A 72089-nucleotide genomic window follows, 5' to 3' on the forward strand; every position below is an offset into this window, starting at 1 on the left:
GGACTGTTTACAGTTCGAAGGGTGGAGGCTGTTTAGGCTACAAGAAACTCCAACTACCTTACAGAGAGCCATGGACCATATTGTGATATTTACAGTAGCTTCGATTGGGGGAAGTCATCTGCAGAAGGTCCAAGCCATGCTAGATGCACTGAGGAAGGAGTGGGTTTACCATAAACCCAAAGAAGTGTCCCATGGGGAAAAAACAAGGAAAAATACATCGGCTATATCGTTGGAAGAGGCAAAGTAAATCTGCAGGCGAAGTTGAAGACAATCTAAAATTGTCCAAAACCAGTTTCCATGGAACAGATTCATCCATTTCTGGGAATGGTAGGATACTATCAACTGTGTATGTCGGATTTCACCATGATGGACGCACCGCTGATCGACCTTCTTTAAGGGCAGGAACCCAATGCTGGGCAAATGGTCTCTTAAAGCAGAGATGGCGTTACAAGAGTTGAAACGCAGGGCTGCAGGACTTCAGCTTGCATATGGAACACAGGTCTGGGAAGCTGCGTGGTAATGCAGATGCCCTGCCCAGACATCCCTGTTTGGTGACGGAAGGTGCTAAAACCCCTGGCTTTCTGCAGAAGGGGAAATATGTGACAAAGTCACTGGCAAAGTATTGAAGGGTAGATATGTAGCACGAACGTTGTTAGCTAAAATGTTCCAGCACACTAAAAGCTGAGAAGGGTTAATCAGCCACGTTTAGTGCTGGTTTGATTATCCTCTGGACTCCTCTCACTCCACAATGGTTTAAATACCCAGCCTTCTAGAGCAGGGGTCCCCAACTCCAGTCCTCAAGGCCCACCAACATGTCATGTTTTCAGGATTTCCTTAGTCTTGCCCTGGTAATAATTGCATCACCTGTGCAATGCAAAGGAAATCCTGAAAACATGACCTGTTGGTGGGCCTTGAGGACTGGAGTTGGGGACCCCTGTTCTAGAGCATTCAGCAGGTGCTATCTCTGTAGCAACAAGGACTGTGCCATACGTTACGGTTTTCCTTTTAGGCAGGGAAGAGCATTTGCTTTGCTAACATTGCACTGTCTATGCAGTATATTTAATAAACCAGTGGAAGATTTAAAGCGTAAGCATTCCTGTGTCCTCCTGTGGTTGATCAGCACACTCTGATATACAGGTAGATAGATATGTGATACCTCTGCACAAACAGCTGCTAATGTTACTTGTTCCTTTTTACTACAGTCACCCTGTCTATCAGATCTAATACCAGCGATATATATATATGCTAATGCCAGAAGGTTGTGCTATAAAAGGTGAATAATTACTTCCTGCGGGGGCCTGGATGATGTTCCAATAATTACGCAGTTTTCTGAAATCCTTGACATCGGTTCATACATTTTCAGCTCCGTTTGCATCATTTGCATCATTTGTACACGTCGACTAATGCTCCAACACACATAGTTTTTGTTCTACGACATATTGGTCTTGGAGGACCCTAAAACCCTTTTGTTCTTGGATTGAAGGAAGAGCTTGACCAACAGCTCCTGTTGAAGTGTTCAACTAAGTCCTATCACACCAATTATCAGTCATCCATAGATTGCTTGAACTCCTCGTTAAGATCCCTTACCTATAGTGTAGAACCCTGCAAAATTACACAAAAAATGTTTTCCTCTAATTTTATTACTATGGCAATAACTTTTGGTTGTAAAGGCACAGATGATTGACCTCGGGGAGACCAAAACATCCAACACCGCGGAGACACCATCACGTGTTTCTCAACGCAGTGATTCCAGAACACTGCCCCCATCCCTTATGGGAAATATGCAGATGCACGTAAAAATCTGTGCCTTTATGGCCTTTTTACTAGGCACTGCTCCTAATAGCCAGATTCCTACTCCACACTGATGAGGGGCAAAAACCCCAAAACAGCTGTCTGTGGATGGATACCATGCTTGGCATAGGTGGCTTTCCTTCATAGGATGCTGCCCTTCCCGTGGTTGTTCCTTCCCGGGGAAAGGCCTGGCTATTCACTGCTTGCGTCGAGAAACACGTGATGGTGTCTCCGCAGCTTCTTTACATGAATAACTTTTGGTTGGCCGTCAGATTTCATATCTCCCACCATTATTCTCTGTAGTCACAGTCCAGGTGATGACCCGTCGAAGCACACACTGTGCGAAACGGCCATCGTCCACATTCCATTTCCGCACCCTCCTGCAGTCCTGATGTCCAAATGGATATATTAACATTTTTTTGTCCAATAAAGAGCACGATTACACAGCTACGATAAGGGTGAGTGCCGCATTCATGCTTTTTCTTCTGCTTCGTTGATAAATAAGATCCAGCCTGCACGCCTTCCTCTGCTTGCGGTCACTGAATGGAAACATTGATTCCTGAGGACGAACTGACAAGCAAGCAAATCACTAATATAACCCAACAATATTGATGCAACCGGTGCTCCATGCTGGAAAAGTCGGCATCCCTTAGAGCTGTGGACTCCATTCTACAGCAGTGATCCAATAGTCTTTAGTCCGTGGCCAGCTCCTCACAACAACATTCAACAATCGTGGAACAAAATACTTCAACCCATGATATCCCCGGTCATTGCTTCTATGGCTTTCTTACCCGCTTTACAAGAAGGGTGACCTGTTCATAATTCATCTTTATAGGAGGTTTCTCCATCTCAAATCACTTTTATTTCTTTATGGTCCTGTCCTTGTCTTACATGAACAAGATAGAGGAAAGAAAAGACACTCGCCTGTAACCATTGTGCAAAAATCAGGCACAACTCTAAAAGAAGCATCGGTTCAATCCATCGGCTGCAGCAACGGCCGTTATTCCCTGGACCGAAGAGGCTGGGAGTTACAGATGAAACTATAGAAAATCCATGGGCTAAAGGTGCGATGCCGAGGAGTAGGAAGTCCAGGAGGATAAGAGACATAATTTAGCCAAACTACGTGTTCTGGAGTCGATCAGGCTCCTTCATCAGGTCTGTCAGTACATTTATGAATAAATTATATTTCTCACCCGCCTGGACTACCTACTTTTTGGCAGAGCACATTTAGTTCATGGATTTTCTCTCGTCGTTTCATCTGTAATTCCGGGTCTCTTCAGTCCAGGGAATAACGTCCGTTGCGGCAGCCGATGGATTGAACCGATTCTTCATTTAGAGTTGTGCCTGAATTTTGCACAATGGTAACAGGCGAGTGTATTACTCACCGGTAACAGCACTTTACCAGCTGATCTGCACTAGGAGCGCCACCTTTGTCGTTAATGTAAGCTAAGCTTTTTCACATAAATTGTATTGGGTTTCATTTTGAAGTTATAAAGGAAAGATATTGTATGCCCGTGCTTGTCAAGATGGACGCTGGATGTGGCTTCATGTTGGTCTTTGCCGCCACCGTTTACCGGTTAACCAAGATCTACGTTTTAAATAAACGTTACTGAACCATAAAACCTATTGGTCCTTGTTCTCCATTTACTCAGAGTTTTTGTGTTCAATTTTTTAAATCATATCAAGAAACTAAAAAATAAAATGTAAACAAATTTATGAAAAGTGTTATTTCTTTTTATTTTTTATTAGTAAAATTCTATCATATAATCTTCTAGGACAGTGAGAGTGGATTGTCTCAAAAGCGCTACGACTGCATCCATTGCCCAGTCGTGGATCTCAGGCTCCTGGAGCGATTCACACGGTCTCCTGAGCCATCCGATAATCGTAGACACTTCCTCGCTCTGCAAAACTGCGACTTTGACTCTTTATAGGCACTTGGGTATTATCACCGCCCTTGTGATCACCGTACCCTCCTCCTCCAGGGGTATGAAGAGTGAATATGTCCTGGGTGAGAAAAAAAATTAAACATACAATCTATATTTCAACCATAACAGGCCAATGTCCCTGGGGTTGTGATGTAGAAGAAAAGCATCTGGCAGATTTGCTGGTATGTATGTTATGCCAAGTAAAGACCCCAAAGCTGATACATGATATGAGGGGTATCCTTTCTAATCTTGAGTCATGGCAATGTAAAGCCACCTAATCTAGAAAGTCAAGACCAAAGGTGAGTCCTGAAGATCTGCAACAGGTCCCGTGCCGACCATGTGTTATGCAGCAGTGAGGCCTTTAAATCAATTGGGTAGAGCCTGTAGCGCCCATGTATGACTGGGTTAGCTCCATATAGCGTGGATGCCGGCAGTGTCGCATCAGCTAAACCTTTAGATGTCATCAATTGGGGCATCAGAAATTAAGATGTTGGAACTAATAGAAGGTACCCAGTTTGTCACCCATCATCCCCAGCAATATGATTGTGGGGTGCTGATAGCATGGACATGACAACCATGATGATGCTGGAGACTTCTTTGTCTGACATGATTGTACACCTGAAGTGTAATCGAGATCAGAAAGGACCCCAAAATGGAAAATACAGATGGTGTGTACTGCATGGTAATTTAGGGCCGCAAGCACTCATAACATCACTGCTGCCCTAAATATTAAAAAAAATATATAGTTTCGGGAAGAAGTAGAAAGCAATGCAGGGTCCACCTCTACCGGGAGCTGGCCTTGCCTCTAGGTACCCGGCCTCTCTAACATCTGCAATCCCTTTACCCATGACCAAGACAACCAAGCAGAAAAGAGGACAACCAAGGAGGCCTTAAGAAGCTCATACATTTGGGACAATAATAATGTGTAAGATGAATCCTTCATTCTCTTACCCCAGGTTCTAATGAAACAGATGTTTTCCCACCCAAGTTAATGTTTTTGCCTTCACTTCGTAGCAAGATGTTGATCCCAGGAGCACCAGGAGATCCACCTAGAATTAAAGTGATTGATTCGTTGTTAAAAGCAATTGCAGGCGGCTGATAGATCTGTGACATCCACAAGAGCCCACACCTTACAAAACAAAAGTCCAATGACCTCTTATTTGCTGATTCTGAGTCGGCCAGCAATTTGTAACAGGGTTCAATAAATCACTTTTTTCCTAAAAGTTGAGGGCACCAGAGGCGAGACCAGCACCTATCAGCTCTTTAGGTCAGTTTCACAGGATATACTCTGAATGGCTGTCATTAGATTCATGCTGTCCAAACCACAGACAGTGTGAATCAGAGTTTGACTCTGGCCATTTCTCTTCCAGGTATTTCTTTCTCTGAAATGCCATATAGTCCTCAACATTGAAACTTCAACACCAAGAAGGAAAAGTTGTGAAATTATTAAGATCACAGGATTGATGGACATGTTACTGATCTGTAAATGATGAAAAAATGGAAACACAATTTTCAAAACATCTTGTTATTCCAATATGGAGTACGAGCCATGTGCAGATATTCCGGAACTTCCAGCCTCAGTTACTATCACTAAAATTATTAATGGTAATCTGACGAATATTTTGTTGCACTGAATGCTCTTGAGCAAATCCTGAAGATCTGCTGGTGGCAACTCCTGTGTATTTACTGACCAATAATGTCCAGCTGTGCTCGATGGGAGAAAAGTCCGTAAATGATGCAGCGGTCCACGTTTAGGCCATGTAGGCGTCTCATAGTAGCACAGGCAACATGAAATCTCATTTTATCATGTTTAAAAACAGCTCATGGGACTCCAAATAAATGGCCGCACTACTGGTTACATGACGATATCAATGTAAAGTAGAGCTGTTAATGTACCCGGAAGGGAGACTAGAAGAGTCTTGTTACCCCACACCATAATTCCGAGATTAGAACCAGTGTGACATTCCCTCGTGAAAGCACCTTCATGGCATTGGCCAAATGGTCTTGTCAGTTTAGCAGAAAAGACATGTAGTGAGTGATCCATGTTGTACTGCAAATAAAATTAGATGCCACATACAGAGCATAGGACATCAAAAACAGTGTCTACACAAACCATCAGAAGGCATTGAGCTTCAAGCCAGATGTCCATCTACAGGCATCCATAGATCTCAAGTCACCCTGCTCAAAAGGCATTGTGCGGCAGAAGAACATGGCAAGGGAGGCTGGAATTGAGGCCTCTCCTCCTCAGCGACGAGCCCCAGGTGGCCTAAAGGACTTGACTATCATCTCTGGACTTGTCTATCATCGAGCACATTAGGGATGTCATAGGTCGGTGATTATACAGGAGCTGCCAGAACTTTCTTCAGACAAGCAACCATAAATAACCTCAGTGATAGAAGAGTTGGTGTGCTAAGTGCCTGTGTATCTGCACAAAAACATATCCGATACTGAAAAACTTTTAAATGTTTTGAAAATGTGGTTTCCAATTTTGTCATACTTTGCATATAATTAACATGTCTCTTGATCTAGTGATTTTTTATAATTCTATGACTTTTCCTTCTTTATGTTGTGATTTCGATGTTGACTGTAGTTTGAAAGCCGTCCAGGGCCCACAGGTTGAGACATGTCTGGTCCAATGAAGGTCAGCTGCGCCCCACCTCACTCCAGTTGATTGACTGGTGTCTACCATGTATGTACTGACTCCATAGCTCTGCTATTAGGCACAGTGACATTAGGCGGTATCACGAGGAAGATCTATCGTGTCACCTTGGATTCCGTACGGTCGGAACACTCTTCGTTCTGTGAGAACCGATAAGATGACGCATTCTCTAAACAGCAGCTCCCGAATCACACCGTCACCACCACAGAACTTTCCCTGACCACCGGAGCCCGGACGTAGCTGGAAACGCTTCAGGACCACTGGGTACCTAAAGAAAGAGGCACAGGAACAAACTGAAGGAAACATCTAGCCCCATCTCTGCTGGATTATAGTAGATTCTCCTGCATGAAATTAGTAATAATGTCGGTTTGACATTAATCCAAGTGGACTTCTTCCCAGATTGTCATGTGTTGCAAAGCAATGTAGAAGGAAAGTATCCTCCAAAGGAATATAAAAAAAATTAATAAATTCCCCCAAGTTTTCCCAATAACAATTTTTAATGGTGTGCTAACATTCCTTGATACATTTATGTTTTTTGTTCTGGCGTTCGTGACGTAGCTATTCAAAAATGATGGGTTTAGTGTGGAAAAGTACTAAATTGTAAAAAAAAAAAAAACTTTTTCACTGTATTCCTACATATTTATATGCAGTTGAGTTATTTTTTCCCCACACAGATTTAATTTAAAAAAAACAACAAAACACATAAGTATTTTTATATTTGCTTTACTAATTATTTACTCTCGTAGAGGAAAAAGTATAAAGTCTTATTAGCTCAAAATGATGCCTTTGAGAAATACAACCCGTCCTGCAAAATGAATGCGACCCTATAGCTACGTCTACAGATAACTTTTAATTTTATGTCTCAAAAAAAAAAAATTGCTTGGTATTTAACCCCTTGGCAAATATTAACAACTAGATGCTGGCCCAATTCTAACGCATCGGGTATTCTAGAATATGTGTGTAGTTTGTTTATGAAGATTTCAGAATAATGCAATGAATACACAGGATTCAGCCGGCTGGGCGCAACCAATTAGCGAAGCGTGGTTCAAATCCCGCGCCAATTCGCGGCCGGACTGCGCCTGTCGCTGATTGGTCACAGCCGGCTGCGAACAATCAGTGAAGCCAGGGCCAGCGGCAGGTTTTTGAGGGCCCCGGGCAAAAGAGTCTCACAGCTCACAAAGCATATAACACAGCCCACGTAGTATATAGCACAGCTAGGTAGTATATAACACAGCCACGTAGTATATAGCAGCCAAGTAGTATATAACACAGCCCACGCAATATATAGCACAGCCCACGTAGTATATAACACAGCCCACCTCGTATATTGCACAGCCACGTAGTATATTGCAGTCACGTAGTATATAGCACAGCCCACGCAGTATATAGCACAGCCAGGTAGTATATAGCACAGCCCACGTAGTGTAGAGTACAGCGACATAGTATATAACACAGCCCACGTAGTATAAAGCAATGTGGGCAGCATATAGCTGTTAAAAAAAATTATTAAAATAAAAAAATAGTTATATACTCACCTTCTGGCGGCCCCTGGATCCAGCCCAGGCTTTTAGGGATGCTCCGTTCCCAGTAATGCCTTGCGGCAATAACCCGTGATGATGTAGCGGTCTTGCGAGACCGCTACGTCATCATGGGTCATTGCCGCAATGCATTCTTGGGCCCGGAGGGTTGCGAGGAGCGGGAAAGGCTGCCATGGAAGCCGGAAGGTGAGAATATAATGATTTTTTTTATTATTATTTTTAACATTATATGTTTTTACTATTGATGCTGCATAGGCAGCATCAATAGTAAAAAGTTGGTCACACTTACAGGGTTAATGGCAGCGTTAACGGAGTGCTAAAATGCTATATGGGCGCTGACTGGAGGGGAGTATGGAGGGGGCACTGACTGGAGGGGAGTAGGGAGGGGCCAATTCACGGCCGTACTGTGCCTGTCGCTGATTGGTAGTGGCCGGCTGGGCGCGACCAATCAGCGATGTGGGATTTCCATGACCGACAGACAGACGGAAGTGGACCTTAGACATATATATTACATCGTCATTGGGTCCACATGTACGGTGTGAGGCTCAGGAGCCGCTATAGTCAGATGAAGCTGCTGTTAACTATTTAATTGACTCTGTCAATCACTGATCGCTCTTATGCTTACACACACCAGACAAAAAATGCCCCTAAAATATAACTTTTAATTAATAATAGGTAAAATGACCTAAGAGAGTCAGGAGACAAGTATTACTTAACCATATAACTTAATACTAAAAAGGATAGAGGTATCTAGGTGAGGGGGGTGTTCTCTCCCTAACTCACCCTACCTTACCGCGGAGGTTGGCACCCTAAAGTCGACATGGCGCCCCCACTCGACGATGGCTCTCCCTTGAGACCCTAATGGAGACTACTTAAAGAAAACACCACCACCAACACCACAAATATTTTAAAATGCTAATGTGCTAAAGTGGCACCTGCAAGGTATATTCCATGTTAGTCGTATACCAGTAAATCTATCAGGATTCTTGGATATGAATCCTGCTTCCTAGTAACTGGGGGTGCGAGCTGTGAGTAGAGATATAGATGGATTATCTACTCTATATTAAACAAGTGCAGGTTAATATATCTTATCGTATCTTAGATATTTAAAGTTTGCAGAGAGTCTTCAAGAGAAAATGTACACTCTATAGAATGATATTGTTGTAATCACCTGCGCAACATGTGGTATTCCACACCCAAAATAAATATATCAATCTAAACAAAAAGGGGAAATGTCTCATTCTGAGATATTGATAGAGTATATTCAGACTCCCCAATTTTCATAGAAAACAATCACCACAATAATAAGAGATTACTCGCACATGTTCGGTAAATGGTGACAGTACAGACCCAGTTACATAGCACATTGCAGGATTTTAAATAATCAAAAAGTTTAAGACATGGTCAGAGAAAAAACAGTACTAGTGGTACTCATCATTTAGCTGCCCGTCCCAACGCGTTTCCCCCCGGGAGATGGACCGGGGTTCGTCAGGGGACCAAAAAGGGGGGCTTGTTTCCTGAGCCGGTGACCGCTACAGTGAGCTACACCCGGCCCTGACCGCTCACTGTGAAGGGTTACCTGTCACTCCTCACCCTGCTTAAATAATGTCTGCCGCCATTTTCGGCGCGTCTTCCTACCGGATATGGCGTGCTCCCTCTACCGCTCTCAACATCGGCACAGAAAGGAACGTTCCTACCATAGGGAGGCCATTCGGTGTAACACGCTGAAATGGAACGCTATGCGCTCCACCTTGCGCAGGCGCTATGTCTGCCGCCATTTTCGGCGCGCCTTCCTACCGGATATGGCGTGCTCCCTCTGCCGCTCACAATATTGGCACGAAAAGGAGGGTTCCTACCATAGGGAGGCCATTCCGTGTAACACGCTGTAATGGAAAATCTTAAAGCGCTTAATACCTCATCTTGCACACGCGCTTTAATATGTGTGCAATATAATACCATTAACGCTTGCCAGAGGCCATGCTTAACAAGACAAGCGTCATAAACTAATGAGTCAATATTGAATGGAAAAGCAGATCAAAATAAAACATTTTTAAACAGGATTAGAGGAAGTTTAGCAACCCTTCAATGGCGGTCATGTAAAAGATATTTTCTTAACCACCACTAGGCAGGTGGGGTCAACTATAAGTGGTCCATATGATATTGTTTCGCTTATGAAGCGGAAACTATTTATGTGGTCCTAGACCTATACATTCACAGTTTACTGACACTTTTAACCTTGTGAATACTTAATATTTAAATAAAACTAGTGAAGTTGAGCTGCTCATTCAGACCTGAAGGAGACATTGAATCTAGAAGGTAAATCCACCTTGTCTCTCGCTGGAGTATCTTTTTGTCCCAGTCACCCATCCTAACAGGCATGGGGACAGTCTCTATAACCTGGAACGAGAATGAATCAAGATCACCCCCGTGTTTTTCGACCACATGACGTGCTAGCGGGGTGTCACGTTTATGTTTGACATCTCCCACATGTTTGCCTATTCTGATTCTCAGCTGTCTTTTTGTTTTCCCGACATAATTTAACGGGCAACTACATGGGCAGAGATATACTACTCCCATAGTTCTGCAACTGGCAAAATCTCTGTTTTTAAAAATTCGTCCTGTGGCGACACTGCAAAATGTATTAGATTGATTGATCAGTTTACAGTTCTTGCATCCTCTGCATTTAAAAGTACCCACATTCCTGCGTTCTAGCCAGGTACCTCCTGCTTTTTGAGAATCCAGGTGACTATGGACCACGTGTTCTCGTATAGATTTACCTCTTCTATACGTGACAGAGGGGAATTTGGGAATACATCCCACCAAGTGGTGGTTAAGAAAATATCTTTTACATGACCGCCATTGAAGGGTTGCTAAAATTCCTCTAATCCTGTTTAAAAAGGTTTTATTTTGATCTGCTTTTCCATTCAATATTGACTCATTAGTTTATGACGCTTGTCTTGTTAAGCATGGCCTCTGGCAAGCGTTAATGGTATTATATTGCACACATTTTAAAGCGCGTGTGCAAGATGAGGTATTAAGCGCTTTAAGATTTTCCATTACAGCGTGTTACACGGAATGGCCTCCCTATGGTAGGAACCCTCCTTTTCGTGCCAATATTGTGAGCGGCAGAGGGAGCACGCCATATCCGGTAGGAAGGCGCGCCGAAAATGGCGGCAGACATTATTTAAGCAGGGTGAGGAGTGACAGGTAACCCTTCACAGTGAGCGGTCAGGGCCGGGTGTAGCTCACTGTAGCGGTCACCGGCTCAGGAAACAAGCCCCCCTTTTTGGTCCCCTGACGAACCCCGGTCCATCTCCCGGGGGGAAACGCGTTGGGACGGGCAGCTAAATGATGAGTACCACTAGTACTGTTTTTTCTCTGACCATGTCTTAAACTTTTTGATTATCTAAAATCCTGCAATGTGCTATGTAACTGGGTCTGTACTGTCACCATTTACCGAACATGTGCGAGTAATCTCTTATTATTGTGGTGATTGTTTTCTATGAAAATTGGGGAGTCTGAATATACTCTATCAATATCTCAGAATGAGACATTTCCCCTTTTTGTTTAGATTGATATATTTATTTTGGGTGTGGAATACCACATGTTGCGCAGGTGATTACAACAATATCATTCTATAGAGTGTACATTTTCTCTTGAAGACTCTCTGCAAACTTTAAATATCTAAGATACGATAAGATATATTAACCTGCACTTGTTTAATATAGAGTAGATAATCCATCTATATCTCTACTCACAGCTCGCACCCCCAGTTACTAGGAAGCAGGATTCATATCCAAGAATCCTGATAGATTTACTGGTATACGACGAACATGGAATATACCTTGCAGGTGCCACTTTAGCACATTAGCATTTTAAAATATTTGTGGTGTTGGTGGTGGTGTTTTCTTTAAGTAGTCTCCATTAGGGTCTCAAGGGAGAGCCATCGTCGAGTGGGGGCGCCATGTCGACTTTAGGGTGCCAACCTCCGCGGTAAGGTAGGGTGAGTTAGGGAGAGAACACCCCCCTCACCTAGATACCTCTATCCTTTTTAGTATTAAGTTATATGGTTAAGTAATACTTGTCTCCTGACTCTCTTAGGTCATTTTACCTATTATTAATTAAGTTATATTTTAGGGGCATTTTTTGTCTTTTTTGGTTGTTAATGAGTTATATGCTCCGATTCTATTTTTTGTCGGGTTGTTTTACACACACCAGACCCTATCGGCCCCCAGTGATGCATTTTGGGGGGCTGATGTTTTCAGTAGACCCCAGCTGCCATGTTAACCCATGTGCCATCTTGGTACACCTATGACTGGGCTTCATAGGAGACCATCACTTGCTCTATATACTGCAATACTACAGTATCAAGGGATCTGAGGGTCAAGTCCCCTACAAAGACTAACAAGTGAAGCACAAATTACAAAATAATAATCACAATCCAAGAAAACCACTCTGATCTGACTCCCAATATCACTATCTGGCCTCCATATACATTACTCCTCGTACCGTTTCTCCAGAATCTCCGGGTCTGTAATTCGCGTATTGGTCATGTGACTATGAATTCCACTTCTCCCGTCCCAATGTGGACCGGCCCCGGCACCGCCGGCCACCGTCTCATAGTATCCAATGTTCTGGTTCCCAAATGTGATGTTGTTCATACATCCCTGAAGAAAAGGACTCCATTATGATGATGGCACCGCAGAGATGTGCTGCTTCTTCATACATCATGGGGAATTTGGATGGAGAGGTGAAAATATGTTGGTAAATATTTCCAATTACAGTGGCTTGTGAAAGTATTCACCCCCTTGGCATTGTACCTATTTTGTTACATTACATCCCGTGTTTAAATATTTTTGTAATCCGATTTATGTGTGATGCCTCAGCACTAAATAATCTAAGTTGCTGAATTAAAAAAAACAAATAGGCATAAATTTAATATAAGAGACAAATAACTAAAAATTGGCATGTGCATATGTATTCACCCCTTTTCTGTGAAGTTCTTATAAGTTTCTGGTGCAAGCAATTCCCTTCATAAGCCACATGCTTAGATAGATTGTACACATGGGAACGTCCTAAGTGTCACAGGTCTGTCAGTATACAGTGCCTTGCGAAAGTATTCGGCCCCCTGGAACTTTTCAACCTTTTCCCACATATCATGCTTCAAACATAAAGATACCAAATGTAAATTTTTGGTGAAGAATCAACAACAAGTGGAACACAATTGTGAAGTTGAACGAAATTATTGGTTATTTTAATTTTTTGTGGAAATTCAAAAACTGAAAAGTGGGGCGTGCAATATTACTCAGCCCTTTTACTTTCAGTGCAGCAAACTCTCTCCAGAAGTTCATTGTGGATCTCTGAATGATCCAATGTCGTCCTAAATGCCTAATGATGATAAATATAATCCACCTGTGTGTAATCAAGTCTCCGTATAAATGCACCTGCTCTGTGATAGTCTCAGGGTTCTGTGTGAAGCACAGAGAGAATCATGAAGACCAAGGAACACAACAGGCAGGTCCGTGATACTGTTGTGGAGAAGTTTAAAGCCGGATTTGGATACAAAATGATTTCCAAAACTTTAAACATCCCAAGGAGCACTGTGCAAGCGATCATATTGAAATGGAAGGAGTATCATACCACTGCAAATCTACCAAGACCCGGCCGTCCCTCTAAACTTTCATCTCAAACAAGGAGAAGACTGATCAGAGATGCAGCCAAGAGGCCCATGATCACTCTGGATGAACTGCAGAGATCTACAGCTGAGGTGGGACAGTCTGTCCATAGGACAACAATCAGTCATACACTGCACAAATCTGGCCTTTATGGAAGAGTGGCAAGAAGAAAGCCATTTCTCAAAGATATCCATGAAAAGTGTCGTTTAAAGTTTGCAACAAGCCACCTGGGAGACACCAAACATGTGGAAGAAGGTGCTCTGGTCAGATGAAACCAAAATATATCATTTGGCATTGTTGCCAAAAAGTTCAGTTTGGCATAAAGGCAATACAGCTCATCAGCCTGAACACACCATCCTCACTGTTAAACATGGTGGTGGCAGCGTCACGGTTTGGGCCTGCTTTTCTTCAGCAGGGACATGGAAGATGGTTAAAATTTATGGGAAGATGGATGGAGCCAAATACAGGACCATTCTTGAAGAAAACCTGTTGGAGTCTGCAAAAGACCTGAGACTGGGACGGAGATTTGTCTTCCAACAAGACAATGATCCCAAACATAAAGCAAAATCTACAATGGAATGGTTCACAAATAAACGTATCCAGGTGTTAGAATGGACAAGTCAAAGTCCAGACCTCAATCCAATCGAGAATCTGTGGAAGGAGCTGAAAACTGCTTTTCACAAACGATCTCCATCAAATCTCACTAAGCTCGAGCTGTTTGCCAAGGAAGAATGGGCAAGAATTTCAGTCTCTCGATGTACAAAAACTGATTTAGACATACCCCAAGCGACTTGTAATCGCAGCAAAAGGTGGCGTAACAAAGTATTAAGTTAAAGGGGCCGCATAATATTGCACGCCCCACTTTACATTATTTGAATTTCCACAAAAATTTTAAATAACCAATACATTTTGTTCAACTTCACAATTGTGTTTCACTTGTTGTTTACTGTTGTGAATTCTGTGGCTGAATTCACTCCTGTGGTCACAAGTGGTACTGCAGCTTCTGAGCTTCCTCCCTCAGGTGTTCTGGTGAGCTCGTTAACTGCTTCATTACTTAACTCCGCCTGATGCTGCTATCCTTGCTCCTTGTCAATGTTTCAGTGTTGGATCTGAGCTTCTCCTGATTGTTCCTGTGACCTGCTGCTCTGTATAGCTAAGTGCTTTTTGCTTTTTTGTTGCTTTTTTTCTGTCCAGCTTGTCTTTGGTTTTGCTGGAAGCTCTGAGACGCAAAGGGTGTACCGCCGTGCCGTTAGTTCGGCACGGTGGGGTTTTTTTTGCCCCCTTTGCGTGGTTTTGCTTTAGGGTTTTTTGTAGACTGCAAAGTTCGCTTTACTATCCTCGCTCTGTCTAAGATTATCGGGCCCCACTTTGCTGAATCTATTTCATCCCTACGTTTTGTCTTTTCATCTTACTCACAGTCATTATATGTGGGGGGCTGCCTTTTCCTTTGGGGTATTTCTCTGGGGGCAAGTCAGGCCTATTTTTCTATCTTCAGGTTAGCTAGTTTCTTAGGCTGTGCCAAGTTGCATAGGTAGTTGCTAGGCGCAATCCACAGCCGCTTTTAGTTGTGTTTAGGATAGGATCAGGTGTGCAGTCTACAGAGTTTCCACGTCTCAGAGCTCGTTCTTTTGTTTTTGGGTATTTGTCAGATCACTGTGTGCGCTCGGATCGCTAGGCACACTGTGTCTCTGGATTGCCTTCATTACACCTTTCATTAGCAGACATAACAGTTTACATTTGGAATCTTTATGTTTGAAGCATGATATATGGGAAAAGGTTGAAAAGTTCAAGGGGGCCGAATACTTTCAGAAAAGGTAAAGCATATACAGGACCTTGCGAAAGGCCACAGAGGCTGCAACACCATTAAGCAAGAGGTTCTACTAACCAAACACTATGAAGACCAAGGAGATCTCCAAACACCACCATGAAGACCAAGGAGATCTCCACACAACACCATGAGGACCAAGGAGATCTCCAAACAACACCATGAAGATCAAGGAAACCTCCAAACACCACCATGAGGACCAAGGAGATCTCCACACAACACCATGAAGACCAAGGAGATCTCTACACAACACCACGAAGACCAACGAGATCTCTACACAACACCATGAAGACCAAGGAGATCTCCAAACACTATGAAGACCAAGCAGATCTCCAAACATTCCAAACAACAAATGAAATCAAACACCATCAAATCCATTATCATTAAATGGAAAGAACATGGTACCACACCAAACCTGTCAAGAGAGGGTTGCCCACCAAAACTCTCATCCTATGCAAGAAGTGCATTAATCAGAATGGCAGCAAAGAGACAAAAGGTAACCCTGAATGAGCTGCTGAGTTCCCAAGCAGAGAGTGGGGTATCTGTCCATATGACCACAATAAGCTGTACACCCCATTCGGGTGACCTTTATGGAAGAGTGGGCACAAAAAACCTTTACTTACAAACAAAATTTGTGAAGATCCTTTGAGTTTGCCAAAAGACTCGAAGGAAACTCAACAAATGTATGGAGGAAGGTGCTGAGTTCAGATGAGACCAAAATTGAACTTTTTGGCCACCAAGGTAAATGCTATGTCTGATGTCAAACCAATACATCTAATTACTCACTGTGGGGATGGTGTTCTTGGAAACATGGTGGTGGCAGCATCATACTATGGGGATGTTTTTTGCAGCAGACACAGAGAAAATGGTCCAAGTCGAGGGGAAGATGGATGGTGTGAAATACAATAATATTCTTGAGCAAAACCTGTTTCAGTCGGTCAGTGATTTGAGACTGGGACGGAGATTCACCTTCCAACAAGACAATGACCCCAAATATTACTGCTAAAGCAACACTCCAGTGGTTTAGGGGAAAAGTGTAAATGTTTTTGAGTGGCCTAGACAAAGCTCAGACCTTAATCCACTGGAGAATCTGTGGTCAGACTTGAAGACTGTTATTCACCCCGAGGAAACCATCTAACTGAAGAAGCGGTTTTGACTTGAGGAATGGACAAAATTTCCAGTGGCAAGATGTGGAAAGCCCATAGAGACTTATTCAAAGCGACTTGCAGCTGTAAGGAGGGTCTTCAAAGTACGGGGGTGAATAGTTATGCACACTGAAGTTTTCAGTTACTTTGTCCCATTTGTTGTTTGCTTCACAAAAGGAAAGAAAACCAAATGTTCACAATTGTCGGCATGTTCTTTATATGAACTGATGCAAACCCTCAAAAAAAAAAAAAAATAGCGAAATTCCAGGTTGTGAGGTAGCAAAACACGAGAAATGACAAGCGTGGGGGGAGGGGGTGACTGTGGTGAATACTTTTGAAAGCCACTGTATATTCATCCCCTAATTATATCAATTCCCACTGAAAAAAAAAGCAATAAAAAGTTTTATGTACTGTAAAATGTTATCAGAACAAGACCTCATACTCCAATTCATCGATGGAAAGTAAAGTTACGGGTCTAAGAAGATCGCACCACAAAACAAATTTTTTTTTCATGAAATTCAGAATTTTTTAAAGTTTAGTAAAATAAATCATAACAAATTTGGTATCACTGTAATCGTACTGACCTGGAGAATTAGGAGTCTAGGTAATTCATATCCGATAATAAATGCCGTTAACATTAAACCCAAAAAACAATGGTGGAATTGCGTTTTTTAATCATGTCATCCCACGTGGAATTTTTTCAGTTCATTATATAGTGAAGTGAATGGTGAAATTCAGAACTAAAACTCTTCTCAAACTACGAGCCCTTATACAGCTATGTCAAGGGAAAAATAAAACGTGGTGGCTCTTGGAAAAAATGAGGAAAAAAACAACACAAACAAGAAAAAAATGGTTGTAGTGGGTTCTGGAGTTGGTGCACCAGAGTCCAGGGTCTGCATCTCACCTGTGAAGCCGCACAAACTTGGAAGGCCTTAAATATGACATCGACAATCCTCTGTGATGTCAGCACATTGCCCCCCACAACGGCAGCGTCCGGAGAGGGGTCAAGGATCGATCCTTTTGGGATAATGACTCGAATGGGCACCAGGCAACCCTAAAAAAAATATTCCAAAAATAAAATCAGTAAGGCCCAGAGTCATGGTCCTTCTTTTCTGGAGTAAATATGGTTCTATAGATTATACATTATTTTATCTGCACTTTTAAGTGAACTTGTCACAAGATACAAGTTTCCAAAACTCCGCGCAGCATGAATCAGATGCCGGCGGCACGATTACAGGCAGGAACAATGTTCTCCGAAGTTCTCCAGTGTTTCAGAGAACATTTAGTTAGAAGATCCAGCTGGAGACCATAACCGGAGATCAGACTGGTCCACCACTGTCCCTGGCCGGCAACTCCCAGCACCGCTGTAGGCGATTGATAGGTTTCTCCCAATGCAAGACACCAGTCAATCACCTGGAGTGGTGCTGAGAACCAAACCTAGAGAGGACACTGGCCGAAACCTCTAACTACTACATATTTCCTCTGAAACGCTGGAAATATTCAAAGGGAAAGGTTCCGAGCTGTAGCCGTGCGGCCGGGCTCCTGTGATTGTGGCAGCATGAATCCCCCGACAACCCATGGACTGTGAGTGCTTCTGGGGTCTCATCCATTAACTTCTCATCGATTACACGTGGAGAGATGTCTCCGCTGACCTGGTTTAGTGGAATATCTTGGCCGACCATGCAGCGTAGACAGTAAATGAGGGCGGAGAGGGTGATGGCTCGAGGGGCATTACAGTTCCCAAAGACTTCATATCCGGAGTCAGTGAAATCAAAGACCGCGCTGCCCTGAGACAAGTGGAGAACATTTACTGTAATTCCTCATAACATTTCTGACTTAATAAAAATAAAAAATTAATAAAAGATCTGCGCCCGAGAGGCGAATGAAGGAATTACACAATATTAATCCGTACACGGAGCCATGCAGACCAGAACACTTGGGCATAAGGAGAGTCGTAGAACAGTTATAAATAGAAAATAGTTATAAAGATATAAAAATCAACAGCTGAAAAAATATATAAAAAAATACATGATCTATCCTTAGACTGTTACGTCAACGTCTTTACATTTTGATCATTAAATAGAATCAAGTTGTATGTAAATTAGCGATGACTTATGTTTTGGTTCATTTATTTCTCAGAGCAAAATAAACGCAAAAATGGAAAAAAAAAAAAACGAAAAAAAAAAAAAAAAAAAAAAAGGCTCTTATACCGACCTCACCACTGACCTCCACAACCGCTCCAAACTGCGGTCCGGTAATTTGCGCCAAACAAATTACAAAAAAAAAAAAATATTCTCCAGAAAGCAGATAATTGTAAAATCCGAGTACAGATCAGTCCCATCCAAATAAATGTGTCCGCCTCCAATATAAATATATCAAAAAGCTCAGGATGCAGGAAAGACACGATCTGCGTCTCCCCGGCATCACTACATGGCGTCACTATTACCAGTTATTTATACCAAACCTGGAGACTGCGAAACTACAGCAAATTACAGCGCGATATGTTTTACCTCCTCCTTGTTAATCTTCACCTTCAGCTTGATAGGAGACCCGTCATCCATGTAATCTACAGACTCCACCTCTAGAGCTCCTGTCTGCTGCTCCCACCGACGAGCAAACTCCCGCAGCATGTCTCTCACTGCAACCTCTGCGTTACCCTAAACAAAAAGAACGTGCACTACATCGCTCCAAAAATGATAAAATAACAACATGAGCAAAGAAAAGAAAAAAATAGCATAGTATAATAATAGTAGTTATATTCTTGTACATAGGAGCAGTATTATAGTAGTTATATTCTTGTACATAGGAGCAGTGTTATAGTAGTTATATTCTTGTACATAGGGGCAGTATTATAGTAGTTATATTCTTATACATAGGAGCAGTATTATAGTAGTTATATTCTTGTACATAGGAGCAGTATTATAGTAGTTATATTCCTGTACATAGGGGCAGTATTATAGTAGTTCTATTCTTATACATAGGAGCAGTATTATAGTAGTTATATTCTTGTACATAGGAGCAGTATTATAGTAGTTATATTCCTGTACATAGGGGCAGTATTATAGTAGTTATATTCTTATACATAGGGGCAGTATTATAGTAGTTATATTCCTGTACATAGGAGCAGTATTATAGTAGTTATATTCTTGTACATAGGGGCAGTATTATAGTAGTTATATTCTTGTACATAGGGGCAGTATTATTGTAGTTATATTCTTGTATATAGGGGCAGTATTATAGTAGTTATATTCTTGTATATAGGAGCAGTATTATAGTAGTTATATTCTTGTACATATGGGCAGTATTATAGTAGTTATATTCTTGTACATATGGGCAGTATTATAGTAGTTATATTCTTGTATATAGGAGCAGTATTATAGTAGTTATATTCTTATACATAGGGGCAGTATTATAGTAGTTATATTCTTGTACGTAGGGGCAGTATTATAGTAGTTATATTCTTGTACGTAGGAGCAGTATTATAGTAGTTATATTCTTGTACATAGGAGCAGTATTATAGTAGTTATATTCTTGTATATAGGAGCAGTATTATAGTAGTTATATTCTTGTACATAGGAGCAGTATTATAGTAGTTATATTCTTGTACGTAGGGGCAGTATTATAGTAGTTATATTCTTGTACGTAGGAGCAGTATTATAGTAGTTATATTCTTGTACATAGGAGCAGTATTATAGTAGTTATATTCTTGTACATAGGGAGCAGTATTATAGTAGTTATATGCTTGTACATAGGGGCAGTATTATAGTAGTTATATTCTTGTACATAGGAGCAGTATTATAGTAGTTATATTCTTGTACATAGGGAGCAGTATTATAGTAGTTATATTCTTGTACATAGGGGCAGTATTATAGTAGTTATATTCTTGTACATAGGAGCGGTATTATAGTAGTTATATTCTTGTACATAGGAGTGGTATTATAGTAGTTATATTCTTGTACATAGGGAGCAGTATTATAGTAGTTATATTCTTGTACATAGGAGCAGTATTATAGTAGTTATATTCTTGTACATAGGGGCAGTATTATAGTAGTTATATTCTTGTACATAGGGAGCAGTATTATAGTAGTTATATTCTTGTACATAGGAGCAGTATTATAGTAGTTATATTCTTGTACATAGGGGCAGTATTATAGTAGTTATATTCTTGTACATAGGGAGCAGTATTATAGTAGTTATATTCTTGTACATAGGGGCAGTATTATAGTAGTTATATTCTTGTACATAGGGGCAGTATTATAGTAGTTATATTCTTGTACATAGGGGCAGTATTATAGTAGTTATATTCTTGTACATAGGGGCAGTATTATAGCAGTTATATTCTTGTACATAGGGGCAGTATTATAGTAGTTATATTCTTGTACATAGGGGCAGTATTATAGTAGTTATATTCTTGTACATAGGGGCAGTATTATAGTAGTTATATTCTTGTACATAGGGAGCAGTATTATAGTAGTTATATTCTTGTACATAGGGGCAGTATTATAGTAGTTATAATCTTGTACATAGGAGCAGTATTATAGTAGTTATATTCTTGTACATAGGGAGCAGTATTATAGTAGTTATATTCTTGTACATAGGGAGCAGTATTATAGTAGTTATATTCTTGTACATAGGGGCAGTATTATAGTAGTTATATTCTTGTACATAGGAGCGGTATTATAGCAGTTATATTCTTATACATGGGGCAGATGGTTAGTGTTAAAGCAGTTTTATTATTGATCCATCATTATATATTTTGTGTTAATAATTCATTAATACACATAAAAATAAGTAACTTTGTAAGACATCTTATCAGAGGAATCTGCTGTTTTTCCTCATGGATTGATCTTTTACTCAATTCAGGGGAAACATTTGTCTTTAGTGAAAACAGTTTCTCATCAGTGAGAGGGGAGAGGACAATTGATGCTCATTCTATGGAGAGAGGACGGGTGAGGAACTAGAGGCAGACATAGACATTCTACTGCAAGTTCTCCTGAATCAATAGTTAGACCTTAAAGGGATTCTCCATGAAAGTGATAGAATGGCTCCTGTTACGCAATTAAAATAGTCGCGTGTACTGAGCTGCAGCCTTAAAAAAAAAAAAAAAAAAAACGCTCCCGAGACCTGACAGAGGAGATGTATTGTAAGCGCAGATGCCATTGAGCTGCTTAGAAGGACTGTGACAGGAGAATAAATAAACCTTCTCGACTGACTGAATACTAAAGATTTTTTCTCCAGCTTTAGTCCTCAGTCAGCTGAGGAGATGTGTTTCCCTCCTGTTACCTCTCCGGTATGTTGTGTGCTGACATACAGCTCCTCTGACAGTTGAGACAGACGTCATGCTGACACGTGACTAGGATGGGCTGTGTGAATTAAGTGATGTGGGTCATTTCATTATATTCTAGAACACTTAACAATAAGCCAGATATATAATTAGTGACTAGCAGTGCCCAACACTCACCTGAATATGTGCCATGTATGCCTGCACCACTTCCAGACCGTAGATGTCGATTAGCTCATTCACCAACTGGATGCCCTTCTGATTCGCTGCTACCTGAGCTCGCAGGTCCGATAAATTATCATGGAGATTACGGGTTCCACTGCTGCCAGGTATTAGTCCTGGAGCCATTAGAGCCTCAGTGACCGCTGTCAGGACGCAAGAAGGAAAAAATATTTTACTGGGACTAAGGTACCATGGAGTAATAGGGCTAGAAATCCCAAGAACCAACAATCTTGTAATTAAAGCAAATATTCACTCCAGAGCTGCACTCACTATTCTGCTGGTGCAGTCACTGTGTACATACATTACATTACTGATCCTGAGTTACATCCTGTATTATACTCCAGAGCTGCACTCACTATTCTGCTGGTGCAGTCGCTGTGTACATACATTACATTACTGATCCTGAGTTACATCCTGTATTATACTCCAGAGCTGCACTCACTATTCTGCTGGTGCAGTCGCTGTGTACATACATTACATTACTGATCCTGAGTTACATCCTGTATTATACCCCAGAGCTGCACTCACTATTCTGCTGGTGCAGTCGCTGTGTACATACATTACATTACTGATCCTGAGTTACCTCCTGTATTATACCCCAGAGCTGCACTCACTGTTCTGCTGGTGCAGTCACTGTGTACATGCATTACTGATCCTGAGTTACATCCTGTATTATACTCCAGAGCTGCACTCACTATTCTGCTGGTGCAGTCACTGTGGAAATACATTACATTACTGATCCTGAGTTACATCCTGTATTATACTCCAGAGCTGCACTCACTGTTCTGCTGGTGCAGTCACTGTGTACATATATTACATTACTGATCCTGAGTTACATCCTGTATTGTACTCCAGAGCTGCACTCACTATTCTGCTGGTGCAGTCACTGTGTACATACATTACATTACTGATCCTGAGTTACATCCTGTATTATTCTCCAGAGCTGCACTCACTATTCTGCTGGTGCAGTAACTGTGTACATACATTACATTACTGATCCTGAGTTACATCCTGTATTACACCCCAGAGCTGCACTCACTATTCTGCTGGTGCAGTCACTGTGTACATACATTACATTACTGATCCTGAGTTACCTCCTGTATTATACTCCAGAGCTGCACTCACTATTCTGCTGGTGCAGTCACTGTGTACATACATTACATTACTGATCCTGAGTTACATCCTGTATTATTCTCCAGAGCTGCACTCACTATTCTGCTGGTGCAGTAACTGTGTACATACATTACATTACTGATCCTGAGTTACATCCTGTATTACACCCCAGAGCTGCACTCACTATTCTGCTGGTGCAGTCACTGTGTACATACATTACATTACTGATCCTGAGTTACCTCCTGTATTATACTCCAGAGCTGCACTCACTATTCTGCTGGTGCAGTCACTGTGTACATACATTACATTACTGATCCTGAGTTACCTCCTGTATTATACCCCAGAGCTGCACTCACTATTCTGCTGGTGCGGTCACTGTGTACATACATTACATTACTGATCCTGAGTTACATCCTGTATTATACCCCAGAGCTGCACTCACTATTCTGCTGGTGCAGTCACTGTGTACATATATTACATTACTGATCCTGAGTTACATCCTGTATTGTACTCCAGAGCTGCACTCACTATTCTGCTGGTGCAGTCACTGTGTACATACATTACATTACTGATCCTGAGTTACATCCTGTATTATTCTCCAGAGCTGCACTCACTATTCTGCTGGTGCAGTAACTGTGTACATACATTACATTACTGATCCTGAGTTACATCCTGTATTACACCCCAGAGCTGCACTCACTATTCTGCTGGTGCAGTCACTGTGTACATACATTACATTACTGATCCTGAGTTACCTCCTGTATTATACTCCAGAGCTGCACTCACTATTCTGCTGGTGCAGTCACTGTGTACATACATTACATTACTGATCCTGAGTTACCTCCTGTATTATACCCCAGAGCTGCACTCACTATTCTGCTGGTGCGGTCACTGTGTACATACATTACATTACTGATCCTGAGTTACATCCTGTATTATACCCCAGAGCTGCACTCACTATTCTGCTGGTGCGGTCACTGTGTATATACATTACATTACTGATCCTGAGTTACAGATTGTTGATGATGTCTAATAGTAATCAGGAAGAAGAGTTCAGCTCTGAAGTGTAACACAGTAACGTACCGCAGCTATTTATTACATTTTAGATATAAGAAGAAGCTTAAACATTATACAAAAAAGGAACATTCTTGCAGCTTTTGTGGTCACATATCAATGTTCTGCCCAACGCTCCAGAACAGGTGACACGTTCTCATCGTGTATAAGCAGCGGGGGGAGAATTACAGCTGCTACTGGGGGTCTCAGGTTTAGAGTCAGGAACATTTCTGCCTTACCCAATTTTGCGGTTTTTACCCTCAGGGGTGTCACGTCCGCTCACCTTCTTCTTGGAATGTTCCTTCCTTCACGAGTTTGAAGGACATAAAGACGGCGCCTTCTTCCTTCAAGGACTTGGAATGGGGCGGCATGGAGCCGGGGGTGATGCCTCCAATGTCAGCATGGTGCCCACGGGACGCCACGAAGAAAACCGGGCGAGGGGCTTCTACCCGGAAAACCTGCAAAAAACCGTGTGAAGACAATGGAAACCGTCACTTATAATAAGAGGTATTCTACGACTGTGGGGAAGAGTCTCCGCGCCTCCTGCTGCCATGTGCAGTGCGGGCAAAAGTCCTAGGCGGGTGGAGGAGGAACGCTGCCGTGCAAGAAGGTTTCACTGCAGAAGAGTCAATATAAAAATGGACATTTCAGCTGTAGAAGGTCCTGCGGGAGGAGTCACCCCACAATGTACTGGGAAACGGCCGCTCTATTTATTCTCTACGGGGCTGCCGGACGCCCGACCACCGCTCTATTTATTCTCTACGGGGCTGCCGGACGCCCGACCACCGCTCTATTTATTCTCTACGGGGCTGCCGGACGCCCGACCACCGCTCCATTTATACTCTACAGGGATCCCGGACGCCCGACCACCGCTGAATTTATACCCTATGGGGCTCCCGGATGCCCGACCACCGCTCCATTTATACTCTACGGGGATCCCGGACGCCCGACCACCGCTCTATTTATACTCTATGGGGCTGCCGGACGCCCAACCACCGCTCCATTTATACTCTACGGGGATCCCGGACGCCCGACCACCGCTGCATTTATACCCTATGGGGCTCTCGGACACCCGACCACCGCTCCATTTATACTCTACGGGGCTGCCAGACACCCAACCACCGCTCCATTTATACACTACGGGGCTGCCGGACGCCCGACCACCGCTCTATTTATTCTCTATGGGGCTCCCGGATGCCCGACCACCGCTCCATTTATACTCTATGGGGCTCCCGGATGCCCGACCACCGCTCCATTTATACTCTACGGGGCTGCCAGACACCCAACCACCGCTCCATTTATACACTACGGGGCTGCCGGACGCCCGACCACCGCTCTATTTATTCTCTATGGGGCTCCCGGATGCCCGACCACCGCTCCATTTATACTCTACGGGGCAGCCGGATGCCCGACCACCGCTCCATTTATTCTCTATGGGGCTGCCAGATGCCCGACCACCGCTCCATTTATTCTCTATGGAGCTGCCAAAAAAAGCAGAGTGCAGGGAAGGAACAGAGAAACAGTCGTTCCCAGGTCATTTTTATCAAACGATGAATGTCGGAAAAATATAACATAAAAAGGGAAGTAATTATCATATGAGCCATGATATGACCAACGGGGGATACAATTCCAATAATACTCTTTAAATCAGCACAGTGATGGCTTTATATTCAAGTGAGTAGGAATAGGCTGTAGTACCAGGCACGGCCACAATCTTACATAAGGCGCTGTGCAGGTAAAAATCAACATGGGCAATAAAAAATAACCATATAAAAACAGAAAATGATACTCTGAGACTATGACATACGGAGATAGATAAGGCCGGTGTTCGGTGGCCACTTACTGGTGTGATCACTGTCAGATCCGGCAGGTGACTGCCCCCGGCACATGGGTGATTGCTCAGAATCACGTCGCCTATTTTCAGATCATCTTTCAAGTTTCTAATCTAAAACCAAACAAAAATGTAAAACTCATTTAGTCAAATCACAAAGATATCCTGAATTGTCCGAATGATGGAAATAATCAGTGCGGTCCAGGACTGGATGGAGCAGAGAAAACCAGCACAATCCAAGAGCCATACATGTTTCCTGCTTTCCTATCCATGGAGTTTGTGTTTTTTCCTGGGGTGGGCCGCATTCTTTATATTTTATAAAATTAAAGAGGTTGTCCACAACTTTTACGTCAATGATCAATCAATAGGATAGGCCATCAATGTCTGATAGGCCGGGGTATGACACCCACCACTCCCACCGATAAGCCGTTATCGACGGTGGCCTCCGGCTGGAAGTACTGACTTGCCGAGCTGCTCCGTCTACTTGTTTTGGCTGCCGTGGGATACTGCACATCCGCCTCTTATTGATTTGAATCGGAGGCGGATGAATATTACCCTGCGGTGACCAATAGAAGTAGAGAAGCAGCTCGGCAAGCGAGTTTTTCCGGCTGGAGGCTGCCACCACCGATACCGGCTGATCGGCGGGCGCACCAGTTGTCGGACCCTGGCCACTCAGAGATTGATGACCTATCGTGTAATAGTAGTGGACAACCTCATTAAGGTTTCTTTTTTGTTTGTTTGTTTTCCCACGTGGTCTTCAGGATTTTATTCTGCAGGTTGAAACCAAAGAGGAAAGTAGAAAAAAAAATACTACAAATTTGTATGTTCTACCATATTGGGTTCCAAAAAATAGAAGTCTTAGTTCATCAGTTTAGATTTTAGGCGCAAAACTGTTTGAAATCTTTAAAAAACATGTCGTGACCTATGTCATTTTTTTACGCCAGTCGTGGCTCCTCTCATTCCTTCCTTGAAAGTGGGCATCACCCAGTGGGAGGAACATGGCCGAGCACGGCTGAAACAAAAAAAATCATCATAATTTGGGCCAGAAAAGTGACAACAAATGTTCTGAGGTCCCTGCCTGGACTGCAGTCCTTGTGGAGGTGCACAGCAGGGGGGAAGATGTGTCACATTCATTTAGAGGAACACGACTCTAGAATTTGGCACATCTCACTCCGGTAGACATTACAACAAGACTGGCGTCCTGAGGAGCTGGTGATAGATGCAAGAGGCCTCACCTGAAATTGGACAGTTTCCTGCATCGCCCCTAAATGCACTGGAATATGGGGGGCATTAGACACCAAACCTCCATCAGGACCAAAGAGAGCGCAAGAAAAGTCCAGGCGTTCCTTGATGTTGGTGGAGATGGCCGTTCTTTGAAGGATTCGGCCCATTTGTTCTAAGCAGAAAGAGGGGGATGTCTGATTAATAACAAAATGGACGTAGGTCTTCTACTCACGTAATACAAGAAAATATAAGAGTCTGACCGGCGATGCTCATAAAACGGTGGGAAAAGATGGACAACTGGATGGTGTCGAGCTCCGGTCCAATCGTTTTCTGCTTTCCGCTCCCCACAGCAATGTGGATGTCACCATACTCTGTTATTGAGGCCGTGCAGTCAGGCTCCACCAACACAGTGCTAAAGATACAAACATATGTTAAACCTGGATCCAGAGGTTTATCGTTCAGTCACAGGCTTGATTTCATACCAGAAAGCACGTGAACACCAGATTTGCAGCCCTGAGCGGCCATGCATGGACTCCCCTTAGTATATCATGTGCTTTGCCTACAGCTCAGAGATGCAAGGATATCTCAAGATGATCATTGGGTCTAGTAATTGTGGCCAAGTGATCAACAGTTCATCCAGTTCCTTTAGCGCCAAGGACTTCTCAAAAGGCATTATACTTGTGCTCAATTTGGGGTTAGAGGTACAAGTTACTGTCCAGTTGATATTGGTGACTGGTCATGTCACATACATGCCGGAGGAGCTCCTCTGACACCGGCTCATGCCTCTACAGCAGGTGGACGTGCCTCAAAATCAAGACTATATCGGAAGAAACATTGTCCTTATTCAATTTCACGACCTCTTCCACCTTGTCTATCAAACCTGCGGTTTCCTTCCTCTCCCTTATGTCAGGTTCCACGTCTCGATTAAAGAGGCATCTTTAGACAAAACCAAGCAGCCTCCATGTGATCTTACATATGAGTGACCCGAGACTCCCTCTACTCTACAAGATTTAATAAACACTCAGAAGAACTAAATATAATAGATCGGAGCCTCACGATTCCTCACGGCTGCCCAGGATACTCTTCAGTGGCTCATGCTCTCAGTACCCTAAGTCTGCTCACTCCCACCCAGCCTTGTGAGGGGTTCTTGGATTTATTCCCCCTCTTTTTCTTATTCTACAAGTTCCTTGTGCTCCTTCCTGTTCTCCGTCTCTTCCTCTTAGGCCGGTTTCACACGTCCAGATAATTCCGGTACCGGAAAAAAATCGGTACCGGAATTATCCGTGTCCGTGTGGCCCTACGTTTCTGTGGCACATCAGTGTGGCACACGTGCGGCACACTTGTGCCGCCCGTGTGCCCACTGGGTACCACACACGCACCGTGCTGGATACCACACGTACCAGCATCTGGTGCTGAAGCCCCGATTCATATCTTCCCTGCAGCAGCGTTTGCTGCAGAGAAGATATGAATAATAGTATTTAAAATAAAGATCTATGTGCCCACTGCCCTCCCACCCCCTGTGCGCCCCCCCCGCTGTTCTGAAAATACTCACCCAGCTCCCTTGTTGGCTGTCGCTGCTTCCTGTTCTGGCCGCATCTTCTCCTGTATGCGGTCACGTGGGGCCACCGATTACAGTAATGAATATGTGGCTCCACCCATATGGGAGGTGGAGCTGCATATTCATGACTGTAAATGAGCGGCCCCACGTGACTGCATACAGGAGAAGATGCGGCCAGAACAGGAAGCAGCGACAGCCAATGAGGGAGCTTCAGCACCAGTGGGGGGGACAGCGCTTAATGTAGCGCTGTCTCCTGCACGGCACACGGACTTCACGCGGACAACGTCCGTGTGCGGTACGTGTTTTACACGGACCCATTGACTTTAATGGGTCCGTGTAATACGTGCGCTCCCACGAACACTGACATGTCTCCGTGTTTGGCACACGGAGACACGGTCCGCAAAAAAATCAATGACATCTGCACAGATGCATTGATTTTTATGTGTCTACGTGTGTCAGTGTCTCCGGTACGTGAGGAAAGTGTCAACTCACGTACCGGAGACACTGACGTGTGAAACAGGCCTTAGTCCACATGTTGACTTTGTAGCAGATAATTTTTTATGTTATCTTTTCACTTGGAAGTTCACAGACACTATTTGTGCATTTTAATAGCCGAACGTGACTTACGTAATGGTCAGCTACTTGAAGACGGATATAACTATAACCTGTTTGTACTTTCTCTTCCACACTAGACCTGTATAAAAGCACGGTCCTTCTGCACTCATCCCCCTCAACAATTTAAACCTGCTTTTAGTGCGCATACCAGTTTAATAAGTCCAGGAATGGTCTCATTTTTCTATAACTTGGGGGCAGTTCCTCCTCATTAAAGAGGCAAAGACCTGCCCTCACTTTCTGTAAAGAGGCAAAGACCCGCCTCCACTTCCTTGTAAATAGGCAAAGACCTGCCCCCACTTCCTGTAAAGAGGCAAAGACCCGCCCCCACTTCCTGTAAATAGGCAGACCTGCCCCCACTTCCTGTAAAGAGGCAAAGACCCGCCCCCACTTCCTGTAAAGAGACAAAGTCCCACCCTCACATCCTGTACAGAGGCAAAGACCTGCCCCCACGTCCTGTAAATAGGCAAAGACCTGCCCCCACTTCCTGTAAAGAGGCAAAGACCCGCCCCCACTTCCTGTAAAGAGGCAAAGACCTGCCCCCACTTCCTGTAAAGAGGCAAAGACTCGCCCCCACTTCCTGTAAAGAGACAAAGACCCGCCCCCACTTCCTTGTAAAGAGACAAAGACCCGCCCCCACTTCCTGTAAAGAGACAGAGACCTGCCCTCACTTCCTGTAATTTGGGTCAGTACTTCTGTTGCTAGAGACGGATTACACTTGACAACAGGCAGTGAGCAGCAGATTACACAGGATACATTAAGTAGTCAGCACTTCTAATGATTTTTGTTGGGGTTAAGGCAACTTTGTTTCCAAATAAAATTATTTGTTGCTTGTCAAATTGTCTGACAATACAGAAACTATATCTAGGCCCTTGAACAGATTTTTTCTATAGTTTATCCCACCGATTCTGGCCAGAATAGCAACTAATGTGGACAGGAGCCTCCTGACATAATGTTGGGGAAGGTATGGTTGGGGCAACTTGAATTCAAGCCTTCTTTGTTCTGCAGATAAACAAGCCGCTGGCAGATGAGCCTGGCATTGGCTAGCTCCACTCTCCCCATAGGAAACATATGAATGCTCAGCATGGTGTTAATGTGTACGGGTGAGAGGGGTTGGGAATGATAGCTGTCGGGAAAACATCATCTAATGTGTAAGGGCACCATACGGCCCACAGCCTCTCCAGTACTGGAAGCTCATGTTACACTCATCCACTGACAGATCTTATTGGTCCGTAGATGGCCACAATAGATTCAATACTTCATAATCTCGGCATTATGTGATGTCCGCACCTGTTCTTATCAATAATAATGGCCGGCCCATCAATTGTGTGGTCACAGGATAGGTCCTCCAGAAGATACACACTGGTGTCCATGTATCCTTCTTCAAAATAGCATTTAGTGACCTGCGAGGAGGTGACAGATTAAGAAAGGAGAAATAAAGTGTTGTCAGATTAAAAACAGAGAAGTCGATAGCACTAAAATAAAAGACACCATTGGTTTGTGGGATGTGTGTCCACTGGGCGAGTGGAGTGGGTGAGTTGTGTGCGGCAGATGTCCAGTGTGGATGTGGTGGGTTGTCGTCAGTGCCGGTGGCATGTGAATGTGAATGTGAAGTGTGGCCAGCAGGCAAGTGGCGTGAGCGTGAAATGTGATCAGAAGAGAGTTTATTCAATAGGTAGGTGGAGTGTGTCCAGCTGGTGATTGGCGTGAGAGTGTAAAAAGTGTCACACGGGTGGGTTGTGTCTGTGTAGGGTCCTGTGTGCACAATTATTCAGTGGTCGAGTGGGACATAAGTCCAGTGATTGCAATACACAGAATTTGCCTGGCATTGGATTATTGGGTATAATGAATGTGTGTGACATGTATATAGCAGATAGGTGACGTGTGTGACATGTATCTAGCGGATAGATGACGTGTGTGTGACATGTATCTAGCAGATAGGTGACGTGTGTGACATGTATCTAGCGGATAGGTGACGTGTGTGTGACATGTATCTAGCAGATAGGTGACGTGTGTGTGACATGTATCTAGCAGATAGGTGACGTGTGTGACATGTATCTAGCAGATAGGTGACGTGTGTGTGACATGTATCTAGCGGATAGATGACGTGTGTGTGACATGTATCTAGCAGATAGATGACGTGTGTGTGACATGTATCTAGCGGATAGGTGACGTGTGTGTGACATGTATCTAGCAGATAGGTGACGTGTGTGTGACATGTATCTAGCAGATAGGTGACGTGTGTGTGACATGTATCTAGCAGATAGGTGACGTGTGTGTGTGACATGTATCTAGCAGATAGGTGACGTGTGTGTGACATGTATCTAGCGGATAGGTGATGTGTGTGTGACATGTATCTAGCGGATAGGTGACGTGTGTGTGACATGTATCTAGCGGATAGATGACGTGTGTGTGACATGTATCTAGCGGATAGGTGACGTGTGTGTGACATGTATCTAGCGGATAGATGACGTGTGTGTGACATGTATCTAGCAGATAGGTGACGTGTGTGTGACATGTATCTAGCAGATAGGTGACGTGTGTGTGACATGTATCTAGCGGATAGGTGACGTGTGTGACATGTATCTAGCGGATAGGTGACGTGTGTGTGACATGTATCTAGCAGATAGGTGACGTGTGTGACATGTATCTAGCAGATAGGTGACGTGTGTGTGACATTTATCTAGCAGATAGGTGACGTGTGTGTGACATGTATCTAGCAGATAGGTGACGTGTGTGACATGTATCTAGCAGATAGGTGACGTGTGTGTGACATGTATCTAGCAGATAGATGACGTGTGTGACATGTATCTAGGAGATAGGTGACGTGTGTGACATGTATCTAGCAGATAGGTGACGTGTGTGTGACATGTATCTAGCGGATAGATGACGTGTGTGTGACATGTATCTAGCGGATAGGTGACGTGTGTGTGACATGTATCTAGCAGATAGATGACGTGTGTGACATGTATCTAGGAGATAGGTGACGTGTGTGACATGTATCTAGCAGATAGGTGACGTGTGTGTGACATGTATCTAGCGGATAGGTGACGTGTGTGTGACATGTATCTAGCAGATAGGTGACGTGTGTGTGACATGTATCTAGCAGATAGGTGACGTGTGTGTGACATGTATCTAGCAGATAGGTGACGTGTGTGTGACATGTATCTAGCAGATAGGTGACGTGTGTGTGTGACATGTATCTAGCAGATAGGTGACGTGTGTGTGACATGTATCTAGCAGATAGGTGACGTGTGTGTGTGACATGTATCTAGCAGATAGGTGACGTGTGTGTGACATGTATCTAGCGGATAGGTGACGTGTGTGTGACATGTATCTAGCAGATAGGTGACGTGTGTGTGACATGTATCTAGCAGATAGGTGACGTGTGTGACATGTATCTAGCGGATAGGTGACGTGTGTGTGACATGTATCTAGCAGATAGGTGACGTGTGTGTGACATGTATCTAGCAGATAGGTGACGTGTGTGACATGTATCTAGCGGATAGGTGACGTGTGTGTGACATGTATCTAGCGGATAGATGACGTGTGTGTGACATGTATCTAGCGGATAGGTGACGTGTGTGTGACATGTATCTAGCGGATAGATGACGTGTGTGTGACATGTATCTAGCAGATAGGTGACGTGTGTGTGACATGTATCTAGCAGATAGGTGACGTGTGTGTGACATGTATCTAGCAGATAGGTGACGTGTGTGACATGTATCTAGCGGATAGGTGACGTGTGTGACATGTATCTAGCGGATAGGTGACGTGTGTGTGACATGTATCTAGCAGATAGGTGACGTGTGTGACATGTATCTAGCAGATAGGTGACGTGTGTGTGACATGTATCTAGCAGATAGATGACGTGTGTGACATGTATCTAGCAGATAGGTGACGTGTGTGTGACATGTATCTAGGAGATAGGTGACGTGTGTGTGACATGTATCTAGCAGATAGGTGACGTGTGTGTGACATGTATCTAGCAGATAGGTGACGTGTGTGACATGTATCTAGCAGATAGGTGACGTGTGTGTGACATGTATCTAGCAGATAGGTGACGTGTGTGTGACATGTATGTAGCAGATAGGTGACGTGTGTGACATGTATCTAGCAGATAGGTGACGTGTGTGACATGTATCTAGCAGATAGGTGACGTGTGTGTGACATGTATCTAGCGGATAGGTGACGTGTGTGTGACATGTATCTAGCAGATAGGTGACGTGTGTGACATGTATCTAGCAGATAGGTGACGTGTGTGTGACATGTATCTAGCGGATAGATGACGTGTGTGTGACATGTATCTAGCGGATAGATGACGTGTGTGTGACATGTATCTAGCAGACAGGTGACGTGTGTGTGACATGTATCTAGCAGACAGGTGACGTGTGTGACATGTATCTAGCAGATAGGTGACGTGTGTGTGACATGTATCTAGCGGATAGGTGACGTGTGTGACATGTATCTAGCAGATAGGTGACGTGTGTGTGACATGTATCTAGCCGATAGGTGACGTGTGTGTGACATGTATCTAGCAGATAGGTAACGTGTGTGTGACATGTATCTAGCAGATAGGTGACGTGTGTGTGACATGTATCTAGCAGATAGGTGACGTGTGTGACATGTATCTAGCAGATAGGTGACGTGTGTGTGACATGTATCTAGCAGATAGGTGACGTGTGTGACATGTATCTAGCAGATAGGTGACGTGTGTGACATGTATCTAGCAGATAGGTGACGTGTGTGACATGTATCTAGCGGATAGGTGACGTGTGTGTGACATGTATCTAGCAGATAGGTGACGTGTGTGACATGTATCTAGCAGATAGGTGACGTGTGTGACATGTATCTAGCAGATAGGTGACGTGTGTGTGACATGTATCTAGCGGATAGGTGACGTGTGTGACATGTATCTAGCAGACAGGTGACGTGTGTGTGACATGTATCTAGCAGATAGGTGACGTGTGTGTGACATGTATCTAGCAGATAGGTGACGTGTGTGTGTGACATGTATATAGCGGATAGGTGACGTGTGTGACATGTATCTAGCAGATAGGTGACGTGTGTGACATGTATCTAGCAGATAGGTGACGTGTGTGTGACATGTATCTAGCAGATAGGTGACGTGTGTGTGACATGTATCTAGCAGATAGGTGACGTGTGTGAGACATGTATCTAGCAGATAGGTGACGTGTGTGTGTGACATGTATATAGCGGATAGGTGACGTGTGTGACATGTATCTAGCAGATAGGTGACGTGTGTGACATGTATCTAGCAGATAGGTGACGTGTGTGTGACATGTATCTAGCGGATAGGTGACGTGTGTGACATGTATCTAGCAGACAGGTGACGTGTGTGTGACATGTATCTAGCAGATAGGTGACGTGTGTGTGACATGTATCTAGCAGATAGGTGACGTGTGTGTGTGACATGTATATAGCGGATAGGTGACGTGTGTGACATGTATCTAGCAGATAGGTGACGTGTGTGACATGTATCTAGCAGATAGGTGACGTGTGTGTGACATGTATCTAGCAGATAGGTGACGTGTGTGAGACATGTATCTAGCAGATAGGTGACGTGTGTGTGACATGTATCTAGCAGATAGGTGACGTGTGTGACATGTATCTAGCAGATAGGTGACGTGTGTGTGACATGTATCTAGCAGATAGGTGACGTGTGTGTGTGACATGTATCTAGCAGATAGGTGACGTGTGTGTGACATGTATCTAGCGGATAGGTGACGTGAGTGTGACATGTATCTAGCGGATAGGTGACGTGTGTGTGACATGTATCTAGCAGATAGGTGACGTGTGTGTGACATGTATCTAGCAGATAGGTGACGTGTGTGTGACAATCTAATGTCTGGAATGTGGATGGTGGATAAGCAGCGCATCTCTGCCATGTTAAACAAAGTGAATCAGATCAGCCACCGCTCATTTCTAATTAGCCTCCAATTCTTTGTGGTTTTTGGAATTCAGGCAAGGGAGGCATATGTTGAGGAAAAAGGGCACATACGTACACTGAGGGAAGATGGCACATACGCTGGGGGAGAGGGCAAATACATTGAGAGGAAAGGGTACATACACCGAGGGGAGAGGGCGCACACACTGAGGGGAGACGGCGCACACACACTGAGGGGAGACGGCGCGGACACTGAGGGGAGAGGGCGCACACACTGAGGGGAGAGGGCGCAGACACTGAGGGGAGAGGGCGCGGACACTGAGGGGAGAGGGCGCACATACTGAGGGGAGAGGGCGCACACACTGAGGGGAGAGGGCGCACACACTGAGGGGAGAGGGCGCACACACTGAGGGGAGAGGGCGTGGACACTGAGGGGAGAGGGCACACACACTGAGAGGAGAGGGCGTGGACACTAAGGGGAGAGGGCGCACATACTGAGGGGAGAGGGCGTGGACACTGAGGGGAGAGGGCGCACACACTGAGGGGAGAGGGCACACACACTGAGGGGAGAGGGCGCACACACTGAGGGGAGAGGGCGCACACACTGAGGGCAGAGGGCGCACACACTGAGGGGAGAGGGCGTGGACACTGAGGGGAGAGGGCACACACACTGAGGGGAGAGGGCGCACACACTGAGGGGAGAGGGCGCACATACTGAGGGGAGAGGGCGTGGACACTGAGGGGAGAGGGCGCACACACTGAGGGGAGAGGGCGTGGACACTGATGGGAGAGGGCGCACACACTGAGGGGAGAGGGCACACACACTGAGGGGAGAGGGCGTGGACACTGATGGGAGAGGGCACACATACTGAGGGGAGAAGGCACACATTCTGAGGGGAGAGGGCGCACACACTGAGGGGAGAGGGCGCACACACTGAGGGGAGAGGGCGTGGACACTGAGGGGAGAGGGCACACACACTGAGGGGAGAGGGCGCACATACTGAGGGGAGAGGGCGTGGACACTGAGGGGAGAGGGCGCACACACTGAGGGGAGAGGGCGTGGACACTAAGGGGAGAGGGCGCACACACTGAGGGGAGAGGGCGTGGACACTGAGGGGAGAGGGCACATACACTGAGGGGAGAGGGCGTGGACACTGAGGGGAGAGGGCGCACACACTGAGGGGAGAGGGCACACACACTGAGGGGAGAGGGCGCACACACTGAGGGGAGAGGGCGCACACACTGAGGGGAGAGGGCGCACACACTGAGGGGAGAGGGCACACACACTGAGGGGAGAGAGCGCACACACTGAGGGGAGAGGGCGCACACACTGAGGAGAGGGCGCACACATACTGAAGGGAGAGGGTGCGGACACTGAGGTGATGGGGAGTAGACATTGAGGTAAGAGGACACATGAATGGACGATTGGTCGCCTGTACGTTGAGAAGAGTGGGAGCACGCCTTGACTGGAGAGAAGTGAGGGAGTATACACTAAGTGGAAGGGGGCACATACATTGAGCAGGTAATGGAATCTCTTACTTGGAGGGGCACATACATTCAGTGGGGGGAGCATACATAATCGCGTGTTTCTATCACTTGGTGCTGCCGCCTGTCACTCACAGTCTCCACACGAGCCGGCCGTCCACTGGGCACAATACGAGTCTCACAGCGGACGCCGGTGCTCCCCGTTCCTCGCACACGGATGTCGTCCACCACAATATTCCGGGACGGGATGGTGAATCCAAACTCCTTCATGTACCTGTCAAGGGTCTCATTTATATTAACAAATCATAAATATGACGGGGGGGACTTTTATTATCTTAAGAACTATTGTTCTCCCATCCTTTGACCGAGTCGCCTTTTTCATCCTTACATTTACTAGAAGAGAAGGAAATATCTGAACTTTTTTTTCCTTTTTCTCCAATGCACCTAAAAATAACACAATAATGTCCCACTGGTTTCCGTATACGGCTCCTATGTAGTTCACCTTATCTGAACCTATATTTACTTCTCACCCTCTTCTTCATGACTTATACACATTGGGTGAGAAGACATAAATGGCGGGAATATCACCCGAGGAAAGGTTTCGATTGCACGGGGTTGGTGTGGAGATGGGAGACGCATAACTCTGCATAAGAGCTGCCGACACGTAATGTTGGAGAGTTGACTTTGTTGATTTGTTGCAATGCGAATTATGGTGTCGCGTGGGTCCATGCAAGTTCATAAACGCAGCTCTGGGTGTGACTGGATGACATTACTGGGGATAAGTAGGAGAGAAGGGAAGGACTTTCACGGTGAAGTTTGGCATACGGGGACACAACAGAGAGGTCGCGCCGATATGTAGAATCCAATGAGTTCCCGGATGGTACCTGGCAGTGAAGGCCGCCTTGAAATCCCCCGCACGGCAGGAGTTGGGGGCACCGGGGTAACCTCTCGCGGAGCACATTAGTGCACAGTCAGTCCGCTCGTACCGGAGATGGAGGAAGGGCTCCGTGTCGATTTGTGACCTGTATGAGATGATATATACACGGTATGAGCAGCGATTTACGGGGTCCTGATACAAGAACCCCAAAGTGCGAAAAGCCTAAAATGCCGAAGTGCCAAAATCAGATCACAAGAGAAGCAAACGTAGACAAGAGATTAAAGGTTAATCTAAAAAAAACAAAAAACAAGTTCTGCTTACCACTATAAATGGTGGATAAATTGCTGATCGTTGGGGGTCCGACAGCTTGGACGCCCCGGTGATCCTGAGATGGGAATTCTGTAACCCTGAGAACATGTCAGGAATGGAGCAGAGGAGCACACACGCGGCCTCCGCTCCATTCATTGTCTATGGCACTGCCAGAAATAGAGGAACACTGTACTCAGCAGTCCCATAGACAATGGATGGAGCGGAGGACGATCATGCGAACCTCCGATCCCGTGGGGTTCTAGAGCACTGATCTCAGGATCACTGGGGACTCCAGGGGTCCATCCCAATTATTCCCTAGCCTATGGCTTGAGGGTAACTTTTGATTCTACAACGGTTCTGGAGAAAAAGGCACCAACCTCTCCAAGAGCTTAGACAACAAGGGTGGCCTAGATCACAGGGGGTGGTGGCATTAGATTTTCACCTCCACCAGGGATGAAGAAATTAACGTACCTGTTGTTCTAGCCCATCAGGGGTGCCAACACTGACCTCTTTACTAACGGAGACCAGAGGGACGGTGACATTATCATCTCCTTTGCTCTCGACCACCAGGGATGCACATAATAGGGTCTCCATTACCCTAGACCACCAGGTACGGTGACATTACCTCCTAAACTGTCGAGAAAACTGGCGCTAATAACTAAAGTGAAGAAGACCATGAGGATTGGGCATTAGCCACTACATTGCCTGGCACAAAAACAGGAATTAGGGGACATGGAATGTAAGGGGGGAAAAGTGTTAAATATCCCACCACCAAGGAGAGGTCAGAAGGTCAGCCCCTGTAACATGCCGCTACACTAGAAATGCAGCAAGGGCTGAAATACTTGATTTTTGGGGGTAAACTTGGGTGCATTGTAAAAACTGAGACACCTGGTAAATGTTACATATAATACTTCTGTACCAGGAACTAATATCTACGGCGCCAATTACCGGTGAAATCCTTGCTGCCGGAGAGATTCTATGCACTGCGACTCCAAGGCTGCGATTCTCTCCTCCAACAGCGGAAAGGAGTCTTTACTGTACAGCACAGAACTCGGCTCCTGAGCCTCGTGTACGACGTCCGCCAGCGCCATGCCGAACGCCGACAGCACGCCCCCGTATCTGGAAACAACCGACACAAAATCCGGGGTCAATATACCGACTCATGGGTTCTAGAGCAAGAAAGGAACAATACGAGCCGCTCACTTGTGAATAAACACGGTCTTCATGCCGAGAGAACGAGCGATAGCACAAGCGTGCTGCCCCCCGGCCCCTCCAAAGCACGCCAGCACGTGACCAGACGTGTCGTGACCCTTGGCCTGTACACAAAAGGAAAACACACTCAATATTATTCACCGATATCACAGTCATTTGTTTTCACAATTTCTGGATACAATTTTTTTTATCTTTCTGCTAATATCACATGAGGGCTCGCGGTTTTATAGAGGGGTGAGCAGTAGCCTTAAAGGCGACCATTTAATATGTTATAGAAAATAATACAATGGTAAAAAAAGAAAAAAATGTTATGCATTGGAATGCTGAAGAATAAACATACCGTATTTTTCGCTTTGTAAGACGCTCCGGATTATAAGACGCACCCCAAATTTTGAGGAGAAAAATAGGAAAAAACTATTTTTTAATAAATTGGTGGGGCGTCTTATAATCCATGCGTCTTATTACTTACCAGGGGTTGTGGTTGTGGTGGATCAGGGTCCCAGGCTCGTTGCCGGAGGCAGGAGTGGAGCATTGCTGCAGGCTGGGATGAGGGGGTCTGCAGGGGGCTCCTGTGCTGCAGGGGGGCTCCTGTGCTGCAGCCTGGGATGAGGGGTCTGCAGGGGGCTCCTTTGCTGCAGGCTGGGATGAGGGGTCTGCAGGGGGCTCCTGTGCTGTAGGGCTGTCTCCGGTGCTGCGGGGGGCTCTGGTGACATTTTGTGAAAGACCAGAGCCCCCCGGCAGTTCTTCCATGCGTTCCAGTATGACTAATTCCGGGAAAATGGCCGCCGGAATCTCGAGAGATGAGATCTCAGCGCTGAAATCTCATCTCCCGAGATTCCGGCGGCCATTTTCCCGGAGTCAGTCATACTGGAACTAACTCCGGGAAAATGGCCGCCGGAATCTCGAGAGATGAGATCTCAGCGCTGAAATCTCATCTCCCGAGATTCCGGCGGCCATTTTCCCGGAATTAGTCATACTGGAACGCATGGAAGAACTGCCGGGGGGCTCTGGTCTTTCACAAAATGTCGCCAGAGCCCCCCGCAGCACCGGAGCCTTCAGCATCACCCGGGGCAGCAGCGGACAACCCCGGCAGTGGCGGCGGACGACAGCGGCGGCAGGCGGTAGCGGCGGCGGACACCCCCTCCTCCCAGCCTGTAATGGTAAGCGGTATATCCGCTTTGTTAGACGCACCCACATTTCCCCCCCAAATTTGGGGGAAATAAAGTGCGTCTTACAAAGCGGAAAATACGGTAATTCCGCCATTGTTGCTCGGGATTGCATTTTTATAACATTCACTGTGCGGTAACTTATTCTGCCGGTCTGTGCGATCACATTTACATACATCTTCATATATTACTCTCAAACTATTATATCTAGATTTTATTTTTTTTCGGTGTTAGTATATTTTATGTTTATTTTTTTTCGGGGTTAGTATATTTTATGTTTATTTTTTTTCGGTGTAAGTGTATTTTATTTTTTTCGGGGTTAGTATATTTTATTTTAATTTTTTTTTCGGGGTTAGTATATTTTATGTTTATTTTTTTCAGGGATAGTATATTTTATTTTTATTTTTTTCGGGGTTTGTATATTTTATTTTTCTTTTTTTTCGTGGTTAGTATATTTAATTTTTATTTTTTTCGGGGTTAGTATATTTTAGTTTTGTTTTCTTTCGGTGTTAGTATATTTAATTTTTATTTTTTTCGGGGTTAGTATATTTTAGTTTTGTTTTCTTTCGGTGTTAGTATATTTTATGTTTATTTTTTTTCGGGGATAGTACATTTTTTTGTTTTCTTTTGGTTTTAGTATATTTTATGCTTATTTTTTTGGGGGGTTAGCATATTTTATTTTATTTTTTTTTTCAGGGTTAGTATTTTTTTTTAGGGTTAGTATATTTTAGTTTTGTTTTTTTTCAGGGTTAGTGCATTTTTTTTTTTTTTTCAGGGTTAGTGCATTTTTTTTTTTTTTTCAGGGTTAGTATATTTTATTTTTGTTTTCTTTCAGTGTTAGTATATTTTATGTTTATTTATTTCAGGGTTAGCATATTTTATTTTTGTTGTTTTTCAGGGTTAGTATATATATTTTTTTCGGGGTTAGTATATTTTATTTTTGTTTTTTTCAGGGTTAGTGCATTTTATTTTTATTTTTTTCGGGGTTAGTATATTTTAGTTTTGTTTTCTTTTGGTTTTAGTATATTTTATGATTATTTTTTTTTGGGGGGTAGTATATTGTAGTTTTGTTTTTTCAGGGTTAGTATATTTTTATTTTTTTTCGGGGTTAGTATATTTTATTTTTTTTCAGGGTTAGTATATTTCAGTTTTATTTTTTTTCAGAGTTAGTATATTTTATTTTCTCTGCCTTGTTTTCTGTGGCAGGAGGTTCATTGTTACATTTGGACTTTTTGACTGTTTTTTTTTTTATGTTTTTAGAATTGACCATAAAAGACAATTCTAGTGTTTTTTTTTATGTTTTTTTCCAGCTTTTATTTACATGGCGACACCAAATGAGTTTCTATCATTTTTCACAGAATAGTAATGGAGTAGACTGGACCCTCTACGTCCTGTTCACATCACGCTGGGGCTTCAGTCTGATGCTGTGGATAAAAATGGTGGTGCAGCCAATGACTATAATGAAGCATGCGGAGTCACTCTGCGCTCCCTCTGACCTCTTTTTCTGCAGTGTCCACATTTTCGAGGAGGACACCAATTTGTGGATGACTGCACTTTCGTTCTCACTTCACAATCAGAGCACAAATTGACTTCGTCTGCGGTTTCGCCCGATTCCGCTTTTTCAGGGACTAAATTTAGACAGAATCCCGGACAGAGCCACTAATGGGAGTGTAAAGCTTGCTGTGAACATAGCCTTATGCTTTTATGTCTACAGCAAATTATTTTATTTTTCTATTATTATTTTTGCAGCTACTTTTCACATTTTTCAGACGCCCTTTATGGAGTTGAACCTGTAATCGCTTGTATAACACACTGCGAGGCCAGTGTACCGCAGTGTGCTGTAAATCTAACAACACCCTATGAATCCCCTGTGAAGAGGGGGGATGGGCAATATTTTGACAGGCGTACCACAATATCTTGGTCTAAACATGGATGCAACTGATGCAGCATCTAAGGGGTGACAGATTAGAGGTTCACTCATGAATACGGATATTACAGTCGCCCATCAGTCCGCACCTGAGTGAGTGATCGGATTGGGCGACACATGGCTTCGTTGGCCACTCGGATGAAACCCATGGCCACTTCCTCAACGCTAAGCCAAGCTCCGCCCCCTGGTCGGCCATGTTGGAATTGGTTGATTTCCAAGGTGAGTTCCTTAAACATTCGAGTTGTGTCTTCCTTTGAGAGAGGCTGGTCCTCAGATGGACCAAAGATCCGAGGAAAGTAATCAGGCAGGAGACGGCCTAGACAGAGGTTGGCGTCGGTTACCGTCAGGGGTCCCCCTAGAGAAGGACGGGTGTGTTTACTGATGGTTTAGGAAAGGGTCACATAAATGTCTTGAAAGTACCAAGTAATCAGGACATTCGGCCTTTGAATAGATTCTAGGAATGATTCCAGTCACTGACTTCCTTCCATATATGACCGGAATCCCCATCCTAAAGCCTTTTACCCTTCCTGTAGCACGCGGGTCCAGGGTGGGCTCCTGCAGACTCCGGCCCCACAACAAACAATCCCGATCTGAAAAACAGATCAGAGTCCATTATTATTATTATAACATTTGGTCAGATGAACGGCCGTGTGAACAAAGCTCTTCAGGTAAGGATGAAAGTCGCTGCAGTCTCCTAATGACTGGTACGAATGTCTCTATACACCCACCTAAAGAAAAGCATGGAGCCCCCGCCAGCAGCCACCGTGTTCACATCCAGCTGCGGGGCCTGGATGCTGATCCCCGCGGTTGTGGCCTCAAACACATGTTCATACTCCCCCGCATAGCGGCTGACGTCTGTGGAGGTCCCTGGTAGGGAGAGAGGAGCGAGGGTGAGAAGTATCCGAATCTCTGATCTCCTAGTGCCCTACAGCAGCAGGTACTACAAGCCTCAGCATTGCCACTACAAGAAGGAAAGTGGTGGAAATCACAGGATGGAGACGTCACTGATCTGGAAATTATCAAAAGTGGAAACTAAGCTTTCAAAATCTCTCGATATATTTAGTATGGAGCATAAGCATCACATGCAGAAATCTCCGCAGTTATAGCCTCAGCTGCTATCACCGAGGTTATTAATGGTCGTCTGAGGAAGGTTCTGCTGCTGAGTGTACAAATCATCAAGATCCTCTGCTGGCAGCTCCTGTGTACACATATTACTGATCCCAAATGATATCCTCTATTATACCCCAGAGCTGCACTCACTATTCTGCTGGTGCAGTCACGGTGTACATACATTACATTACTGATCCTGAGTTACCTCCTGTATTATACCCCAGAGCTGCACTCACTATTCTGCTGGTGCAGTCATTGTGTGCATACATTACTGATCCGGTGTTACATCCTGTATTATACTCCAGAGCTGCACTCACTATTCTGCTGGTGCAGTCATTGTGTACATACATTACTGATCCTGAGTTACCTCCTGTATTATACTCCAGAGCTGCACTCACTATTCTGATGGTGCAGTCACTTTGTACATCCATTACTGATCCTGAGTTACATCTTGTATTATACCCCAGAGCTGCACTCACTATTCTGCTGGTGCAGTCACTTTGTACATCCATTACTGATCCTGAGTTACATCCAGTATTATACTCAAGAGCTGCACTCACTATTCTGCTGGTTATTATTGGAAAAAGTCAGCAATGTTGTATACAGATAGTCATTAACATTGACAGATTATGTGGAAAGTTGATAATCGTGTTCGGAGGTGAATTCCCCATTGATCTTCTATCTCACCTCCCATATCAAAGCCAATAACCGGCTGAGGATTTTCGGGCTGGTAGGTGGTGATTGCGTAACCTACTACGCCCCCTACTGGTCCAGAAAGGATGGCACGTGACCCATTGAAGCTGTGCATTGGAGTCAGTCCTCCATCTGAGCGCATAAAGAGAACTTGGAGATCCTGAAAAAAGTGACAGATCACGTGAATTCAGCATCACTGCCAAAGGGGCTGCGATTAAAAAAAGTCTCACCCTGAGATGGTCCTGAAAGCCGCTGCGAAACCCATCCAGATATCTCTGTATACACGGGGTCAGATAGGCGTCAGCACAAGCCGTGAAGCCCCTGGGCACCATCCGAATCATTGGCATTACCTCCGAGGAAAGAGACACATGGGTGAAACCCAAGGAACGCGCCAGCTCCCCAATCTGATGCTCATGAGACGACCATCTGTGGGCGACAAAGTAACATCTAAATAACGAAAAATAGGAATTGCTAAGGAAAGTATCCCACAAAGTGACTCCTCCACTCACGCATATGAGTGCATCAGGACCACAGCGAGACTGCGGATCCCCCTGGACAAGACACCTTGCAGCAGGATCCTCAGCTTCTCCATGTTAATTGGCTCCCAGACTTCTAGGGTGTCACCTGTGGACCCTGAATACGGGAAGACACCAACATCTATCACGTTCAGTTTAATGGTTGATAAAGCGACCACCAAATACCAGACAGATGTCATGTGAGATATCGGCCAGGCGTCCCACAACATCTGATCTCACCTATGAAGGTCTTCAGAGAAGGGTGTTTAGGAAGCTGACAGCCTCCTTGATGCAAAACGACTCTTTCCTCCACCTCAATCACTTCTTCATACAGAACCTCAGGCATACGAATTTCCTTAGAAGAAAAACATGGACAGGAGCCATGTTACCATGTGCCAACTATAATACAAGTGTCACATAATACGTGATGAAAAGGACTTTAATTGGTACCAGAGCCAAGATTCAATTGTTACCTCTGCAACCCCTATGGCTACAGCCCTGAATATGGTCCATATGACATGGAGGCTCACCAGGTCAAAGATTTTAGGCCGGGCTTGGTTTCCAATATGCAGCAAATCTCTGAAACCTTTTGTAATCAGCAGAGCGATCCTCTCTCCTTTTCGTTCCAGAAGAGCATTGGTCGCCACTGTTGTCCCCATCCGTATCCATTCTATCTGCTGTGTGTCCAGAGGTTGGTCCCGGGGGTACGTACACCCAGTCTCCTGGAGATGAAAAAAAACCCACAAAATAAAAACAGAACTTAAATTATACAATATAGAGCAATGCTCCATCTCCGTGAAATCAGTTGTTTTGTCCTCTTACATTTTCTAGGATCCGCCGGATTCCCTCGGTGGGAGCGTCCTTGTAGTTTGCTGGATCCTCAGACAATAATTTCATGACACGAACCTTTCCTCCAGGGCATCGCGCGAAGACATCGGTGAAGGTGCCACCACGGTCTATGGCAAACTGGAACTTTTGAAGTTCGGCCATTATAGCTTGGCCACCTCACAGCTCTAGATAAAAAGCAAGAATAGTTTTCTTAATTGGTATTGTTTAGAAATGTTGCTTCAAGCCTAGATATTGCAAGCCTGATTCTTGTTGTCAATATCCTGGTTCCACTAGAAGCCTGAAGAAGAACACTGTCAGAAACATTGCCTTGTCATGAAACTCTGATGATGCCAATAAAATTTCCAGTTCGGAAAGTGGACTACTGCCAATGCGGTTCCTTTTCTATGGGCTTTCCTATAACTTTCTTGTTATGAAGCTTCCTTCTGTTCTTTTGACTCCATGATGGAATGTCCACCTAATATGTCCATGGCTATTGGTCACACATACTTAGAAGGTGGATAATATGTTGCGAAGGCCAGGGAACTACTATGGCTGCATTCACAAGATATTGGGAGTTTTGCTATATACTGTTACAGAATCTAGGCTTCAAAAACTCTTCGAAAACTCTTCCTACTAATTTCTAAGGGAATCCATATTGAGGTGCATATGGGAAGTTTTTCGAGTGTTTTCTTTTTCCTGAAGAGGTTTTCAAAAAACACCACATGGAAAGAAAAGAAAGATGCACATTAAGTGAATACATAGAGAATCCAAACCAAAACGAAGCATGATTGAGTGAAGTGGGCGAAGTCACTGATTGATAGGACCGTCCACTGGACTCCGAACCTCAGGAAAAAAAAAACATGGATTAATCCTTTTCCCCAAAAACTATATATCCTTCTGCTCTATAAAATGAGGTCTGCAGATGGGACATGTTCACTGAGACAACAGAATGGAAAGGTCCATGAGTAGATGGGGATGAGGGGAAGGGGATGTGACAAGGCAAAGTCTGAATCGAAGCTTCAAACAGCTGACAGCAGAATTCTTTGGCACATTCCTCGGAGATAATCATTAATCCAATTATTTCTGTTCTTGGCTTTGAAAATAAATAGTTTTATGGTTCAATGAAGACAATTGTAGCAAAATGACTTTTAAAGTCCAAATAAAAAAAACAAACAACTGTCTGGAAACATCGACAGCCCCGAGATGATCATCCCTGGAGATTACACAGAAACGTGTAATTACACTGCTCAAAAATATAAAGGGAACCTTTAAACACCACAATGTAACTCCAAGTCAATCACTTCTGTGAAATCAATCTGTCCAGTAATGAAACAACACTGATTGTGAATCAATTTCTCCTGCTGTTGTGCAAATGGAACAGGTAGCAGCTAGAAATGATCGGCAATTAGCAAGACAGCCCTATAAAGGAGCGCTTCTGCGGGGAGTAACCACAGACCATTGCTCTGTCCTCATTCATTTTTGGCTGGTGTTTTGGTCAGTTTTGCATTCTGTCATTGCTTTCATCCCTAGAGTTATTGTACAGTAGTATGAGGCGGTGTTCTACAACCCACAGAGGTTGCTCAGGTAGTACAGCTCATCCAGGATGCCACATCAATGTGAGCAGGGTCATACTGGCCCACCGGAGAACCAGAGGATTCTCCGGTGGGCCCAGGCACTGACACCTGCTGGCATATTGGCCAACAGCTGCCTAGGGCCCCCACTGCTCCAGGGGCCCCCAGCCAGTCGTGTGTCGCTAATAGCGGTACACCCAGCTGTTATGGGGCCCCTGAGTCAAGGGGGGCACTCCTGGTGCCAGAGAGCAGCAGCTAGACAGGAGCCTGTCCCCGCTGCTAAAGAGAAATGAATATTCACGCTTCAGGCAATGATGATGGTGGAGGCAATGATGATGGTGGTGATGGGGGAGGCAATGATGATGGTGGTGGGGAAGGCAATGATGGAGGTGGTGGGGAAGAAAGCAATGATAGAGGTGGTTATCAGTACAATAGTGGAAGGGGAGAACAATCATGATGGTGGAGGGGCCTGCATTACACCCTGTGAGGGGGCTACATTATAATTCTGTGGGGGGCTGCATTATTCTCTCAGGGTGCTACATCATACTATATGAAGGGAGCTGCATTAAATTCTGTGGAGGGGCTGCATTATATTATATGTGCGGGGCTGCATTATTCTCTCAGGTGGCTACATCATACTATATGAGGGGAGCTGCATTATGCCCTATGAGGGGGCTACAGAATATTCTATGGGGGCTGCCTTATGAGGGGGCTACATTATATTCTGTGGAGGGGCTGCATTATATTATATGTGGGGAGCTGCATTATTCTTTCAGGTGGCTACATAATACTATATGAGGGGAGCTGCATTATGCCCTATGAGGGGGCTACAGTATATTCTATGGGTGGCTGCCTTATGAGGGGGCTACATTATATTCTGTGGAGGGGCTGCATTATAATATATGTGGGGAGCTGCATTATTCTTTCAGGTGGCTACATAATACTATATGAGGGGAGCTGCATTATGCCCTATGAGGGGGCTACAGTATATTCTATGGAGGTCTGCCTTATGAGGGGGTTGCATTATACATTATATTCTGTGGAGGGGCTGCATTATGCCATATGAGGGTGCTACATTATATCTTATGAGGGTGTTGCATTATATTTTGTGGGGTGCTGTATTATACCCTATGAGGGGAGCTGCATTATATTCCACGAGGGGGCTACCCCAACCCCTGCTACATAATTAAGACATGAACTACCTTATATTATACCCTGATATAAGCGCTTTTTACCGCACAAATGGCGGTCTTGAATTTATTTCTATGTAGATACATAGTGGTCCCCAAGAATGATTTTCTCTGGTGGACCCAAGGTGCTCCAGTCCGACGCTGAATGTGAGCTATGGTAAGAAGGGTATCTGTGTATTAGCACAGTGTCCAGAGCATGGAGCAGATATCAGGACACAGGCCAGTACACCAAGAGATGTGGAGGGGCCGTAGAACAACAACCCAACATCAGGATTGCTACCTGCATCCAGCAGGCCACTAACATCCATGTGTCTGCTCAAACTGTCATAAACAGATTCCATTAGGGCTCGACCTTCACAAGTGGGTGTTGCGCTTACAACCCAACACCATGTGGAGCGCCCCCAGACACAGGGCCTCGGGGTACTCGGTACCGGTTCTCTCTGTCTTGGTGCTGGGGTTGTCACGGTGGCTGGACCCGGTCCGTGACCCTGCTAAGGGGCGTCCAATAAAAGGGGTGATGAAAGTTGTCAAGGGTTCATGACGCCACCTGTGGTATTCGGTCAGGGTGACCGACTCTGCTTAGGGGTCCGCTGGGGTGATGGAATGGCAGCTAGATGGTATACCTTCCCACAGGTGAAGTATATCCCCAGGGCTTCCCAGTAGAGTAGGTGGTGATGATGTGAGGCGCAGTTAATAACGAGGACACAGGGTTGCAGTCTCTTTACCTTTTTACTGAAGACTTCGGGATCCACAATCCAGGGCACTGCTAACTGGGGTGGCTGAGTCCGGCCGGTCCGAAGGCACATCCAGAGTTCCCTTTGCAGGTAGAAATCAGTGCCTACCAACTAGCGCTTGTTTGTTGTAGTCCTTCCCTGCTGAGCATTCGGGATAGTCCTCACAACTTTCGTATTCGTTCTTTCTCTTCTCCGTCCCCCAAATTTATCTGGCTAGGACGCACCCGTATGACGGGTAGGCTCGGAGCTATTCTGGGACCCTAGAGATGCCCCTCTCCAACTTTGCCCTCTATGTCTGCTTAGGTGATGTAAGGGAGACAGCCAACCTAAAATCAACTGTCCTGCCGCTGTTTGAAGTAATGCTTGAAGTCTGTTACTTCCTCGGTGTTCCGGCCACGCGCCTCAGTAGGATGTTGCCGATCTCGGGGCACGACTCCTACTGGTTATCTCCTTGTGCTGCGATTTCGTTTCTCACTTCTCCACAATATCCTTTGCTTCGTGTCCTTCCTTAGGATGCCGCCGCAAGGTAGTGCAGGCGCGGCTCCGCAACTGTCTGTCCTTTCTGCTAGGTACCTGCCAGGAACCCACCCCTGACAGGTCCTCCCTGGAGCTCTCCCAGGCTGCATTCTGCCCTAACTTCCTATCCAACCCCCAGTTTTAAAAAAGTGTGAGGAGTGGCCGAATACATAGTGCCTTTTGCTCCCCCTGGTGGCCGGAGTGTGAAGTGTAATGTGTGACACTGATACCTGGTCAGGTGAACTCCTTTAGTGCAATCAGACATAACATCACTCCCCTTAGTGGCAGAGCGACATTACTGCAACGACCAGGACTCTGGGGCGCTGCACATGCAGGGCGATTGGCAATTTTCAGAGAACACCAAGATTGGCAGATTCGACATTGGCATCATGTGCTCTTCATGGATGAGAGCAGGTTCACAGTGAGCACATGTGACAGACGTGACAGAGTCTGGATACGTAATCGAGAACGTTCTGCTGCTTGTAACATCAAGCATGACCGGTTTGGAAGTGAGTCAGTAATGGTGTGGAGATGAATTTCCTTGGAGAGCCGCACAACCCTTCGTGTGCTAGCCAGAGGTACCCTGAATGCTCCTCAGACCCATTGTGAGACCATAAGCAGATGCAGTGGGCCCTGGGTTCTTTCTGATAAATGACAAGGCTAGGCCTCATGTGGCTGAAGTGTGTCAGCAGTTCCTGCATAATGAAGGTATTGAGGTTATGGACTTGGCTGCCCGTTCCCCAGACTTGAATCCAATGGAGCACATCTCGGACATTATATCTCCAAGAGTTGACTGATGTTTTAATCTAGGTCTGGGAGATCCCTCAGGGGAACGTCCGCCACCTCATCAGGAGAATGCCCAGGCAATGTAGGGAGGTCATACAGGCACGTGGAGGCCACACACACAACTGAGCATCATGTCCTTGTCTTGAGGCATTTCTACTGAAGTTGCATTAGCCTGTAATTTGATTTTCCACTTGGATTTTGAGTATCATTTGAAATCCAGACCTCCATGGGATATTAATTTTGATTTACATGGATCATTTGTATGGAAATCCTGAAGACATGACCTGTTGGTGGCTGTTGAGGACCAGAGTTGGCGAACACGGCCATATACCATGAATAGGGGATAACTTTCAAACTTGTGAATATCCCTTAACACCATTTCTTGTTGTGCTCTGTATCTAAATACCCTGACAAGACCAGAGTGGACTGTTGCCCCCCGACCATCTTAGCACCCAGAGCACAGGGCCCACCGCCCCATTCCCTGGACACCAGTCCCTTCACTTTCTATTACTCACATGATCAGTTTGCACTTACACCTAGAATCTTTTTTGGCAGCAGAAGTTTATGATTTCCACTTTAACAACTCGTTATCATCTCCAGTCCCACGAGGCGTCAAGTACTGTTTGTTTAGATAGATAATATAAAAAATAGACGACGAACACTGCCGATCACCCCCCGACTGTGAAATATGCAGAGAGAGCACCAAGGATAAATGACTGCAGTCCTATGTAAGACAACAGGTAACTGAGTACAGATAATGTCGATGTCATCTGCAGTCCTATGTAACACCACAGATAACAGTGATAACTCTCTGAGTACAGATAATGTAGTAGATGTCACCTGCAGTCCTATGTAACACCACAGATAACACAGTGATATCTCTCAGAGTACAGATAATGTAGGAGATGTCACCTGCAGTCCTATGTAACACCACAGATAACACAGTGATAACTCTCTGAGTACAGATAATGTAGTAGATGTCACCTGCAGTCCTATGTATCACCACAGATAACACAGTGATATCTCTCTGAGTACAGATAATGTAGTAGATGTCACCTGCAGTCCCATGTAACACCACATATAACAGTGATATCTCTCTGAGTACAGATAATGTAGTAGATGTCACCTGCAGTCCCATGTAACACCACATATAACAGTGATATCTCTCTGAGTACAGATAATGTAGTAGAGGTCACCTGCAGTCCTATGTAACACCACAGATAACACAGTGATATCTCTCTGAGTACAGATAATGTAGTAGATGTCACCTGCAGTCCCATGTAACACCACATATAACAGTGATAACTCTCCGAGTACAGATAATGTAGTAGAGGTCACCTGCAGTCCTATGTAACACCACAGATAACACAGTGATATCTCTCTGAGTACAGATAATGTAGTAGATGTCACCTGCAGTCCCATGTAACACCACATATAACAGTGATATCTCTGAGTACAGATAATGTAGTAGATGTCACCTGTAGTCCCATGTAACACCACATATAACACAGTGATATCTCTCTGAGTACAGATAATGTAGTAGATATAACCTGCAGTCCTATGTAACGCCGCATATAACACATCATTTTCTGTAATTCTTTAAAAAAAAAAAGCGATAAAAGCAGCGAATGGAAAAAACAAACCCGAAACACAAGCGCCCACATTAATTAGTGCCGGGATCCACAGAGTTCTTTACAACATTTCGTAGGCCATGTGCACACGTTGCAGATTTCCTGCAGATCTGCACCTTTTTTTCCGCGCAGAAACGCTGCAGATCTGCAAGTGATTTACAGTACAATGTAAATCAATGGCAAAAAAAATGCTGCGCTAATGGTGCGGAAAAATCTGCACTGAAAACGCAGCAAATTCAGAAAAGGAGCATGACAATTCTTTTGTGCAGTTCTGCAGCGTTTCTGTACCATTACATAATAGAAATCCGCAGGGGTAAAAAAACGCATGAAATCCGCACAAAATCCGCAGCAAATCCGCAACAAAAACACACAAAATCCACAAGAAAAACGCATCAAATCTGCACCTGCGTTTTCTGCCAGGAGATGGAGCCGGTGACGATTTCTTAGATCCGCTGCGGCAGTGTGAATTACGGACCTGTGTGACGGCGCCGCTCACTTCCCACCTACCGGATGACGACTCTCCACGATCAGCTGGTGAAATCCTGCTCCTGGGGGAGGACGGACAGTGATTGGGGGGCTGCACGGCTCAGGTTAGAATCCCAGACTGTGCCCCAGAACTGTCGGCAGATCCGCTTGTACTGACCATGTGCCCTCCTCTGTATCTATGGCCAGACGTGTCCTGTATATTCCCTTCCTGCAGATTCTTCACCTGCTGCTTCTCCTCCGGCTCCTGGTGTCATGTGTCTGTGAACACTCACTAACCTGCTGCGCTGAAGGGGTTAACATTCCTGAATGCAGATTTATCCACACGCCTCCTACTCCTCCAATGAAAACCAGGAGTAATGAGCAGCCGCCTGTGATTGGCCAGGACAGTCATTCAGATAAAAGGTGCAGCCACATGGCCTGGTGCTGTGCAGGGTGGGGTCATGTGACCTGCGAGCAGGGTATATAAGGGCGCTGGTGTGTGAGTATACAGCAGTGCAGGAGCAGAGTCTGCATGTACACATGCTGGAATAGACAGGGTGATTGCTCAGAGATAGATTTGCATGAAGGGAAAAAAGGTCATTTTCGTATATATGTAATTCTGCACATAATGACATCAGGGCTGCAAATATCCAGCTACATGCAACGATGCAGGAAAAGTGCAAAAAAAGGAGATTATGCACAAACCCAAATTACTCCATTGTGAATGAAGCCATCATAGGGCGTCCATAGAGGTGCACAGGACCCGTAAAGTATCTACAGAAGCCTCATTTCATATACAGACAATCCAACAAAAAATAAATAGCGACCTACACACAATGATTATTATTCTCCTGTTACCTCGACAAGTGCTCCACCTGACAAATGGTTAGGATGAAAGATGAAACCTGTACAGCCCCTGTAACATTAAAGCTCCCTGTGACACAGCAGCATCTCTCCCGACACAACAGCACAGCAGCATCTATCCCGATACAGCAGCACCTATCCCGATACAGCAGCATCTATCCCAGCACAGCAGCATCTATCCCAATACAGCAGCACCTATCCCGATACAGCAGCATTTATCCCGACACATCAGCACAGCAGCATCTATCCCGATACAGCAGCATCTCTCCCGACACAGCAGCACAGCAGCATCTATCCGGATACAGCAGCATCTATCCCGATACAGCAGCATCTCTCCCGACACAGCAGCACAGCAGCATCTATCCGGATACAGCAGCATCTATCCGGATACAGCAGCATCTATCCCGATACAGCAGCACCTCTCCCGACACAGCAGCACAGCAGCATCTATCCCGACACAGCAGCATCTCTCCCGCCAGTCCAGCATCTCTCCCAACACAGCAGCATCTCCTACAATACCGTAGCATCTCTCCCACCAGTCCAGCATCTCTCCCGATACAGCAGCATCTCTCCCACCAGTCCAGCATCTCTCCTGATTCAGCATCTTATCTCCTGACACAACAGCATCTCTCCTGATACAGCATCTTATCTCCTGACACAACAGCATCTCTCCCGACACAACAGCATCTCTCCCGACACAGCAGCATCTCTCCTGATACAGCATCTTATCTCCTGACACAACAGCATCTCTCCCGACACAACAGCATCTCTCCCGACACAGCAGCATCTCTTCCGACACAGCAGCATCTCTCCTGATACAGCATCTCTCCCGACACAACAGCATCTCTCCCGACACAGCAGCATCTCTCCTGATACAGCATCTTCTCTCCCGACACAGCAGCATCTCTCCCGACACAGCATACCTTCCGATACAGCAGCATCTCTCCCGATACCACAGTATGTCTCCAGATACATATTTCCTACAAAGACTCATGGCGTAATGTCCACATTAAATGGGTAATAGAAATAGATTTATTCAAAAATTTAACACAATCAAAAAATACACAAACTGGTAACACAAAAATAACATGTTAAAAGCAGCTTATCATGGACAAAGTACACACAAAGGGGGTCTACATGCGTTAAGCCACATGAACAGGCAAACACTGAATATATGTAAGGCTAGCAAGCAGGACGGGATTTATCCAGTGGTATCGCTAAGGTGCATAGTGCATTCCAATAAAGTGCCAAAGTAAATAATTGGTGCTAGTAACCATAACCTAGCGTACCACAAAAATATACCTAGAGGGCAGGCGGGAGGGACAGGAGGAAGTGTGCATAGATCTGTGCTGTTCAGAACATTCCGCCCCCTGGTCACATAATATACCCACTGCGTCACCACACCATGAAAATCAGGTCCTGCTTACCCATATAAGGCCGTCAGTGTGTGCGCCCAGACAGTCCTGACATTCGTTTCGCGTGGGCTTCCTCGGGGGACCATGGCTGTGTGTGACTCTAAACCCTCCACCCTTATAACTGCATTCTCCAGGTGTCCGGCATCAGCGGCGTGATTAAACGGCGCATGCGCGCTGGATCCCGAGTCCCATGTGGGGGCCACCCCCCAAGCCTCCCATGTGACACGGACGGTCAGAGGGAAATCCCTCATCACGTCACAGACTGGCAGCGTCACTGACGGAAGCCGGAGAGATGCGCCAAGGACACGGGCACAGCGGGCATGCGCACTCGCCCAAGTATGCCAGGGGAACAAAACAGAAGGAGGATAAAAAGAAATCCTATATGTAAGTGCGGGACTCTATGTTCCGGTATTGGTAATGCAATAACAGGTGCGGGAGCAGATGCATACAGTCCGCAAATTTCGAGATTATAATTAAATCAAATCCCCCTCTCAAAAGGCTTATTACATAGTCAATGAAAGAAGCATAAAGGGGTTCAGACACAGTATACGTCCTGGAATCTCTACATACGTATGTCCATCAGATATAGAACAGTAAATTCCGTAATTATATACGACAAAAAGATGGTGTTAACATCTGATGGAGAGAGCACGCTTCTTAATCCGGAGCCATACATTCGGATTTCCAATAGGATGAAGGATTAGAGGCTTGATAGCAAGATTAGATAAGGCGAATACTAAAAAAATATAAAAACACACACAATTAAAATCCAAACATGGAGACATAACCAAAAGCTTATAAGAAAGGGGAAAAGCTTAACGGCTCATTCAGGCCTATCGGGGTCATAGTATCTAGTAGTTATCCACCTACATTCAATCTGAGCCAGCATTCGGCTCCAATCTCCACCCCTACTGCCACTCCTCACTCGATCAATGCCATGTATCTTGAGACCTTTCGGATTGCATTTGTGGTATACCTTGAAATGGAGAGGGATCGTCTTAATTTGTGCCAAGTTGTCCACCTCTCCTGCAGCTAAAATGTCCCATGTACCATGACAAGGTATACTCTTGGCTGAGCACTACTCTACTCTATCCTATTAATCATTTGTTAAAATATCCAATACAATTTTGGCATATTTTTATCTTTCAATTTTTAAAATGACCAATGATATCACATACAAGGGACAAATACCACTGCACCATGACCAGACACCATATTACCACCACAGTGACCTATAATACCACATACAAGGAACAAATACCACCACACCATCTTTCACAATTGGTGCAGAATCCAACCAGAGGAGCAGCACTTTTAGACCTAATACTATCTAATAGACCTGACAGAATAACAAATCTGCAGGTGGTCGGACATCTAGGAAATAGCGACCACAATATTGTACAGTTTCACCTGTCTTTCACTAGGGGGACTTGTCAGGGAGTCACAAAAACACTGAACTTTAGGAAGGCAAAGTTTGACCAGCTTAGAGATGCCCTTAATCTGGCAGACTGGGACAATATCCTCAGAAATGAGAATACAGATAATAAATGGGAAATGTTTAAGAACATCCTAAATAGGCAGTGTAAGCGGTTTATACCTTGTGGGAATAAAAGGACTAGAAATAGGAAAAACCCAATGTGGCTAAACAAAGAAGTAAGACAGGCAATTAACAGTAAAAAGAAAGCATTTGCACTACTAAAGCAGGATGGCACCATTGAAGCTCTAAAAAACTATAGGGAGAAAAATACTTTATCTAAAAAACTAATTAAAGCTGCCAAAAAGGAAACAGAGAAGCACATTGCTAAGGAGAGTAAAACTAATCCCAAACTGTTCTTCAACTATATCAATAGTAAAAGAATAAAAACTGAAAATGTAGGCCCCTTAAAAAATAGTGAGGAAAGAATGGTTGTAGACGACGAGGAAAAAGCTAACATATTAAACACCTTCTTCTCCACGGTATTCACGGTAGAAAATGAAATGCTAGGTGAAATCCCAAGAAACAATGAAAACCCTATATTAAGGGTCACCAATCTAACCCAAGAAGAGGTGCGAAACCGGCTAAATAAGATTAAAATAGATAAATCTCCGGGTCCGGATGGCATACACCCACGAGTACTAACAATGATAAATGTAAGGTTATACACATGGGAAGAGGGAATCAATATCACCATTACACACTGAACGGGAAACCACTGGGTAAATCTGACAGGGAGAAGGACTTGGGGATCCTAGTTAATGATAAACTTACCTGGAGCAGCCAGTGCCAGGCAGCAGCTGCCAAGGCAAACAGGATCATGGGGAGCATTAAAAGAGGTCTGGATACACATGATGAGAGCATTATACTGCCTCTGTACAAATCCCTAGTTAGACCGCACATGGAGTACTGTGTCCAGTTAATACAAGAGAAGATAGTATTCTGCTACAGATGGATCTGGATAAGTTGGAAACTTGGGCTGAAAGGTGGCAGATGAGGTTTAACAATGATAAATGTAAGGTTATACACATGGGAAGAAGGAATCAATGTCACCTGTTATGTTTGCTAATGACAGGTGTTATGAAGGCAATCCAGAAACACAGTGTGCTTAGCGATCAGAGCGCACACAGTGATCTGACAAATACCCAAAAATACAAGAACGAGCTCTGAGACGTGGAAACTCTGTAGACTGCACACCTGATCCTATCCTAAACACAACTAAAAGCGGCTGTGGATTGCGCCTAACAACTACCTAGGCAACTCGGCACAGCCTAAGAAACTAGCTAGCCTGAAGATAGAAAAATAGGCCTGACTTGCCCCAGAGAAATTCCCCAAAGGAAAAGGCAGCCCCCCACATATAATGACTGTGAGTAAGATGAAAAGACAAAACGTAGGGATGAAATAGATTCAGCAAAGTGGGGCCCGATATTCTAGGACAGAGCGAGGACAGTAAAGCGAACTTTGCAGTCTACAAAAAACCCTAAAGCAAAACCACGCAAAGGGGGCAAAAAAAAAACCCACCGTGCCGAACTAACGGCACGGCGGTACACCCTTTGCGTCTCAGAGCTTCCAGCAAAACAAAAGACAAGCTGGACAGAAAAAAGCAACAAAAAAGCAAAAAGCACTTAGCTACACAGAGCAGCAGGTCACAGGAACAATCAGGAGAAGCTCAGATCCAACACTGAAACATTGACAAGGAGCAAGGATAGCAGCATCAGGCGGAGTTAAGTAATGAAGCAGTTAACGAGCTCACCAGAACACCTGAGGGAGGAAGCTCAGAAGCTGCAGTACCACTTGTGACCCCAGGAGTGAATTCAGCCACAGAATTCACAACAGTACCCCCCCCTTGAGGAGGGGTCAACGAACCCTCACCAGAGCCCCCAGGCCGACCAGGATGAGCCGCATGAAAGGCACGAACAAGATCGGAAGCATGAACATCAGAGGCAAAAACCCAGGAATTATCTTCCTGAGCATAACCCTTCCATTTAACCAGATACTGGAGTTTCCGTCTAGAAACACGAGAATCCAAAATCTTCTCCACAATATACTCCAATTCCCCCTCCACCAAAACCGGGGCAGGAGGCTCAACAGATGTAACCATAGGTGCCACGTATCTCCGCAACAACGACCTATGGAATACATTATGTATGGAAAAGGAGTCTGGGAGGGTCAAACGAAAAGACACAGGATTGAGAACCTCAGAAATCCTATACGGACCAATAAAACGAGGTTTAAATTTAGGAGAGGAAACCTTCATAGGAATATGACGAGAAGATAACCAAACCAGATCCCCAACACGAAGTCGGGGACCCACACGGCGTCTGCGATTAGCGAACAGTTGAGCTTTCTCCTGGGACAAGATCAAATTGTCCACTACCTGAGTCCAGATCTGCTGCAACCTATCCACCACAGAATCCACACCAGGACAGTCCGAAGACTCAACCTGTCCTGAAGAGAAACGAGGATGGAACCCAGAATTGCAAAAAAATGGAGAAACCAAGGTAGCCGAGCTGGCCCGATTATTAAGGGCGAACTCAGCCAACGGCAAAAAGGACACCCAATCATCCTGGTCTGCAGAAACAAAACATCTCAGATATGTTTCCAAGGTCTGATTGGTTCGTTCGGTCTGGCCATTAGTCTGAGGATGGAAAGCCGAGGAAAAGGATAGGTCAATGCCCATCCTACCACAAAAGGCTCGCCAGAACCTTGAAACAAACTGGGAACCTCTGTCAGAAACAATATTCTCAGGAATGCCATGCAACCGAACCACATGCTGAAAGAACAAAGGTACCAAATCAGAGGAGGAAGGCAATTTAGCCAAGGGCACCAGATGGACCATTTTAGAAAAGCGATCACAGACCACCCAAATGACTGACATCTTTTGAGAAACGGGAAGGTCAGAAATGAAATCCATCGAAATATGTGTCCAAGGCCTCTTTGGGACCGGCAAGGGCAAAAGCAACCCACTGGCACGAGAACAGCAGGGCTTAGCCCTAGCACAAATCCCACAGGACTGCACAAAAGTACGTACATCCCGTGACAGAGATGGCCACCAGAAGGATCTAGCCACTAACTCTCTGGTACCAAAGATTCCAGGATGACCAGCCAACACCGAACAATGAAGTTCAGAGATAAGTTTATTAGTCCACCTATCAGGGACGAACAGTTTCTCTGCTGGACAACGATCAGGTTTATTCGCCTGAAATTTTTGCAGCACCCGCCGCAAATCAGGGGAGATGGCAGACACAATGACTCCTTCCTTGAGGATACCCGCTGGCTCAGATAAACCCGGAGAGTCGGGCACAAAACTCCTAGACAGAGCATCCGCCTTCACATTTTTAGAGCCCGGAAGGTACGAAATCACAAAGTGGAAGCGGGCAAAAAATAACGACCAACGGGCCTGTCTAGGATTCAAGCGCTTGGCAGACTCGAGATAAGTCAAGTTCTTATGATCAGTCAATACCACCACGCGATGCTTAGCTCCTTCAAGCCAATGACGCCACTCCTCGAATGCCCACTTCATGGCCAGCAACTCTCGATTGCCCACATCATAATTACGCTCAGCGGGCGAAAACTTCCTGGAAAAGAAAGCACATGGTTTCATCACTGAGCAATCAGAACCTCTCTGTGACAAAACCGCCCCTGCTCCAATCTCAGAAGCATCAACCTCGACCTGGAACGCAAGAGAAACATCTGGCTGACACAACACAGGGGCAGAACAAAAACGACGCTTCAACTCCTGAAAAGCTTCCACAGCAGCAGAAGACCAATTAACCAAATCAGCACCCTTCTTGGTCAAATCGGTCAATGGTTTGGCAATGCTAGAAAAATTACAGATGAAGCGACGATAAAAATTAGCAAAGCCCAGGAACTTTTGCAGACTTTTCAGAGATGTCGGCTGAATCCAATCCTGGATGGCTTGGACCTTAACTGGATCCATCTCGATAGTAGAAGGGGTAAAGATGAACCCCAAAAATGAAACTTTCTGCACACCGAAGAGACACTTTGATCCCTTCACAAACAAAGAGTTAGCACGCAGGACCTGAAAAACCATTCTGACCTGCTTCACATGAGACTCCCAATCATCTGAGAAGATCAAAATGTCATCCAAGTAAACAATCAGGAATTTATCCAGATACTCACGGAAGATGTCATGCATAAAAGACTGAAACACAGATGGAGCATTGGCAAGTCCGAACGGCATCACTAGATACTCAAAATGACCCTCGGGCGTATTGAATGCAGTTTTCCATTCATCTCCTTGCCTGATTCTCACCAGATTATACGCACCACGAAGATCTATCTTAGTGAACCAACTAGCCCCCTTAATCCGAGCAAACAAGTCAGATAACAATGGCAAGGGATACTGAAATTTAACAGTGATCTTATTAAGAAGGCGGTAATCAATACACGGTCTCAGCGAACCATCCTTCTTGGCTACAAAGAAGAACCCTGCTCCCAGTGGTGATGACGATGGGCGAATATGTCCCTTCTCCAGGGATTCCTTCACATAACTGCGCATAGCGGCGTGTTCGGGCACGGATAAATTAAATAATCGACCTTTAGGGAATTTACTACCAGGAATCAAATTGATAGAACAATCACAATCCCTATGCGGAGGTAGAGCATCGGACTTGGGCTCTTCAAATACATCCTGATAATCAGACAAGAACTCTGGGACCTCAGAAGGGGTGGATGACGAAATCGACAAAAATGGAACATCACCATGTACCCCCTGACAACCCCAGCTGGATACCGACATGGAATTCCAATCCAATACTGGATTATGGGTTTGTAGCCATGGCAACCCCAACACAACCACATCATGCAGATTATGCAACACCAGAAAGCGAATAACTTCCTGATGTGCAGGAGCCATGCACATGGTCAGCTGGGCCCAGTATTGAGGTTTATTCTTGGCCAAAGGTGTAGCATCAATTCCTCTCAACGGAATAGGACACCGCAAAGGCTCCAAGAAAAACCCACAACGTTTAGCATAATCCAAATCCATCAGATTCAGGGCAGCACCCGAATCCACAAACGCCATGACAGAAAACGACGACAAAGAGCATATCAAAGACAAAGACTCATTCAAACCAGCAGGCATAGGAAATCCCACCATGACATCCTTAAGAGCCTCAGAGAGACCCTTTCTGAACAAAGCTGCCAGCGCAGATTGATTCCACTGAGTGAGTACTGACCATTTCCTAAATTTCTGACAATATACTTCTATATCATCCTGACCCTGGCACAAAGCCAGCAAATTTTTCTCAGCCTGATCCACTGAATTAGGCTCATCGTACAGCAATCCGAGCGCCAGGAAAAACGCATCGACACTACTCAATGCAGGGTCTCCTGGCGCAAGAGAAAATGCCCAGTCTTGAGGGTCGCCGCGCAAAAAAGAAATAATAATCAAAACCTGTTGAATAGGATTACCAGAAGAATGAGGTTTCAAGGCCAGAAATAGCTTACAATTATTATTGAAACTTAGAAACTTAGTTCTATCTCCAAAAAACAAATCAGGAATAGGAATTCTTGGTTCTAACATAGATTTCTGATCAATAGTATCTTGAATTTTTTGTACATTTATAACGAGATTATCCATTGAAGAGCACAGACCCTGAATATCCATGTCCACACCTGTGTCCAGAATCACCCAAATGTCTAGGGGAAAAAAAAAAAAAAGTGAACACAGAGCAGAAAAAAAAAAAAAAAAAAATGATGTCAGAACTTTTTCTTTCCCTCTATTGAGAATCATTAGTTTGGCTCCTTGTACTGTTATGTTTGCTAATGACAGGTGTTATGAAGACAATCCAGAAACACAGTGTGCTTAGCGATCAGAGCGCACACAGTGATCTGACAAATACCCAAAAATACAAGAACGAGCTCTGAGACGTGGAAACTCTGTAGACTGCACACCTGATCCTATCCTAAACACAACTAAAAGCGGCTGTGGATTGCGCCTAACAACTACCTAGGCAACTCGGCACAGCCTAAGAAACTAGCTAGCCTGAAGATAGAAAAATAGGCCTGACTTGCCCCAGAGAAATTCCCCAAAGGAAAAGGCAGCCCCCCACATATAATGACTGTGAGTAAGATGAAAAGACAAAACGTAGGGATGAAATAGATTCAGCAAAGTGGGGCCCGATATTCTAGGACAGAGCGAGGACAGTAAAGCGAACTTTGCAGTCTACAAAAAACCCTAAAGCAAAACCACGCAAAGGGGGCAAAAAAAAACCCACCGTGCCGAACTAACGGCACGGCGGTACACCCTTTGCGTCTCAGAGCTTCCAGCAAAACAAAAGACAAGCTGGACAGAAAAAAAGCAACAAAAAAGCAAAAAGCACTTAGCTATACAGAGCAGCAGGTCACAGGAACAATCAGGAGAAGCTCAGATCCAACACTGAAACATTGACAAGGAGCAAGGATAGCAGCATCAGGCGGAGTTAAGTAATGAAGCAGTTAACGAGCTCACCAGAACACCTGAGGGAGGAAGCTCAGAAGCTGCAGTACCACTTGTGACCCCAGGAGTGAATTCAGCCACAGAATTCACAACAGTCACCATCACACACTGAACGGGAAACCACTGGGTAAATCTGACAGGGAGAAGGACTTGGGGATCCTAGTTAATGATAAACTTACCTGGAGCAGCCAGTGCCAGGCAGCAGCTGCCAAGGCAAACAGGATCATGGGGTGCATTAAAAGAGGTCTGGATACACATGATGAGAGCATTATACTGCCTCTGTACAAATCCCTAGTTAGACCGCACATGGAGTACTGTGTCCAGTTTTGGGCACCGGTGCTCAGGAAGGATATAATGGAACTAGAGAGAGTACAAAGGAGGGCAACAAAATTAATAAAGGGGATGGGAGAACTACAATACCCAGATAGATTAGCGAAATTAGGATTATTTAGTCTAGAAAAAAGACGACTGAGGGGCGATCTAATAACCATGTATAAGTATATAAGGGGACAATACAAATATCTCGCTGAGGATCTGTTTATACCAAGGAAGGTGACGGGCACAAGGGGGCATTCTTTGCGTCTGGAGGAGAGAAGGTTTTTCCACCAACATAGAAGAGGATTCTTTACTGTTAGGGCAGTGAGAATCTGGAATTGCTTGCCTGAGGAGGTAGTGATGGCGAACTCAGTCGAGGGGTTCAAGAGAGGCCTGGATGTCTTCCTGGAGCAGAACAATATTGTATCATACAATTAGGTTCTGTAGAAGGACGTAGATCTGGGGATTTATTATGATGGAATATAGGCTGAACTGGATGGACAAATGTCTTTTTTCGGCCTTACTAACTATGTTACTATGTTACTATGTTACACCATGTCCAGACCACATATTCCCACCACATAGTGACTGAATACTGCAATACTGATCATTAATTAAAAAAAAAAAAAACTAATATCACCAAAAGTGCCATTATACACAGGAGGTTTGTACTTGGTATGCAGTGTCTGTGTACAGGTAATACAGTGATTACCGGTGACATTATACACAGGAGCATTTTAATATTGTACAGGTTCTACAATGATCAATGACATTATACACTGGAGGCTCTGCATATAGTGTTAGTGTAAAGGTAATAGTGATGACTGGTGACACTGTACACAGGACTGATGTGTATATAGTATACAGTGTATAGTGTCAGTGTACAGGTAACACACTGACTCACCAGTGATGTCTCTAGGTGAAGTCCTTCATCTTTGCTTTTCATCTGCATGCAGCACAGACCACCATCACTTCTTCCAGCCAGGGCTCTTCTCTGCAGGAAATAAGTTATCTAGAGCACCGCCTGCAGAACACATTACTTAATTTTTTTCCCAATTTTTACACTACACCAGATGAAAAAAAAAGGAGGCGAACACGCAATTCGCGTGATGTCAAACCAATATAGAGCATATTGCATGGACATTTCGCCATATAAATTACGTGAGTAGTGCTACATGAAATGTAGTCCGTGATTTTAAATGTCCTTTTGCCATCAGCAGAGGTGAAGGACGTGGCACGTACATGATTGTGACAGGCAAGGCAATCCCCACAGTGTCCGTGATCAATATGATCGTGTCCTTGTCATAGAGGTATTATACCCTGATTGACTTTAAATATGTATCAGTGGATATTGTTTATGTCTCCAGATACAACAGCATCTCTCCCAACACAGCAGCATCTCCCCAGAAACAGCAGCTTCTCTCCCGACACAGCAGCTTCTCTCCCGATACAGCAGCATCTCTCCTGACACAGCAGCATCTCCGACGACACAGAAGCATCTCTCCCAACACAGCAGCATCTCTCCCGATACAGCAGCATCTCTCCCGAAACAGCAGCATCTCTCCCGACACAGCAGCATCTCTCCCGACACAGCAGCATCTCTCCCAACACAGCAGCATCTCTCCCGATACAGAAGCATCTCTCCCAACACAGCAGCATCTCTCCCGATACAGCAGCATCTCTCCCGATACAGCAGCATCTCTCCCGATACAGCAGCATCTCTCCCGATACAGCAGCATCTCTCCCGATACAGCAGCATCTCTCCCGATACAGCAGCATCTCTCCCGATACAGCAGCATCTCCGACGACACAGAAGCATCTCTCCCAACACAGCAGCTTCTCTCCCAAAACAGCAGCATCTCTTACAATTCCATAGCATCTCTCCCACCAGTTCAGTATCTCTCCTGATACAGCGGCATATCTCCTCATACAGCGGCATCTCTCCCAATATAGCAGCATCTCTCCCTACACAGCAGCATCTCTCCTGATACAGCATCTTATCTCCTGACACAACAGCGTGTCTCCCGACACAGCATACCTTCTGTCCCGACACAGCATCTCTCCTGACACAGCAGCATCTCTCCTGACACAGCAGCATCTCTCCTGACACAGCAGCATCTCTCCTGACACAGCAGCATCTCTCCTAACACAGCAGCATCTCTCCCAACACAGCAGCATCTCCTACAATACCATAGCATCTCTCCCACCAGTCCAGCATCTCTCCTGACACAGCAACATCTCTCATACAGCATCTTATCTCCTGACACAGCATTTCTCCCGGTACAGCACCTCTCCCGACACAGCATACCTTCCGATACAGCAGCATCTCTCCCAGCACAGCAGCAACTCTCCCTACACAGCAGCATCTCCTACAATACCGTAGCATCTCCTACAATACCGTAGCTTCTCTCATGCCAATCCAGCATCTCTCCTCATACAGCATCTTATCTCCTGACACAGCATCTCTCCCGATACAGCACCTCTCCCGACACAGCATACCTTCCGATACAGCAGCATCTCTCCCGATACCACAGTATGCCTCCTGATACAGCAGTATCTCTCCCGATACAGCAGCATCTCTCCCTACACAGCAGCATCTTTTCTGATACAGCAGCATTCCTTCCGATAAAGCACCATTTCTGTTGAATCAGCAGCATCTCTACCGACACGCATCTTTACCGACATAGCAGCATCTCTCCCGATACAGCAGCATTCCCCCTGATTTGGAGTAAGCGATGACGTAATCTTTGTTACGGGGGTCGCCACTTGTTAATAACCAGTAAAGCTAAGTAGACAGCTGTGAGCTGATATTAACCCCTTCCTGACCTTGAACGTACCCAGTACATCATGGTCGGCTGGTACTTACTGACATTGGACTAAAATGTGGAAATGCGACTGCCACGATGATCGCATTCATATGCCTGAGACATTTTGCAGCATTCGTCATCCTTGAGGGTGTCGCTGCCTCCCAAACCCACCACAACTACAATCACTGTGATTCTTAACAATCGTGAACAGCAAATCTCAGCGTTTTTAGTATTGCCCGAAATTCCTTGAAGCACTGATGTCCAACCTACGATCTGTACTGTAAGAGCACCGATTATAGGCTGGAGCTTAGCAACCACGGCATCACAAGGACCAGCTGTGATTGACAATGATGTCGATCGCACCAGAATGCAGACGTGATCTGACCTCACAATGACCGCTATGAACTTCCTCACTCCAACTTGGAGATGTTACACAGCAGTCACTGTGCTCATCTGTCGAACTGTGCTGGGCCTTGTGGTGCCACAGACTTTTTGAAGCCTGTGCATCACTGCTGGTGCTCATGCCCATGCTGAAGAGAGTAGAGTTCCTAATTCCTCCTTGATCCTTGCCTAATATTTCCTATTCCAACCCAATCCCCCTCTTTTGTGAAAACTTAATTGAGTAAAAAATAATTTAGATCAGTTGAAAGAAGTAGATTAGGGATAGTAAAAATATACTGCAGTGATCGCTGTCTACTACAATATTTCCTACTGAATTGAGTTGGTGTCAGAGTGGAAAAAAAGAATTTGATCAGTGTATCCTTCCTATAGTAATTGAGCGCTGATCACTGACGCACACTGCAGTGCTATCCACTGAGCCACCGTGCTGCCCATGAAATAGTGAAAAATGAAAATTCCCAGTTCTATATTGGGTTTTGTTACTATGATATTCATTTTGCAGTAAAGAAAAAATATGGGTCATTGAAGACACTAGTGGGATCACCCCCACTAAACTGGTGTTTGGACTCGCTCTGACCCTCGGTGGCTTTTGAGCCTGCGCCTGAAGATGTCCCGAGTCAGATGCTGAGTCCAAGGGGGAATTCCCACCCTACACTGACCGGTTGTCAGGAAAGCGCACTGATAGCGCACGGCGCCGCACTGGCGGGCACTGCGAAGAGACGCTGTAAATGTGTGCTGAGTGTGCAGGTTAGCACTGTCGGGCGCTAGGTAGCACCATTCGCGAGCAGTCATCAACACAAGGAATGGGAATGATTAAGGAGGTTTCATCCATTGACAGACATTCATCTACACACACGTTAGTAAAGTATACACTAGCGCATGGCTGAGCGGCCATGCAAACCTTTTATAGCAGTAGCAGACCGGGACCTTCCAGATGGTCCAAAAGGAACCGCAACAGGACCTGAACATGTGATCCCCGACCTCCAATGGGAGGTCGTCCCGTGTGCATGCTCAGTATGTGAAAAGCTGGACTTAGTCCCAGAAACGCCTGCTTGCTGCTGATCAGTGCTGGCTACAAAGGCAGAGCCTGGAAGCAGTGTCCAGTCGCACAACATCAGCATGAGCCAGATGCTGGGACCGACTTCTCTGCTGAGCAAGTTCCCCTGCGGCTAGGGAAAAATGAGAGACCGCAGTGGACATGGTTCAAGATTCCCCCTGTGTAGTGGTAGGGGCTTGACACCTAACAGATACCCACTCAATTTCTATTGAAACATTTATTATTGCATGCTCTTTGTTTCCTTCATTTATTTCTATTTGTTCATTAGCTGTTTAGCGTGACATTGTCAATCTCTTACCTACATTTTTTTTTGGATTGACTGAGTTTTGTTTTATATGTGTTTAACCTTAGACATTTTTGCTATGTGTAAAAGTAGTGGTTTTTAATTTTCTTCGATGTCTTTGTTCCCTTGTACTTCCGTTATATATCAAGAGGGAGGCACGAGGAACGATGACCGGAAGGAAAGGGGTTAACAACTGCATAATGTCGTTCATTATGTGCTATCACTGATCATCTCAGCATCCCTTAAGGTACCTTCACACTAAACGATATCGCTAGCAATCCGTGACGTTGCAGCGTCCTCGCTAGCGATATCGTTCAGTTTGACACGCAGCAGCGATCAGAATCCTGCTGTGATGTCGTTGGTCGGGGCTAGAGGGCCAGACCTTTCTTTGGTCGCTGGATCTCCCGCTGACATCGCTGAATCGGCGTGTGTGACACCGATTCAGCGATGTCTTCGCTGGTAACCAGGGTAAACATCGGGTTACTAAGCGCAGGGCCGCGCTTAGTAACCCGATGTTTACCCTGGTTACCATCATAAAAGTAAAAAAAACAAACGCTACATACTTACCTTCCACTGTCTGTCCCCGGCGCTCTGCTTCTCTGCTCTGGCTGTGAGCACAGTGGCCGGAAAGCAGAGAGGTGACGTCACCGTTCTGCTTTCCGGCTGCCCGGCGCTCACAGCCAGAGCAGAGAAGCAGAGCGCCGGGGACAGACAGCGGTAGGTAAGTATGTAGCGTTTGTTTTTTTTACTTTTAGGATGGTAACCAGGGTAAACATCGGGTTACTAAGCGCGGCCCTGCCCTTAGTAACCCGATGTTTACCCTGGTTACCGGGGGCCTCGGGATCGTTGGTCGCTGGAGAGCGGTCTGTGTGACAGCTCTCCAGTGACCAAACAGCGACGCTGCAGTGATCCGGATCGTTGTCTGGATCGCTGCAACGTCGTTTAGTGTGAAGGTACCTTTAGGCCGGTTTCACACGTCAGTGGCACCGGTACGTGAGGTGACAGTTTCCTCACGTACCGGAGCCACTGACACACGTAGACACAGTGAAATCAATGCATCTGTGCAGATGTCATTGATTTTTTGCGGACCGTGTCTCCGCGTGCCAAACACGGAGACATGTCAGTGTTCGTGGGAGCTCACGGATTACACGGACCCATTAAAGTCAATGGGTCCGTGTAAAACACGTACCGCACACGGACGTTGTCCGTGTGCCGTGCAGGAGACAGCGCTACAGTAAGCGCTGTCCCCCCCACTGGTGCTGAAGCCGCGATTCATATCTTCCCTGCAGCAGCGTTTGCTGTAGAGAAGATATGAATAATCGGGTTTAAAATAAATATCCTGCTGACTGTGATGCCAGGGAAACGGAGGATGCTGGATGTGGAGGCAAGCAGAGCATAGAGAACGTATATGTGCTTCCAAAATTCCCCTATGGATATGAATGTTACGTTCTGTGGTTGGCGCTCATAGCAAGAGAGCACTTCTGCTACATAGAGCAGGGTTGAAGCTCTGCCACAGACGATCAGATGATCGCAGTAAAAAGTGAAAAAAAAATGTTTATAAATATAAAAAAAATATAAAAGTTTAAATCGCCATTCGCCCCATTAAAAAAAAAAATACACATTTGGTATCACTTGGTTCAGAATCGCCAGATTTATCAATATTTAAAAATAATCTGATCCGTAAACAGCGTAACGAGAAATAAAATCAAAACGCCAGAATTATGTTTTCTTTGGTTGCCACAGCATTACATTAAAATTGAATAACAGGCGATCAAAACATTGTATCTATTCTAAAATGGTAATAATATGTCAGCTCGGTGCACAAAAAAATATGCCCTCACCCAGCCCCAGATCATGAAAAATGGAGACACTACAGGTCTGGGAAGATGGCGACTTTTTTTTTCTTTTTTTGACAAACTTTGGATTTTATTTTCAACACTTAATTTGAAAGAAAAAATAAAATTAACCCCTTCAGATGGATTTACATCGTGGGACGTTACAGATCCTCGGAAGGTATGGATATTGTTGGTTTATTATTTTTTCTTTGTCACAGAGCGAGGGTCTTCAGGTGGATTACCAGAAAAATAAAATATTAAAACAACCTGTGTTTTTATTTAATTAAAAGACTTTTTAATAATGTGTTTGTGTTTTTTTTAACCATTTCATACAATTGGATTAATAATGGATAGGTGTCATAATTGACGCCTCTTCATTATTAATCTGGCTTAATGTCACCTTACAATAGCAAGGTGACATTAACCCTTCATTACCCCATCTCCCACCGCTACACGGGAGTGGGAAGAGAGTGGCCAAGTGCCAGAATAGGCGCATCTTCCAGATGTGCCTTTTCTGGGGTGGCTGGGGGCAGATGTTTTAGCCAGGGGGGGGGGGCAATAACCATGGACCCTCTCCAGGCTATTAATATCTGCCCCCAGTCACTGGCTTTACTACTCTGGCGGAGAAAATTGCGCGGGAGCCCACGCCAATTTTTTCTGCCATTTAACCCTTTAATTTAATAGCCAGAACGCCCAAATTTTGCACATACACACTACTGACATTAGTAGTGTGGAATATGCCAAAAAAAGGGGATGTGACATGGTTTACTGTATGTAACCAGGTCTCATATCATGTCGGGTTTTGGAAGGAAATAGGAAAAGCCGGCAATTGAATTACCGGCTTTAAAGCTATCTAGCGCTGTATGAAATATTAATATATATATATATATATGTGTGTCTCACTAACATATATATACAGTGGGGCAAAAAAGTATTTAGTCAGTCAGCAATAGTGCAAGTTCCACCACTTAAAAAGATGAGAGGCGTCTGTAATTTACATCATAGGTAGACCTCAACTATGGGAGACAAACTGAGAAAAAAAAATCCAGAAAATCACATTGTCTGTTTTTTTAACAATTTATTTGCATAATATGGTGGAAAATAAGTATTTGGTCAGAAACAAAATTTCATCTCAATACTTTGTAATATATCCTTTGTTGGCAATGACAGAGGTCAAACGTTTTCTGTAAGTCTTCACAAGGTTGCCACACACTGTTGTTGGTATGTTGGCCCATTCCTCCATGCAGATCTCCTCTAGAGCAGTGATGTTTTTGGCTTTTCGCTTGGCAACACGGACTTTCAACTCCCTCCAAAGGTTTTCTATAGGGTTGAGATCTGGAGACTGGCTAGGCCACTCCAGGACCTTGAAATGCTTCTTACGAAGCCACTCCTTCGTTGCCCTGGCGGTGTGCTTTGGATCATTGTCATGTTGAAAGACCCAGCCACGTTTCATCTTCAATGCCCTTGCTGATGGAAGGAGGTTTGCACTCAAAATCTCACGATACATGGCCCCATTCATTCTTTCATGTACCAGGATCAGTCGTCCTGGCCCCTTTGCAGAGAAACAGCCCCAAAGCATGATGTTTCCATCACCATGCTTTAGTAGGTATGGTGTTTGATGGATGCAACTCAGTATTCTTTTTCCTCCAAACACGACAAGTTGTGTTTCTACCAAACAGTTCCAGTTTGGTTTCATCAGACCATAGGAAATTCTCCCAAAACTCCTCTGGATCATCCAAATGCCCTCTAGCAAACTTCAGACGGGCCCGGACATGTACTGGCTTAAGCAGTGGGACATGTCTGGCACTGCAGGATCTGAGTCCATGGTGGCGTAGTGTGTTACTTATGGTAGGCCTTGTTACATTGGTCCCAGCTCTCTGCAGTTCATTCACTAGGTCCCCCCGCGTGGTTCTGGGATTTTTGCTCACCGTTCTTGTGATCATTCTGACCCCACGGGGTGGGATTTTGCGTGGAGCCCCAGATCGAGGGAGATTATCAGTGGTCTTGTATGTCTTCCATTTTCTAATTATTGCTCCCACTGTTGATTTCTTCACTCCAAGCTGGTTGGCTATTGCAGATTCAGTCTTCCCAGCCTGGTTCAGGGCTACAATTTTGTTTCTGGTGTCCTTTGACAGCTCTTTGGTCTTCACCATAATGGAGTTTGGAGCCAGACTGTTTGAGGGTGTGCACAGGTGTCTTTTTATACTGATAACAAGTTTAAACAGGAGCCATTACTACAGGTAATGAGTGGAGGAAAGAGGAGACTCTTAAAGAAGAAGTTACAGGTCTGTGAGAGCCAGAAATCTTGATTGTTTGTTTCTGACCAAATACTTATTTTCCACCATAATATGCAAATAAATTGTTAAAAAAACAGACAATGTGATATTCTGGATTTTTTTTTCTCCGTTTGTCTCTCATAGTTGAGGTCTACCTATGATGTAAATTACAGACGCCTCTCATCTTTTTAAGTGGTGGAACTTGCACTATTGCTGACTGACTAAATACTTTTTTGCCCCACTGTATATATATATACAGTACATATGTTTTTATTATTTTTTGAGCACATGGATCCCTTTTTTTTGATTTAAATAGATTTTTATTAACAATATAAAGAAGAGCATCAGAATGCCATTTACATGGCAATATATCACATACACATTTTCTTATTTTAATAAACCCCAACATTACCCCAACTACCCCCCTCCCCCCTAAGACAGCTCAATCCCAATCTTCACCCCACTGAGGCCTTCTCTGCCTCTTGTAATTTATCCTTATCCAGGTCTTAAGAAACTCGACGTCTAT

General features: G+C 44.8%; 1 protein-coding gene across 2 annotated transcripts; it reads right to left on the reverse strand.

The window, feature by feature from the left end:
- Window positions 1-3506: 3506 nt before the first annotated feature.
- Window positions 3507-52569, reverse strand: LOC138643171 (5-oxoprolinase-like). 2 transcript variants are annotated; one of them, XM_069732001.1, is made up of 28 exons: window positions 52554-52569; window positions 52418-52458; window positions 45477-45667; window positions 45185-45376; window positions 44895-45009; window positions 44649-44772; window positions 44370-44565; window positions 44134-44299; window positions 43065-43203; window positions 42859-42926; window positions 42426-42691; window positions 39235-39347; window positions 38980-39150; window positions 37730-37867; window positions 36981-37119; window positions 30743-30855; window positions 27543-27694; window positions 27294-27454; window positions 26071-26172; window positions 24511-24685; window positions 22020-22204; window positions 19069-19215; window positions 18211-18345; window positions 17463-17612; window positions 12423-12580; window positions 6483-6643; window positions 4668-4765; window positions 3507-3795 (listed from the first exon to the last, which is right to left on the reverse strand). In XM_069732001.1, exons 3-28 carry the CDS (start codon window positions 45642-45644, stop codon window positions 3646-3648), a joined length of 3882 nt encoding a protein of 1293 aa, XP_069588102.1. In that variant the 5' UTR covers window positions 45645-45667; window positions 52418-52458; window positions 52554-52569; the 3' UTR covers window positions 3507-3645. The 2 variants fall into 2 exon arrangements, with proteins under 2 accessions (XP_069588102.1, XP_069588101.1); XM_069732000.1 differs by lacking the exon at window positions 52554-52569 and having other exon boundaries at window positions 52315-52453.
- Window positions 52570-72089: the final 19520 nt, after the last annotated feature.

The sequence above is a fragment of the Ranitomeya imitator genome, chromosome 6 (genome assembly GCF_032444005.1).
Source record: "Ranitomeya imitator isolate aRanImi1 chromosome 6, aRanImi1.pri, whole genome shotgun sequence".
Lineage (NCBI taxonomy): Eukaryota > Metazoa > Chordata > Amphibia > Anura > Dendrobatidae > Ranitomeya > Ranitomeya imitator.

Excerpts from the sequence above, each read along its gene's own strand:
- LOC138643171 (XM_069732001.1), bottom strand. The coding sequence starts at position 45,644 with ATGGCCGAACTTCAAAAGTTCCAGTTTGCCATAGACCGTGGTGGCACC. Across the intron at positions 42,927-43,064 it reads GGCTCCATGCTTTTCTTTAG|ATCGGGATTGTTTGTTGTGG; the intron begins GTGGGTGTATAG and ends TCTGTTTTTCAG. Across the intron at positions 37,868-38,979 it reads CGGCAGCAAGGATTTCACCG|GTCACAAATCGACACGGAGC; the intron begins GTAATTGGCGCC and ends CATCTCATACAG.